General features: G+C 45.5%; 1 protein-coding gene across 1 annotated transcript; it reads left to right on the top strand.

Moving 5' to 3' along the window:
* The first annotated feature begins 19,431 nt into the window (after nt 1–19,431).
* Nucleotides 19,432–70,133, top strand: FMOD (fibromodulin). The gene is made up of 3 exons (XM_066600301.1): nt 19,432–19,483; nt 20,281–21,211; nt 67,622–70,133. The coding sequence occupies exons 2-3, from the start codon at nt 20,290–20,292 to the stop codon at nt 67,771–67,773; spliced, it is 1,074 nt and encodes a 357-aa protein (XP_066456398.1). The 5' UTR covers nt 19,432–19,483; nt 20,281–20,289; the 3' UTR covers nt 67,774–70,133.
* The last annotated feature ends 1,956 nt before the right edge of the window (nt 70,134–72,089 follow it).

Below are 72,089 nucleotides of genomic sequence, written 5' to 3'. Positions count from 1 at the left end.
CGATAATTGTGTATGAAAATAGAATTAAAAAAATCTACAAAAGAGATTTAAATAAAGAATGTATTTCAGTACCTGGTTTCAATTAGTAAAAATAGGTGATGCATTCACTTTCAGAAAAGAACGACTCAGGCTGGGTCCACAAGGAACAGGCTGGGTCCACACGTGAATTTCCGTGTGGACCTTCTACACAGAAATTTTGCAGCATTTACAGTAGTAGTGAGATCTCCTGTTCTCAATTTTATGTTTTATAATCTGCTCTTCTTACAGCTATTCACTGTCTTTTTTAAGCTCATATTACTATTCTGTTATAAGAATGCAAAGCCATTTTCAAGGCTATTTTACAGAAGTCTCATGAGAAAAAAAAAAAAAAGTTAAAATTATGATTCTTAGAATCACCGTAAAAAAACCAGCGCTCCATAGTGCAGAAGTCCGAGAACAAGGGGGGAGAATTAAAGTATTAATAAGGCCAAATGCACACAGGCGAGCATGATAAATTCGGACCAATATTGCTCTCTGCAACGTGTGATTTAATTGCGTATGGTGGTGATTTTCAGGCAAAAATGTCTTGCATCGTTTCTGTGGAATTTAGATCCTCTCGTGCGAGTTTCATGTGTGATAGAGGGTCAGAAGTGGTTCCCATTGCACTCGCATTAACATCATATGGCATGCGATAGCCATACAATGTATTTAAGGTCCCATTGAAATCAATGGGCAATGCATTCCGAGGAACGCAAAAAAAGGGAACATGCAGCTTTTTTTTTCTTCGCAGCATCACTGTGAGGGAAAACATTGCTCATGTGTATGGCTCCATTAAGAAAAATGGAGTTCATATTGGTGCGAGTTTTGTGAGTCTCGCAACGCATAAAACTCACGCAAGATTAGCGCTTGTGTGAAACCAACCTAACTCTCACCTTGAATAAAATTAGCGGAACACAGCATATACAAGCATGGAAAAGATTCAGCCCTCCACCCTGCAGGATTTGCATCTGGTGTAAATCAGAGATATGAGCAGCAACATGGGGGAGATCGGCACTTGCTGAAGAGTTGCTGGGTTGAGGGCTAAGTCAATCCTTTATTGGGCTATGCGGTTCAGCTCAGAAATGCTTAGCCCAATAAAGGATAGTCTTATCCCGCAAGCTGGTCCTCTCTTCAGCAAGCGCTGATCTCCTGATAATTCCAATTCTTAGAAGGCACCCAGCACTGGCCTCTCAGTAGCGGCCCACCCAGTGGAAATACACAGTGTAGCTAGCCACACTCAGCAGAGACTGCAAACTCCAAGCAGACTATATGTGCTTTTTAAATGAAACAATGTTTATCAATACAACCCACCAATATATCCTCTTAGCACAATGTACTTAACCTGTAGGAACAAAAAACAATGTAGCATAATCTATTGGCTAAATAATTATTAGGACTTGATATATAACACAAATAGACAAATACAATTGAATAGGGAAATATGCCCTCAGCAATTTCACTAATCCCAAGTTACACTTGTAAGGCCACTGCTCGTGTCTGCCACCTTTATGCGAATACCAGCAGCTGCTAGCTTCCCTCTACTCTCCCTGTCTGCTTTTGTCCAGCACTGAGAGAGTTAACCAGTGCTGAGAGGGTTAACCAGATCTCTGTCTCTCAGCTCACCTGAGGGGTTAATTAGGCATTACCTATTTAAGCTGAGCTGATTCACTTCCTGTTGCCTCTAAATTGGTGTTTGTTAGTTCCTGACAGTCAGCTTGCTTTGGGCACTCTGTTCTGTCTGATCTGTGTTTTGTCTGCCTCTCTGTTTTGGGTCTGTTTCAGGCCTTGTTTTCTATCTGAGACTTCTTGCATATCTGATCTGTTTATAAGTTTGTTTATTTTCTGTCAGTTTTCTGTCAGTTACCATTCCTGTTTATGGTTTGCCCTTGTTCTGTCCTGCATCTGTGTGCTTCTCTGTCTGCTGCCATTCCTATGTTTTTTATCCCATCAGGGATAGTCAGACCCGAGGTTTCAGTGCAGGGCCACCCTTATCAGAGCAATTGCCCTGCTTGCAGGCAAGTATCCTGGGGTTAGTTGTCTCGTTAGAGTAGTGACTGTGAGGCAACGAGGATCATTGATGTTGGGATCCTGGCTTAAGTGATTTGGCCAATTCACGAACTAATTCCTTGTACTTTTATAGCAGTTCCATCTGGTTAATCGTGCCATCAGTGTGCACCTAGGATCTTCCTCCCCTGATGTCATCTCCTTGGTTTTGTGAGAGCGCGGTAGGAGGCATCTGACAGCACACTTACATCACAGTGAACACCTGGGATCAGTGCCAGCAGCACTGAGCAACAGAGCAGCGGCACTTCAGTGAGGAGTTGGGGGTAAGTATGTGTCTCAGGGGGGCACTATTTCTACTGGGGCTGATATAGGGGATACTATTAGTAACAGTGTCGCCTGTAGTAATAGGATTACTACTGGGGCCGCTGTGGGGGGGTCACTACTACTACCGCTGGGGCAGCTGTGGGGGGGGGGGGTCACTATTACCGCTGGGGCAGCTGTGGGGGGGGTCACTATTACCGCTGGGGCAGCTGTGGGGGGGGTCACTATTACCGCTGGGGCAGCTGTGGGGGGGTCACTATTACCGCTGGGGCAGCTGTAGGGGGGGTCACTATTACCGCTGGGGCAGCTGTGGGGGGGTCACTATTACCGCTGGGGCAGCTGTGGGGGGGGTCACTATTACCACTGGGGCACCTGTGGGGGGGGTCACTATTACCACTGGGGCAGCTGTGGGGGGGTCACTATTACCGCTGGGGCAGCTGTGGGGGGGTCACTATTACCGCTGGGGCAGCTGTGGGGGGGTCACTATTACCGCTGGGGCAGCTGGGGGGTCACTATTACCGCTGGGGCAGCTGTGGGGGTGGGGGATCACTATTACCGCTGGGGCAGCTGTGGGGGGTCACTATTACCGCTGGGGCAGCTGTGGGGGGTCACTATTACCGCTGGGGCAGCTGTGGGGGGTCACTATTACCACTGGGGCAGCTGTGGGGGTGGGGGTCACTATTACCGCTGGGGCAGCTGTGGGGGTGGGGGGGTCACTATTACCGCTGGGGCAGCTGTGGGGGGGGGGGGTCACTATTACCGCTGGGACAGCTGGGGGAGTCACTATTACCGCTGGGGCAGCTGTGGGGGGATCACTATTACCGCTGGGGCAGCTGTGGGGGAGGGTCACTTACCGCTGGGGCAGCTGTGGGGGAGGGTCACTTACCGCTGGGGCAGCTGTAGGGGAGGGTCACTTACCGCTGGGGCAGCTGTAGGGGAGGGTCACTTACCACTGGGGCAGATGTGGGAGGGGTCACTATTACCGCTGGGGCAGCTGTGGGGGGGATCACTATCACTGCGGGGGTATGTTTACACTTGTGGAAATGCTGTGGAATGTCCTCAGCAGAAATTTCCATTGCAAATTCCGCAGCACTTTCATAAAATAGTCAAAATATGTGCCCGGTCTATTTTGAAATAGCCCTGTCCTTTTCATAATGACCGAGGTAAAATTATACGTCGTGATAAGCCCCGCCCCCCTGACATGTTGGCACTTTGCGATAAATAAGTGAGTTTTGGGTTGCAGTTTGGGCACTCGGTCTCTAAAATGTTTGCCATCACTGCTCTAGTTGATCCACATTCCTGTAAATACGTAAAACTTATGACACAGTACAGTTATGTCAGCCACACACACTCACTCACTCAGCATGCAGGCTCATTTAGGTTTAGGTTGATAAAACGTTTACATATAGCACTTCTATTCCTTCTTTATTTAGAATGTACTACAGTACCTTAAATGTACTAAAATACTCTCTCTACATAGAGGTAGGGATTACAGTGCAGGTACCTGTTTGAAGTTGTCCATATTCGGTTTTCTTCTTTCTTGGTCCAGACTACGACTGAGATTTCTTCCAGCCATGACTCTCCTCTACACATTTTCCCATCCTGCTGCAATCCCTAATGAGCTTTTCAATGCTCCCATAGGGATAATGTATCTGTTGTGACCCCTCTAAGTAATAGTGCCCCTGCTGTGACTCCATCTATCAATAGTGCCACTGCTGTGGCCTCACATAGTAATAAGAACCGCTCTGTGGCTCCATTTAGTAATAAGACCCCCAATGTGCCCCCAATTAGTAATAGGGCCCCTCTGTGGCCGCAATGGACACACTGAAGCATTATGAACTCTGTGGCCGCAGCGAGTAACAGGATGCCCCTTTATGGCCCCGATGAATAGGACCCCACCTCTGTGGATACCAATGAGTAACATAATGGCTCTCTGTTGCCCAAATAAGAAATAGGAGGCCCTTTTTACAATTAATGTGGGACCCCTTCTCTCCCAAGGCAACCCCACAAATCCTGCTGCTAGTAGAGTAGAGAGTAGGTGCTTTAGCAGTACATACGTGCAGGTCCCTATGTTCGAAGCTGTGCACTATTGTGCACATCCTAACCTTTCTTTTCCCCTAGCTTTCTCACTCAGAGCACAGTGAACGCTAGAGCCCGGGGTAGGAGTGAGGTTAGGCTGTGCAAGACAGCATGTGGCCTCGAGTAGCTACTCTCTGTACTACTGTTGGCCAAACTATTTGTGAGATGATCTGGAATAGCGGGGGCAGAGCAGCTGGACATTTAGGTGTGGGAGCCAGGCGTCCCTAAACATTTACTTGGGGTCTGGCCCGGGGACCAACAATGCCTTCTTGCCCCCTGGCTCAGCCCACCCTTGCTGAAGGGCATCATTGATTATCACACATATTACCCAAATGTTTTCACATATAGTATATAAACTGAAATGACAGTTGACATAGTCTTCAGAATTGAAATAGTGCTGTTAAATTCTCATAGTCAAATAGAAATATCAGATATGTCTATGTATATTAATCAATTCTGAAAGGCCAGTAGGCTTATAACCTCTTGACAGACTGTCTAATCATTGCAAAGCTAAAGCTGCCTGGCATATAGGCAAAAAGAAAGCACTGTGTATTAGGCATAGAAGATTCAGAGTTCAGGAGCATAAAATCATATTTGTTTTGGGAGCGGAAGCTGGCTTCTGAGAAAAAAAAAGGATCTACAGGCTGAGGTATTTTAAAAATATTTTTGCCCTGAAAATATGTTACTAAAAGATTTCATTCTAGGATTTTTTTTGTATTCTTGCTATGCTGTGAAAAAATAAACACTACTCATACCGTGTTTCCCCGAAAATAAGACAGTGTCTTATATTAATTTTTGTTCAAAAAGGTTTAACTTTTTTACATGTATAGCTGCCTGGACACTATTTAAATTGACTTTTTTAATTAAAGGGGTTGTCCCGCGGCAGCAAGTGGGTCTATACACTTCTGTATGGCCATAATAATGCACTTTGTAATATACATTGTGCATTAATTATGAGCCATTAGAGATGAGCGAACACCAAAATGTTCGGGTGTTCGTTATTCGTAACGAACTTCCCGTGATGCTCGAGGGTTCGTTTCGAACAACGAACCCCATTGAAGTCAATGGGCGACCAGAACATTTTTGTATTTCGCCGATGCTCGCTAAGGTTTTCATGTGTGAAAATCTGGGCAATTCAGGAAAGTGATGGGAATGACACAGTGACGGATAGGGCAGGCGAGGGGCTACATGTTGGGCTGCATCCTAAGTTCACAGGTCCCACTATTAAGCCACAATAGCGGCAAGAGTGGCCCCCCCCCCCCCTCCCAACAACTTTTACTTCTGAAAAGCGCTCATTAGCATGGCATACCTTTGCTAAGCACCACACTACCTCCAACAAAGCACAATCACTGCCTGCATGACACTCCACTGACACTTCTCCTGGGTTACATGCTGCCCAACCGCCCCCCCTCCCCCCCACAGCGCACACCAAAGTGTCCCTGGGCAGCCTTCAGCTGCCCTCATGCCACACCACGCTCATGTCTATTTAGAATTGCGTCTGCCATGACGAGGGACCGCAGGCACACACTGCAGAGGTTGGCACGGCTAGGCAGCGACCCTCTTTAAAAGTTGGGGAGCGATAGCCCACAATGCTGTACAGAAGCAATGAGAAATAGAATCCTGTGCCACCGCCATCAGGAGCTGCACACGTGGGCATAGCAATGGGGAACCTATGTGCCACACACTATTCATTCTGTCAAGGTGTCTGCATGCCCCAGTCAGACTGGTAATATGCACCTTAACAGTAACCGCGTTGGTGGTAATGTGGTGGTGACTGCGGACCTAGTAGCACGGTTGTATTTTGTTGGTTTTCGGAATGTGGCCAGGATTAAGTAGGCCGTGGCGGGGGGATGGTGGGGGGGCTCTCTTGAAGTGTCGGTAAAGGTGAAATTCTTGGACTGCCACCAGACGAACCAATGCAAAGGCATTTGCCAACAATGTTTTCCCTGTTGGAGGAGGAGGGGGATGTTTTTGAGGCACTACGTGTCCTCTCCACGTGTCCGTGGTTATATGCACCTTAACAGTAACCGCGTTGGTGGTAATGTGGTGGTGACTGCGGACCTAGTAGCACGGTTGTATTTTGTTGGTTTTCGGAATGTGGCCAGGATTAAGTAGGCCGTGGCGGGGGGATGGTGGGGGGGCTCTCTTGTAGTGTCGGTAAAGGTGAAATTCTTGGACTGCCACCAGACGAACCAATGCAAAGGCATTTGCCAACAATGTTTTCCCTGTTGGAGGAGGAGGGGGATGTTTTTGAGGCACTACGTGTCCTCTCCACGTGTCCGTTCCATGTCAGCAATAGTAGCACTCAAGACAGGCCCCAGTAACAATTCTGAAGCAGCAGTATAGCGGGAGCGCAGTCTTCGTTCCATGTAAGCAATAGTAGCACTCAAGACAGGCCCCAGTAACAATTCTGAAGCAGCAGTATAGCGGGAGCGCAGTCTTCGTTCCATGTAAGCAATAGTAGCACTCAAGACAGGCCCCAGTAACAATTCTGAAGCAGCAGTATAGCGGGAGCGCAGTCTTCGTTCCATGTAAGCAATAGTAGCACTCAAGACAGGCCCCAGTAACAATTCTGAAGCAGCAGTATAGCGGGAGCGCAGTCTTCGTTCCATGTAAGCAATAGTAGCACTCAAGACAGACCCCAGTGACAATTCTGAAGCAGCAGTATAGCGGGAGCGCAGTCTTCGTTCCATGTAAGCAATAGTAGCACTCAAGACAGGCCCCAGTAACAATTCTGAAGCAGCAGTATAGCGGGAGCGCAGTCTTCGTTCCATGTAAGCAATAGTAGCACTCAAGACAGGCCCCAGTAACAATTCTGAAGCAGCAGTATAGCGGGAGCGCAGTCTTCGTTCCATGTAAGCAATAGTAGCACTCAAGACAGGCCCCAGTAACAATTCTGAAGCAGCAGTATAGCGGGAGCGCAGTCTTCGTTCCATGTAAGCAATAGTAGCACTCAAGACAGGCCCCAGTAACAATTCTGAAGCAGCAGTATAGCGGGAGCGCAGTCTTCGTTCCATGTAAGCAATAGTAGCACTCAAGACAGGCCCCAGTAACAATTCTGAAGCAGCAGTATAGCGGGAGCGCAGTCTTCGTTCCATGTAAGCAATGGTTAATGTGGCTTAAGTGGTAACTAGGCCTGTAGGCAGCCCAGTGTAACGAAAAATTGGTTCAAGTTAAAGTTCCAACGCTTTTAAGCGCATTGAAACTTATAAAAATTGTTAAGAAAAATTATTTGAGTGAGCCTTGTGGCCCTAAGAAAAATTGCCCGTTCAGCGTGATTACGTGAGGTTTCAGGAGGAGGAGCAGGAGGAGGAGGAGGAATATTAGACACAGATTGATGAAGCAGAAATGTCCCCGTTTTGGATGGTGAGAGAGAACGTAGCTTCCATCCGCGGGTGCAGCCTACGTATTGCTTACGTATCGCTGCTGTCCGCTGGTGGAGAACAGAAGTCTGGGGAAATCCAGCCTTTGTTCATCTTGATGAGTGTTAGCCTGTCGGCACTGTCGGTTGACAAGCGGCTACGCTTATCTGTGATGATTCCCCCAGCCGCACTAAACACCCTTTCCGACAAGACACTAGCCGCAGGACAAGCAAGCACCTCAAGGGCATACAGCGCTAGTTCAGGCCACGTGTCCAGCTTCGACACCCAGTAGTTGTAGGGGGCAGAGGCGTCACCAAGGATGGTCGTGCGATCCGCTACGTACTCCCTCACCATCCTTTTACAGTGCTCCCGCCGACTCAGTCGTGACTGGGGAGCGGTGACATAGTCTTGGTGGGGAGCCATAAAGCTGGCCAGGCCCTTAAAGACTGTTGCACTGCCTGGGATGTACATGCTGCTCGATCTCCGCACCTCCCCTGCTACCTTGCCCTCGGTACTGCGCCTTCTGCCACTAGCGCTGTCGGCTGGGAATTTTACCATCAGCTTGTCCGCAAGGGTCCTGTGGTATAGCAACACTCTCGAACCCCTTTCCTCTTCGGGAATCAGAGTGGGCAGGTTCTCCTTATACCGTGGATCGAGCAGTGTGTACACCCAGTAATCCGTCGTGGCCAGAATGCGTGCAACGCGAGGGTCACGAGAAAGGCATCCTAACATGAAGTCAGCCATGTGTGCCAGGGTACCAGTACGCAACACATGGCTGTCCTCACTAGGAAGATCACTTTCAGGATCCTCCTCCTCCTCCTCCTCAGGCCATACACGCTGAAAGGATGACAGGCAATCAGCCGGTGTACCGTCAGCAGCGGCCCAAGCTGTCTCTTCCCCCTCCTCCTCATCCTCCTCATGCTCCTCCTCCTCCTCCTGTACGCGCTGAGAAATAGACAGGAGGGTGCCCTGACTATCCAGCGGCATACTGTCTTCCCCCGCCCCCGTTTCCGAGCGCAAAGCAGCTGCCTTTATGGTTTGCAGGGAATTTCTCAAGATGCATAGCAGAGGAATGGTGACGCTAATGATTGTAGCATCGCCGCTCACCACCTGGGTAGACTCCTCAAAATTACCAAGGACATGGCAGATGTCTGCCAACCAGGCCCACTCTTCTGAAAGGAATTGAGGAGGCTGACTCCCACTGCGCCGCCCATGTTGGAGTTGGTATTCGACTATAGCTCTCCGTTGTTCATAGAGCCTGGCCAACATGTGGAGCGTAGAGTTCCACCGTGTGGGCACGTCGCACAGCAGTCGGTGCACTGGCAGCTTAAAGTGATGTTGCAGGGTGCGCAGGGTGGCAGCGTCCGTGTGGGACTTGCGGAAATGTGCGCAGAGCCGGCGCGCCTTTACGAGCAGGTCTGACAAGCGTGGGTAGCTTTTCAGAAAGCGCTGAACCACCAAATTAAAGACGTGGGCCAGGCATGGCACGTGCGTGAGGCTGCCGAGCTGCAGAGCCGCCACCAGGTTACGGCCGTTGTCACACACGACCATGCCCGGTTGGAGGCTCAGCGGCGCAAGCCAGCGGTCGGTCTGCTGTGTCAGACCCTGCAGCAGTTCGTGGGCCGTGTGCCTCTTATCGCCTAAGCTGAGTAGTTTCAGCACGGCCTGCTGACGCTTGCCCACCGCTGTGCTGCCACACCGCGCGACACCGACTGCTGGCGACATGCTGCTGCTAACACATCTTGATTGCGAGACAGAGGAGGAGGAGGAGGAGGGTGCTTTAGTGGAGGAAGCATACACCTCCGCAGATACCAGCACCGAGCTGGGGCCCGCAATTCTGGGGGTGGGTAGGACGTGAGCGGTCCCAGGCTCTGACTCTGTCCCAGCCTCCACTAAATTCACCCAATGTGCCGTCAGGGAGATGTAGTGGCCCTGCCCGCCTGTGCTTGTCCACGTGTCCGTAGTTAAGTGGACCGTGGCAGTAACCGCGTTGGTGAGGGCGCATACAATGTTGCGGGAGACGTGGTCGTGCAGGGCTGGGACGGCACATCGGGAAAAGTAGTGGCGACTGGGAACTGAGTAGCGCGGGGCCGCCGCCTCCATGATACTTTTGAAGGACTCCGTTTCCACAACCCTATACGGCAGCATCTCAAGGCTGATGAATTTTGCGATGCGGACGGTTAACGTTTGAGCGTGCGGGTGCGTGGCGGCGTACCTGCGCTTGCGCTCGAACACTTGCGCAAGTGACGGCTGGACGGTGCGCTGAACTACACTGCTGGATGGGGCCGAGGACAGCGGAGATGAGGGTGTGGGTGCAGGCCATGAGGCGGTAGTGCCTGTGTCCTGAGAGGGGGGTTGCATCTCAGTGGCAGGTTGGGGCACAGGGGGAGAGGCAGGGGTGCAAACCGGAGGCGCTGAACGGCCTTCGTCCCACCTTGTGGGGTGCTTGGCCATCATATGTCTGCGCATGGTGGTGGTGGTGAGGCTGTTGGTGTTGGCTCCCCGGCTGAGCTTTGCGCAACAAAGGTTGCACACCACTGTTCGTCGGTCGTCAGGCGTCTCTGTGAAAAACTGCCAGACCTTAGAGCACCTCGGCCTCTGCAGGGTGGCATGGCGCGAGGGGGCGCTTTGGGAAACACTTGGTGGATTATTCGGTCTGGCCCTGCCTCTACCCCTGGCCCTGGCCACCGCACTGCCTCTTGCAACCTGCCCTGCTGATGCCCTTGACTCCCCCTCTGAAGACCTGTCCTCCTGAGTAAGCGTTGCACACCAGGTGGGGTCAGTCACCTCATCGTCCTGCTGCTCTTCCTCCGAATCCTCTGTGCGCTGCTCCCTCGGACTTACTGGCCTTACTACTACCTCACTGCAAGACAACTGTGTATGATCGTCATCGTCCTCCTCACCCACAGAAAGTTGTTGAGACAGTTGGCGGAAGTCCCCAGCCTCATCCCCCGGACCCCGGGAACTTTCGAATGGTTGGGCATCAGTGACTATAAACTCCTCTGGTGGGAGAGGAACCGCTGATGCCCAATCTGAGCAGGGGCCCGAGAACAGTTCCTGGGAGTGTTCCCGCTCCTGAGCAGGTGTCATTGTAGTGGAGTGAGGAGGCTGGGAGGAAGGAGGAGCAGCAGACAGAGGATTCGGATTTGCAGCAGTGGACGGCGCAGAACTGCGTGTTGACGATAGGTTGCTCGAAGCACTTTATGCCATCCAGGACAGGACCTGCTCACACTGCTCATTTTCTAATAACCGTCTCCCACGTGGACCCATTAATTGGGCGATGAATGTGGGGACGCCAGAAACGTGCCTCTCTCCTAATCGCGCAGCAGTCGGCTGCGACACACCGGGATCAGGAGCTCGGCCTGTGCCCACACCCTGACTTGGCCCTCCGCGTCCTCGGCCGCGTCCACGTCCTCTAGGCCTACCCCTACCCCTCAGCATGCTGTATTACCAGTGATTTGATTTCACAGGCAGGAAATAAATTGGCGCAAGACTGCAGGCCAAATATAATTTTTGCCCTTTTTGGAAAACGAAAGGCCCCACTGCCTCTAGTGAATGAATAATCTAAGTTTAATAACTGTGCTGTGTCCCTGCTAATGTGTCACAGAACGTGAGGGTAGCAGAGTTATTATAACTCTGGCAGAGCAGGTATTTTTTTTCCCAATTAAGGAAAGCAAATGGCGAAGCCAGCAGTAAAGCGTAGCTGGGTGCGTATGATTTAGCAATGTTTTTCACGCAGCTCACACGTGTCCACCGCCCGTAAGGACGGACACAGGCTGGACAAATAGATTTGTTTCCACTTGTTTTTCCACCAAAAGGCAGCACTGCGTATATTCTATGAATAATAACTGTGTTGTGGCCCTGCCTATACAATTCTTTCCCTGCAGTATCAATGGAGGGTGGAATGCTCTGCAGAGGCGATTTTGAGAAGCCCAAAAAAAATGCAGCACAGCTAACAGCAGCCTGAACAGTACTGCACACGGATAAATATGGCCCTAGAAAGGACCGTTGAGGTTCTTGAAGGCTACACTCACTCCTAACACTCTCCCTGCCTATGCAGCACTTCTGTCCCTAATGCCAGGTGCAACGCTCTGCAGAGCCGATTTTGAGAAAAAAAAAATGCCACTGCTAACAGCAGCCAACACACAGCTATCAGTGGCCCTAATAAGGACCTTTGGGGGGTCTTGAAGCCTACACTAACTACCAATTCTTTCCCTACAGCAGCTCCGGTATAAACAGCACTGTCCCTCATCTAACTCACACCGCATCTGAGGCGAGCCGCGGGAGGGGCCGACTTTTATATTAGGCGAACACCTGATCTCGCCAGCCACTCACAGCAGGGGGGTGGTATAGGGCTTAAACGTTGCAGGGGGAAGTTGTAATGCCTTCCCTGTCTTTCAATTGGCCAGAAAAGCGCGCTAACGTCTCAGGGAAGGAAGTGAAAGTAACCAGAACACCGCATGGTGTTCGTTACGAATAACGAACATCCCGAACACCCTAATATTCGCACGAATATCAAGCTCGGACGAACGCGTTCGCTCATCTCTATGAGCCATACAGAAGTTATAAAAAGTTTTTTACTTACCTGCTCCGTTGCTAGCGTCCTCGTTCCCATGGAGCCGACTAATTTTCGCCCTCCGATGGCCAAATTAGCCGCGCTTGCGCAGTCCGGGTCTTCTGCAGTCTTCTATGGAGCCGCTCGTGCAGAATGCTGGCTCCGTGTAGCTCCGCCCCGTCACGTGCCGATTCCAGCCAATCAGGAGGCTGGAATCGGCAATGGACCGCACAGAAGAGCTGCGGTCCACGGAGGAAGAGGATTCCGGCGGCCATCTTCACCGGTAAGTATTGAAGTCACCGGAGCGCGGGGATTAAGGTAAGCGCTCCGGTAAGCTTTCTTTACGTCCCTGCATCGGGGTTGTCTCGCGCCGAACGGGGGGGGGGGTTGAAAAAAAAAAAAACCCGTTTCGGCGTGGGACAACCCCTTTAACTGTTAGCAGGGCTTAATTTTGGAGTAGGGCTTATATTTCAAGCATCCTCAAAAAGCCTGAAAAATCATTTTGCATCCTCAAGAATTCTGGAAAATCATGTTATGTCTTATTTTCAGGGTATGTCCTATTTTCAGGGAAACAGGGTAGATTTCAATCCTTGTCTGGCAGGCTGCTAGGAACTTTCATATGAGTCAAGCACAATGTTATTACATGTATGTTTATAGACTATATTAGATCAGAAATCACAATACTGGAGAATATTAATACTAAGTATGCTAACTCAACTTACAAACACAAAGATGGCTTCATTAGGCCTCGTTCACATGGGCAAAACTGAATAGCCGCGAGAAAATCGCAGCAATATCACATCGATCTGCCTGTGCGATATCGCTGCAGTTTCTCATGGTGATACCGCAACTTTGTAGCACCACATGCGAGGATTTTCATGGGAGGCTTGAAATACAAGCCTTTCCCTGAAAATAAGCTGTGGCTAAAGAATAAAAACATTCACATACATCACCTAAGACGCGCTATCAGCCAGGCCGCATCTTCTCCCCGGTCCCCGCAACTGATCTTCTTCTCTTCTGGTCGGGGATTGAAAAATCTCCGCCTCCTGGAAGCGCTGTCTTTGATTGTCTGATGCTTAGTCAATTACAGCCAGTGCTCGATAAACCAATCACAGCTATTCATTGAGTGCTGGCTCTGATTGGCTAAGTGTCAGCCAATCACACCCAGTGCTTCCAGGAGGTGGGCATTTTTGAATCCCTGGCCAGGAGAGAAGAAGACCCAGGGAAAAGATGCGGCCGGGCTGACAGTGCGTTCATGGTGATGTATGTGTATTTTTTTATTTTTTCCCTGCAGTTAGGGCTTAGATTATAGCTTTGACAGTAGAATTTCCTAATGTCAAAGTTGCATCGCACCACACTAAAACCGCGTTTTCATGCGATGCAACAGAGAGAAAGGCTCCATAGGGAGACATGGGCTCCAAAACCTCATAAGTCGTGTGCATATCGCTAGACCGTGAGGGTTTTATGTCGGGTTGTTGCATACTACAAAACATTGCATGTGTCAATTAAATCATAACAAAGCATGGGCTTCACATATTTGCAATTTGTAACATTGTAGCAACATGACAAAATCGCCCATGTGAATAAGGCTTTAAAGTGCAACTACAGGTAAATTTTCATAGTAAATTGGACTTCCTACATGTACAAATTGAGTGAAAATCCTTAGTTCTCATTATTACCAGTGTCATGTGGAGAGATTGAATGCAAGTGGGCCACAACAGGAAGTCTGCACCCTGCGGCTTCAAAGAGTCAAAGAATTATAGCATTGTAGAGTTGGAAAAGGACCTCCAGGATCGTCGAGTCCAACACCCTGCTCAATGCAGGATTCACTAAATCATCCCAGAAAGATGCCCTTCCAGTCTTTGCTTGAAGACTTCCATTGAAAAAGAACTCCCCACCTCCTGTGGCAACCCGTTCTACTTATTGATCACCTTCACTGTCTAATATCTAATCTGTGTCTCCTCCCTTTCAGTTTCATCCCATTGCTTCTAGTCTTTCCTTGTGCAGATGACAGCCCTTCAGATATTTGTAGACAGCTATTAAGTCTCCTAAACAAATATTTCAAGTGAGCAGCACCAAATAGAAATGCTTTAGAAGGCTTCTGTAAATCACATTAGCATCTTTATTGTAGTTTCAACGGTTACATACAAATGTCAGACGACGTTTCGGTCGATGTGCATCGTCTGTCTATTGTCAGTCTTGGAATATTTGATTATGCTACATTGGAGGATTTTGAAGAAGTCCAGATCAAGAGCTGAGCGTGCACTTCTACGGCTTTCCCAACATATTGGATTTCAGGCTGTGCTGCTGATATTCACTTTTGTGTGCAGTTAACAGCTATTAAGTCTCCTCTCAGCCCTTTTTTGAAGGCTAAACACTCCCAGATCATTTAACCCAGGGTTCCCCAACTCCACTCCTCAGGGACCACCAACAGGTCATGTTTTCAGGAAATCCTATAGTAAGAACACCTGTGGCAATGTCTGAGGCACCGACGATAATTACATCACCTGTGCAATACTGAGTAAATCCTAAAAACATAACCTGTTGGGGGACCATGAGGACTGGAGTTGGGGAACACTGATTTAACTGATCCTGATTAGGACACGATTTGCAGACCACTCACCATCTTGGTAACTCTTCTCTGAAATGGCTAAAGTCTGTCAATGTCTTTTTTTTAAATTGGGGTGCCCAGAACTGGAAACAGTATTCCAGATGAGGTCTGACCAAGGAACAGTAGAGGGGGATAATTACCTCATGTGATCTAGACTCTATGCTTCTCTTAAAACATCCCAGAATTGTGTTTGCCTTTTTTGCTACTGCATCATACTGTTGACTCTTGTTCAGTCTGTGATCTATTAGTATACCCAAATCTTAGCTTATTTCCTCCCATTCTGTATCTGTCTTTTTTTACATTTTTCTTGCCAAGATATTGTACTTTGCATTTATACTTGCTAAATAGCATTCTGCTAGTCACCAACCACTGTTCAAGTTTGTCCAGATCTTTCTGAATCTTCTTTCTCTTCTCCAGGGTTAGCCATACCTCCTAGCTTTGTGTTGTTGGCAAATTTGATCAGATACCCTGTTCCAGATCATTTATAAAAATGGTGGACAACACTGGGCCCAGGACAGAGCCTTGTAGTACCGCACATGACACATTCTTCCGTTTGGATGTGCAGCCATTTATGACCACTCCTTGAGCACGATCACTCAGCCAGTTGTGAATCCACCTAACAGTTGCCTTGTCAATTCCATATTTGGTCATTTTTCCAATAAGAATGGCTTGAGATACTTTGTCAAATGCTTTACTAAAGTCAATATATACTATATCTACTTCATTTCTCAGATCAACCCAGTCAGTAATTCTGTAATAGAAGGAAAATAAATTTGTCTGGCATGATTTATTTGTTAGAAACCCATCCTACCTTTGGTTAAATACTCAATTCTCATTCAAGTACTTGCGTACATGCTATTCAATAACTTGGTCAAAGATCTTTCCCGGTACAGAAGTCAGGCTCACAGGTCGGTAGTTTCCTGGGTCCAGCTTCTTCCCTTTTTTGAAGATAGGGACATTTGTCCTTTTACAGTCTTCTGGGACTTCTCTTCTCTAGTAATTTTCAAAGACTCCAGCGAGTGGTTTAGCAATAACCTATGCTGCTTCCTTTAGTATCCTAGGATGTAATTCATTTGGACCTGGAGACTTGAATTCATGTAACTTAGCTAAGTGTTCCCTCACCATATCTCTGCTTATTCTTTTATTTTTGCATTCTTTTATTTCCCCAAAAGCACAAGGAAGATCAGTTGATGTTACATTTACTTTCCGAGAGAAAACAGATACAAAATAGGAATTTAAAAGTTCAGCCTTCTCAACATCATTTTTGACCAATTCACCATTTTCATCCCGTAAACATCCTATAGCATCTTTAACTTTTCTTTTGCTTATAACATGCCCCCAAATCTTTTTTTTTTATTGCTTTTGGCCTCTCTTGCAAGCCTTAATTAATTATAAGCTTTAGCTTTTCTGACACTTGCCCTACAGTTTTTGCATACAGTATTATATTTTCTTTAGATATTCCCCATCTTTCCATTTGATAAACATATTTTTCTTCATTTGTAACCTGTGTATAAGTTCTGTGTTCATCCATCCTGGCCCCAAATGCTTCCCATTCTTCCCCCTTTTAGGGATTGTTAATGATTGGGCTTTAAGAATTTCATTTCACAATATTTCCCAACCTTCTTGGAAATTTCTGTCCTTAAGAACATCCATCCATTGGATCCTTTCTAGCCTCTTTCTGAAAACATTAAAATCTTCCTTTCTGAAGTCCAACCTTGGGGTCTGAGTCTTCTCAGGTCTTCCTCCCCTTGTTATCCTCAATTCAAACATATCATGATCACTGCTTCTTAAGATTCCAGCCACCCATACTTCCTCAACCATTTCCTCCCTGTTGATAAGAATTAGGTCCTAGATAGCAGATACCATTGTTCTATCCTCTACCTTCTGGAAGATAATGTTGTCAGCAAGAGCGGGTAAGAATTCATTGGACCCATTACTTTTGTCTGAATGAGATTCCCAACAAATGTCTGACTAGGTAAAATCTCCCATGATCACGATGTAGTTTTTTTTTTTGAGAACTTGGCCATCTGATGTAGAAAGAGTTCATCCATATATTCTGCTTGTCCAGATTGCCTATAATAAATGCACACAATAGTCTCCTTTCTGTTGTTCTCTCCTTGTGTTTATACACAAACAGTTTCTACAGAGCTACCATTCTCTGAAGCTTGCATCCCTGTGGAGATGATCCTTTCCTAACATACAATGCAATCACCTCCTCCCTTTTATTAGGTCTGTTTCTTATAAATAAGTTGTATCCTTCAAGCTGTTACGTCCATGTGGCGCACTAAAGTGCCACACCTCTGCACGAACTCAAGATGGTGTCCTAATAAAACAGCAACAACTCTCATAATGTTGCATAAACCAATTACACCTCTCCAGGTAAACATGGAAGGCCACTTGTCACTTACTAATCAGGGAAAGTGGGGAACCCCTGCCTTAAAGCAGAGGGATTGTTCCAATAAAGAGAGCCCCACTGTTTTCATCTGGGACCTGGCTATCCCAGATTAGGAACCTGGAGATATGCACTAAACACAGGCATGACACTGTTCCTATACACTGAACACGACAGTTCACACCTCATGTCTGGCCACCTACACAGACATACAGAACAAGTTGCTGTTCACACCAACACAAGGTCATGCATACCACACAGAACATGTCTGCACATAGAGCACATGTCTGGCCACGACACTGTTCATATACATTGAACACAGAACATGACAGTTCACCCCTTATGTCTGGCCATCTACACAGACATACAAAACATGTTACTGTTCACACTAACACTCAGGGTTATGCATACCATATAGAACAGGAACCTCACCCAGAACTCACATGCATATAGATAGTAAATCATAGCTAGTCCAAGTGTCCTCACACAAGTGAGAAAGAGTCAGCCACTGTGCTGACATACAGGGAACAGTGTCAGGTATCACCCATCTGACACACACATAAGACATCAGACATCTGGAGGCTGCACCTGTAAAGGTAAGGGAAAAGGGGGTTTGCATATGATGCAGACAAGGACTACAGGTGTCCAGACTGTCCTCAGGGAAAGTGAGAGACACACAACAGACTAGACATGCACAACACAGCACAGGGTGGGATTAACACAGAGTGCATCAACAGAGTAAAATTACCAGCATCTTCTACCAAGAGATGCTGGTATTTATATGCAGCAGACCATTTGCCATGCTTTGTAAACCTATTTAAAATTATCATAGTTATGTACCATAATTTGACTGACTGATCAGTTGTGATAATTTGCATGTACCACCATCTTGTTGCTCCAGGGTAACTGATCGTAAAGAGGCCCTATTGTGTCAACCACACTGGCAACATAACTTTGCAGCTGTGGCCCCACTGACAGTATTGCAGCCTTTCTTTTTTTCATACTCATACATATCCCCCCCCCTCCCCATACCAGTTTTCCTTAAATTTGATTCCCGACACTTGGAATGTGTCAAGTGGGCAGTCAGCATTGCTAATTGTTTAAATCTAAGGAGAATCAGTACATGGGAATGGGGGAGTGATTATGAACAAAAAAAAGGCTGTGATAAATTCAGCAGGGCTATGGCTGCAAAGCCATGACATGGGAACATGACGGGTCTTCTTTAAAGCAAGGGCTCATCGTCCCGGGTGCAAAAGTTGAGCTTGGCCCCCAAACGACAAAACTGCAGACTTATCCTGTCCCCTAATCAATAACCTGCCATGTGAGGTGCCAATAGGAGAGCTACAGTAACAGACCAGCATATGTAGAAGTGAATGGAGAGAGCTGCAGACATTCTCTGCCTGGATGAGGCGTTTTTTTTTCTTTTTGTCATCTCTGCCTTCTGAAAGCCATAGCTTTATTTCTTTAGTCTCTTACCGACAATAGTCCAATTAGTGTATAACAAGAGGCTGAGGCTCAGTAGTCGTTAACCCCTTCATGACCCATGACATAACTGTACAGCATTCAGGTATTTGTCTGACAGCATTAATGTGACATCGGGATATCTTCAAAAGTGGATGAGCGTAGCTGTCATGGTTTTGTTATAAACAGAAGCTATGGGGCTAATGTGAAAAAACAAAGCTTGCTACAGTACCTCTATTGAAGGCAATAATTAATACAAAAGTGACAAGGATCTAAAAAACAAATCAAAATAGATTAATTGTAAATCTTTCACATTTTACAAAAATAATAGTAGCTTCTTGTACAAAAATAACTGGTAAATGCTAATTGGGGAGGCTGTAGTTAAGTCTTTACTTCTCACTAAACAATATAAGCTCACTATGTCACGCTAACATTTTAAGATGCCCTTATTGCACGAGAAGAACTCTGGCAGTACAGTTAAGGGCAAGAGACGAGGAGGAGCCACACTGAAGTTAAGTGAAGGTTGTAATTGGCAGGAGACAGAGGAAAACTTCCATTTTCATCCCAGGTCTCAATTTCCATAAACACCTCATAGGAACACAGTGAAGGAGCTCATCAGAAAGGAGAGGAGAGCGTGACAGAGGAAAAGAGAAAAAAGTGTGCAGCTAAGTGAGGAGAAGGTATGTGAGGAGGGGAAACAAAGGCAGTACTGAGTAGAGAAGAAATTGCTGGGTGACCTGAGAGAACTCCTATGCACTACTATTAATAGCATACACTATAAAAGAGTATTCATATCTAAACTCTGCAGCACACCTGAAGACAAAGTGTGCCACACAACCTCAGTGGACACTGGACTAAGGTGCAGAAAGGACACATAAGGTAAATGCATAATTAGATATTTCAGTATAATATAATACTATGTTAACCTGCAAACATGTATTGTCTTCTAATTATTATGCAATACAGTGTTAAACTGCAAAATATGTATTCATTGTTTGCAAATTCAAGCACTTGGGGGTTTAATGTTTTTACATACCATAAAAGGTATAGAGTTATAAATACTTAATATTACAAAATCACAATTATCTTTCAAAGTATAAGAAAAATTTCAGTAAATCACCAAAAATTGCTTATGGTCATAAATAGTGCCAATCATAAGAAACCATGAGACACCTGCTGACTCATGCTTCTTCTTCATCTACCTAAACTACAATACAAACTTTACATGTCTTCCTAACTTCATAAGTCTCTTCTTTATGCATCCACAAATATTTTAATCTGTTGATCTCAACTGATCTCAGAAGTCAATTTATACTTACTTTCTTTACATTCAAAATACCAAAAACCTCCATCAGGAAGTAGAGTATATGGCTCCCACTTCGTAGCACTGCCTCAGTAAATTGCTTTACAATCTGTAACTACAGTATATACTGTAAAATGAACTTCTAAGTAAAGCTTTCTATTTTTTTTCCCTTAGGTTTTCACAATGAAGATTCTTGCTATCATTCTTTTGGTCTCCATCTGTGATGTTTCATGGTCACAATATTATGAATATGATTCTCATTGGTGGATTGCTTATTTGCACAGTCAGCAGTACAACTATGGTCCCTCCTACGATTATGATCCAGATCCCCCAAGGCCATCTATTAGTGACTGTCCCCAGGAGTGTGAGTGCCCCCCAACCTTTCCCACTGCTATGTATTGCGATGGACGCAATCTGAAATATTTACCTTATGTTCCATCTCGCATTAAATATGCCTATTTCCAGAGCAACCAGATTACTGCTATTCCAGACGGTGCTTTTGATAATGCCACTGGACTAGTGTGGCTGGCTCTGCATGGTAACCAGATTTTAAGCGATAAAGTTGGCAGAAAGATTTTTTCCAAGCTTCGGGGACTGGAAAGACTTTACATGCAAAACAATAATTTGACTCGCATTCCTAGTGGCCTGCCTCGCTCACTCCGTGAATTACACCTGTCCTCTAATCAGATAAACAGAGTTCCCGCTAATGCTTTGGAAGGGCTGGAAAATCTAACTGCTCTGTATCTTCATGAAAACCAGATTCAGGAAGTGGGGCACTCATTGAGAGGTCTGAAGTCCTTGGTGCATTTGGACCTTAGCAACAATCAGCTTCGTAGACTACCGGATTCCCTTCCAGACTCTATTGAGCAGATATATTTAGAATACAATCAACTAAGTTCTGTTCCAACTGATTACTTCAAAGTTTACCCAAAACTACAATATGTTAGAATCTCTCATAACAAACTTACCAGTGATGGTTTGTCAGGAACCACATTCAATACCAGCAGCCTTGTGGAGTTAGATCTATCTTATAACCAACTTCATCGTATACCACCAGTTAGTACCAGTTTGCAGCATCTGTATTTGCAAGGGAACCAGATCGCAGGTGAGAATAACATTTATATTATGTAAATATGTATATAGCCTGACTCTAACAAAGCTGGTTAATCTAAATGAATTCGGAAACATTGAGCAAACTTGAAGGCTTTACAGACCATGACTAGCTAGATTAAAACAAATACAACTTCTCTCTCCGATTCTTGATCTTCAAAGTCACTGACAATTATCTTGTCTACTTACAAAGAATCTGACCCCACTCTTTTTCCTATTAAATAAATGACACAACTACAATCCTGGGGTTACTTTATTCATTTTAAAAATAATTTTTGTAGAGGTGATTGTGTCCCCAATATTTTCCTGCTGCCAAATGCAAATTAAGTATGTAGGAGTCCCAGGCAGAAAGGATTCCTATTGTACTAGTCATATGCACTTTTTTAGCCAATCACATAATACATTTCATTTTTTATTTGCCATAAATAGCTTTTCATTATGGTATTAGTTGGCTTATTGAAAACTGAAGACATAAAGGAGCCAAAGAGACATCCTTTCTCATAACCTACATCAACAAACACACAAAACCAGCAGCACTGTCCTCTCTCCACATTCTAAGAGCACAAATGTATGCATTTGTACTGGATCCATGTTCCACCAAATAAAATCTAGTTTTTTGACTCTTCAAAATCACCCTCTCTAGCTGATACAACACTTTAGACCATTGAGACATTCTTTCTACAATTGCATTCAGATATTGTTCAGAAATGTGTTTTCCCAACATTGTTGCAGAAGTTTCCACAAATGTGCTGCACTTGTAGGTCGCTTTGCTTTCACCCTTCTGTTAAGCTCAATGGAGTATAAAGTCTGAAGACCATGTATTCTTTACTTTGAAGCCTACTTGTTTCTTCTTATTTTCTTAAGTAGTTCTGACATAACCTAGAAGTATGTTTTGGATCATCATCTTGCTGTAATATGAACCCCTGACCAACTAGGGGTATACCAGAGGGTATTGCATGGCATATCCGATTCTGTGGTAGCCATTTTTATCCAGTGTGCCAATCCACTCTTCAGTAGTCCACTGCTCGTGCTGCTTGGCCAGGCAAGTTTTTTTTTCATGCAATCTTAGAAGTGGCTTTCTTTCTGGTACCCTACCTGTCAAACCTGCAGATAGAGGTCTTCTCTTGACAGTTGACATAGACACTTGTTTAGTTTTCGCTGCATTAAGCTGTGCTTGAATATTCTGTGCTGCGAGGCGCCAACCATGCAAACCGTTGACTCTCAAAAATGTCATCTGAATATGTAATGGCCTTTGGTCTGCCAGACTTCTTTCTAAGTGCCTTTTGATGGTATGGGACACTAGTGACTTCCACCTTGGCTTTCTTTGTTAACAAGTCTTTAGAACAAGACAAGAACAATTTGAGAAGCAAATACAGTTTTTTAATACAAGGTAATTAACCCATTCAAGTATAGGGTGGGATAGGCCCAGTATTGAGAGAAGCAGATGAATAAAAGTTGAATGGGCCAAAAAGAGAATGAGTAAGTGAAACACTGTCTACAGGAAAAAGGCCGATATTAAAGGCAAAATAAACTACATACATGGATATCTTCTAACGTGTGCCAGGTGCTAACAAATAAAATAAAAAGATGTAGGTAAAGTTATAGAATGTTTGAAGGTAAAACGAATCTACTGCTAAGCAAGATTTGATTTTTAAACCTGGACCATTTCAAAGAGAAGCCTGATGAGGTGTTACTGTAAAAAGGTCAACAAAGAACAGGAAGAGTGATGTTTAGATTGTTGGTAGGACAGCCAGGCGGGCCATGTTTATTGGAATTCAGAGTGTTGTCTGTTTTCCCAAGAAGCCATTCTACAAATGGTGTTTATAGAACCACGCCTGAATGTGAGGTGGATCCTGTTTCCTCCAATGCATTGGAATAAGCAATTTTGCTGCTGTGATCATTTGTGTTATGAGGTTGTTACATTTAGGAAGAAAAGAGTTTGTGGGTATCCAGAGAGCATGGCGGAGGAAACATTGCAATGCCAAAACTTATCTGAGGGAAGGTGAATTGAGTTTATATAGGAAATCCAGAGTGCAGTACCATCTAGTCCGGGTTTCATAAGAGTTCTCCTGAATTTTAACACATCTGGAGAAACCGTGGGAGTGTGAGAGGATAAAGGAAGAAGTCTCCTTTGAAAAAAATGTTCTGAGTTATTTCTCCTAGGTTAAGTTAGTTAATAAACTTAATAAGTATAAACTTTATTTGTATAGCACCAACATATTCCGCAGCGCTTACATAGACAGGGGGGATACAGAAAGACAAAAGTTCAAACATTACAGAACCAAGGTTACATAGTAATCAATTGATGGAAACAATAGGGGTGCGGCTCCTGCTCCAACGAGCTTACATACTACGAATAGTGGGGTGATACAGAAGGTAAAGGGGCTGGAGATGTGCGCGGTATGGCGAGGTGTAGAGCGTGGGATGCTATATACACAGACAATGGTCAGACATTTAGCTGTGTGACGGAAGAATCGGTATGACTGCAGGAGCGGTTTATGATGGCTAGCAGGGATTGCAGTCAATAGGTCAGAGAGCATGTTATCAGGCGGAGTACAGAGGGGTTTGTTTAGGGAATGCGGTATGCTTCCCTGAAGAGGTGCATGTTTAGAGCACGCCTGAAGTTCTGCGAGTCCTTGATTGCTCGGGTTGCCTTCGGTAGTGCGTTCCAGAGGACCGGTGCTGCTCTGGAGAAGTCTTGGAGGCGGGAATGAGAAGTTCGAAGGGGCGCTCAGTCTGGTTTCGTTAGCAGAGCGGAGAGCCCGGGCTGGTTGATGTATTGAGATGAGGGAGGCGATATAGGGTGGCGCTGCGCTGTGGAGGGATTTGTGGATGAAGGTAGCGAGTTTAAATTGAATTCTGTATTTAACGGGCAGCCAGTGCAGTGACTGGCACAGGGCAGAGGCGTCCGAGTAGCGTCTGGACAGGAAGATGAGCCTGGCTGCCTCATTTAGGATAGATTGGAGAGGGTAGAGTCTGGTGCAGGGGAGGCCGATCAGCAACGAGTTGCAATAATCGAGCCGGGAGTGGATGAGGGCAACAGTAAGCGTTTTTAACGTGTCCACAGTGAGAAAAGAGCGGATTCTTGCGATGTTCTTGAGGTTTAGGAGGGGAGGTCTGGCATACAATTTAAAAATCAGACACAAGGGCAGAGAAAATAAGGGCTTTTACCCACTAGCATTTATTTTAATGCTGCAATATTGCTGTATTTTTTTCAATGGGACTTTCTAATGTTAAAATCGCATCGCACAAAAATCGCAAGTTTGTGCTTTAGAAATTTTTCTGCGATGCAATTTTAACATTAGAAAATCCAATTGAAAAAAAAAAACCGCAGCAATATCACAGCGTTGAAAAAAAGCTAGTGGGTTAAAGCCCTAATCAAAGGAACGTTCCTATGTAAGAAGGCTCATGGATAATGCGAAATTTGGATAAACAAATGTTTGTTCATTCCTTGTAAAGAAAGAGTATGAAGATAATTAACTGACTGTATTGAATAAACTGGTAATAAAGGATGGTAATCTACATCTTTCTTATTTTTAAAATAGTCAGTAGTCGTGACCTGGAGCCAGTGTTTCCAATTAAACAACAATGCCTGGGGACTATTTAAATACAGTGGGAGAAAAGGCTACAAGTGATGCAATTGGTCTACCGGGTTTTAATATTGTTGAAAGACTTAAATAGTCCCCTTGGTAAGAGGGCTAATGTTTTGTATCTGACTCATTCTCATGCCACCATTACGAAGTTTAAGTATCAATGTGGTAACTTGGATTTTTTTACCATTCCAAAGAAAATGAGTGCGGTTTTATCTAATTTTAGTGAAAAGAACTGTGGAATGGGAATTGGGACAATTTGTAAAATATAGAAGAATTGAGCGAGAATATAACACTTTAAAAGCTTTTTCCTTCCTACCCAGGAGAGCAGAGAGATTGAGTATGAGATCAGAGGCCCATCTGACCCCAGTAAAAGCCTTTTTAGCATTGGTTTCAAGAATAATTAAAGGAATCTTAGTTGATGTGCCTGATGGATGAGTTGATGAGCCCAGAGGTGTTGTGTTTACCTTCACAATAATTAACAAAGCCTACTTGATCAGGGCTAATTAATTTAGGTAACATGTGTTGTAGTCTATTTGCTAGTAGTTTAGCCCACCATTAAATGTATGTATTAAGCAAAGACAGTGATAGCTGTAATAGTGATACTATAGTTTTTACTGCCTTTACCTTCTTTTGGGATGAACAAAATATGGGCCACCAATGCTTACTTAGGGAGATGTCCACCACCAAATAGGTCATTACAAACATTTAAAAATCTAGGCAAGAGAAGGGATTTCTTGTTATAAGGGAAGTCAATAGGGCTGGATGCTTTCCTGTTATTAAACAAATTTAGTACATTGGAGAGTTCCTTAGTAGTAAAGGACTCCACTCTCCTCCTCCAAGAGTGAGGGTAGATTAATGGAATTTAGGAAATTGGAAGTGAAGATGTTTGCATCAGAGTGATCGAGGAGTTCATATAGAGAGCTATAGAAGTTTAAGGAGGGGAAAAAAAGGAAAGCGAGAAGCCACTAATTGAAGTCATAAAAACTATTTGAAATTCTGTATAAAAGACTCAAGTTATCTATCACCTTCTGACAACTGGAGCATACAATAATACTTTCACAGAGGAGGGACTGTGAACCAAGAAACATTAACTAATGACTCTTCAACAATATATGACTGTATGGTATCCAAGGGTAGGTAGGGACCTCATAAAACCCTTTAGTTCAAAAAGCATTAACATGTGATGAATCTGAAGGTGTTAGGAGTTAGAAGAAAAGAAATAGATGAAAAGTGGGAAGCTTAAGAAGGGAAAGGAGGGGTAGGGGACAGAGGAATAGAAAAGGGAGAAGAGCAGAACCAATAATTCTATCTATCTACGAAAGCCCTCACTGACTGACTTGCCACTAATTCTCCAACTTCCCGATGTCGTAGAAACATGAAATTTGGCACGAGCATAGACTATGTCCAAAATAGGAAAAGTAAAGGGGTGCCAACTCGATTATTCAACTCTAAACGCAAAAGAATTAGCATCCAAATTTTACGTACTGAATCTAATTATCTCACTTCCCGATGTCATAGAAATTTGAAATTTGGCACAAGCATTGATTATGTCATAAATAGGAAAAGCTAATGGGTCCCAACTAGATTATTCAATTCTAAGCGCAAAAGAATTAGCGTCCAAATTTTACGTAGGAATCTAATTCTCCCACTTCCCGATGTCATAGAAATTTGGCACAAGCATTTATTATGTCATAAATAGGAAAAGTTAATGGGTCCCAACTCGATTATTCAATACTAAGCGCAAAAGAATTAGCATTCAAATTTTACATACGTAATCTAATTCTCTCACTTCCCGATGTCATAGAAATTTGATACGAGCATTGATTATGTCATATATAGAAAAAGTTAATGGGTCCCAACTCGATTATTCAATTCTAAGTGCAAAAGAATTAGCATTCAAATTTTACGTACGTAATCTAATTCTCTCACTTCCTGATGTCATTTTATATAAAAGAAACGTTGCATGGTTACCTCCACATGGTGTTTCCTGGGTAACACAAAGAACCATGCAAAATGGTGAACATATTTTTTTACTCGGTATCTCTAAAGTAACCATGACTTTTTAAGATTTTCTGTGTGAACACCAGATAAACACCAGTACCAAATTAACTTGGATGAAGCCAGGTATATCAGCTAGTTTCTTATAAAGAAAAGGTAACATTGTTGCTGCATAAGTGGGAACATATGAGTCTGAGAGGCGGTTGACAAATTGTAAAACTCCATGGAAGAAGTTGTCTCACAGCCTAGAGGAAAGGGGGATCGGAAGATATAGATATTAGAACCCATTAACCCCTTGAGTGGCGGGTTTCCTACGACCCTGTCGTGCCCACCAGGGCAGGTTTTTTAAATGGTCTAATCATTGAATTTTAACTAATTTTGCAGTTGCGTTCCAAGAGCCATAACTTTTTCATTTTTCCATTGACACAGCCATATGAGGGCTTGTTTTTTGTGGGACAAGTTGTACTTTTTGATGGCATCATTTTTGGGTATATATAATGGATTGCATAACTTTTGTAAAAACATTTGTAGGGAGATTGGGGGAAAAAAAAGAAATTCTGCCATTTGTTTTTTGGATTTCATTTTTACGGCGTTCAACAGGCAGAATAAATAATGTGATAACATTATTCTCACACGATTCCGGCGATACCAAGTTTATACAGTTTTTATGTACCAACTTCCTTCTCTGGGTCATTATGACGCAGGGATACCACATGTGTGATTCTATTTTACATTTTTTACAAAGTAAAGGGAGACAAGTGTTTTTATTTTTATTTTTTTTTTATAATTTTTTTACTTTTGTTATTTTTTTTACTTTTTTTTTTTTTGTCCCTTTAGGGGACTTCCACAGGGACCCATCAGGACCCCCTGATCACTTTCCAGGGGTCCGATGGTGACAGCCCTTTACATGCTGCAATGACAGCCCTTTACATGCTGCAGTCACATAGACTGCAGCATGTAAAGGGTTAACACAGCAGAGATCAGAGGTTTTCTCTGATCTCTGCTGTAAGAGCTGGTGCCTGCTTGTCCTCTGACAACCAAGCACCAGCTCTCCCTGCCACAGAGATCATCGGTCTGCTTCTGACAAGCCGATGGTCTCTATGGCAACCTGTAAACAAAGCAGGAGACTTAGAAGCAGGAGATTGCCGGCATATCGGCAATATCTTCCTGCTTCTCAATGTCCTGCTTTGTTCTCTGTGGGTCTATGCAGGCAGAGCACACTGTCACAGCTTGTGGCATTGTGCTCTGCAGCTCCCATAGTGATACATAACCCGGAAATCTTCCGGGCTATATCACTATCGGCAGTGGAGCTCGTCCAGGAAAATGTCCGGGCATGCCACTCAAGGGGTTAAAAGTTTGACATGAAGAGGGGGCATTAATGTTAAGGATAATGATGTTGACCTCAAAGTTGAAGTCTCCGGGATTGAAGTTCTTAGGGGAAATCCATGTTGATTCTTTGAGAAGTAAGTTTAACCGAGCATTTGTAGTTAACTTGTTTATTAGGTCAAATTGTTTCCCACATTGTTGGGGAAGTGACTGATAGGAAACCTGTAATATTCTTAATTGCTGAGGAGCAAAGTAATATTTCTCCAAGGGGGAGTATTTAATAATCAAACGTGGACAAAAAACAGTCTCACCATCATGCTGTCAGCTTGTGCTGCTGGGATCTGTTGTTCTATGTGGGTGTCCAGCAGTGCAGCACAACAGCTAGGGTTGATTGGGCTGGTTGGGTGTCAATTTCTCCAGTCAGCCAATCTCCCTGGTCTGCTGCTCATATTTCAGCCCTCTGGCTAGAGTATGCTGGTTTTCCTTCACACTTGAGTTTTGCTGCCTTACATGCCTGTTCCTTGTTGTTTTTGTCTGTGCAGGTGGCCGGACATGTGTGTGAACAGTGCTGTTCTGTGTTGCATGCAGGAAAAGTGTTCCCAAAGAAGCTGAAGAATTTGGTCCTCCTTCAGTGTTTTACAGTGGAGTTATGACCCACTGGGGCATTTTCAAGAAGAGGGACCAACAGCCTCTGACACCCCTTACATAAATCCCACTGTAACTGTGGTTATCAGCCCACTAGGTTATTAAGGGTGCAGAGTTAGGAAGAGGCTCAGATAGAGTCTGGTCACCATAACTGCATGGGGCTCGTCAATGCCAGCTCTCAGCACTAAGAACTGAGCACCACTGTTAGAGAAGGCAGCAGGCCGCAGCCATAGTCTTGGCACCGATGCCTTATAAGGCCTCAGGCCATGGCAAGAATCAAGCAATGTCACTGTAGGAGGGAGGCCGGGGGCTGCAGCAGGGCTCTCGATGCTTCAGTGGAAAGAGGCTGCTGTCTGAAATCAGAACCATGCTACCACTGTAGAAGGTCGCAGTACTCAGTGGAAGTTCCTTGCGCCATTACAGGAAAACATCACAGTGGGAGACAAGGCCTCGAGCGCCAACCAAACACTAGAATCCGAAGGTGGGGAGTGGAGGACCCACCAGAGTATCTCACCTCTGGAGATGCAGCTCTCTTGCAGAAGAGCAGTCTCTAGGGTGAATGATGTCCAGCGCGGGCATACTTGTCCTCTCACAGGAGAAGGCTGAAAACTGCTGCTGGGGCTCTGACATTGCAGATTCCTCAAAGAAGGCTGCAAGCGCTTTTACAAAGTAAGAGGAAGGAGATCCTGAGTGTCTTCCTGGCAGGAGTCCAGGCTGCCCCTCTGCTAAGCCAAGCCCCCTTCCACTTTGACTTTTTTTTAGCAACTTTCCTCTAGAGCAGACCTACACTCCTAAGGGTTATAATTGTATGTCTGCCCTTATTGGTTAATTGCCTTTTTCTTGCCATTTATGATAACAATCTGCTCGATCCAGAAAAGCGAAACTGTCCAAATCCTTCCCTAAAGGGTGTAATTTAGTCTGTTCCAACACTGCCTTTATATCAGTTTGAAAGTAATCAGGGTTTGAAAGTAATCTACAAAAGTTGAGACACCTGTAGGAATAGTCTGCATCCGATTTTCAAACCAAAATTTGTTTTCTGTGCTGCAGAATAACTGCCTTAATGTGTTCTCTGAAAAAGCCATTTGGTTAAAATCATAATTTCAGACTATTGTTGTGTTTCAGGTTGAAAGTTTCATTATACTTTTATGTTTTTAAATTTGCTTTCGAACATTTGAACCATTTCATGTTATTTGCTGGACATGAACTGTGTTACACCCAATGTCCACATGCGGATTTTAATGATAAAATCCGCGCGTCTCCCACGCGGAAGATCCGCAGCTCCAGAAGCCCATAGCAATGCATTAGCGTCCGCAGGGCAAATAAATACATGTGGATGTGAATTTTTCTGACGTGTGGGTCGAAATTGCAGCATGCTCTATTTTCCTGCAGATCTACTGTACGAATGGCTCCCGCGGCTTCCATTGAAGTCAATGGAAGCTGTTTAGACCCGTGGCACACTCGCAGCTGTTTTTGCTGTGCCGCGGATCCGTGGGAGAGCAGGAGATTTAAAAAAAAAAAAGAAAAAAGTGTGTGTGGTGCATGCGCGGCACGCTGCCGGCGTGCATAGCACATCCACTGTGCTCAAGAAAGAAGATCTGTCTGCGATGGAGCGGAGAACTGCAGCATCCAGACAGGTGAGTATGCTGTAATTTTTGGCCTCATGGCTGCAGGCACGGGTGGAAACTGCTGCGGGATTCCACCATGCGTGCCGGTGGACGTAAGGCCTTACTGTAAGAAAAAAATAACTGGAAAAATGGAAGTGTTCTAAAACTTTTAACCGGTAGTGAACATAGTTGTCTAAAGGGGTATTCCAGTGATTCAAAGTGAAAATTATATGCTTATATATGTGGGTACATATAATGTATTCAATAACTATTACAATTTTTTTTTTTGCTGGGGGCAATGGAAAAAAGCTATTTCACCTTTTTTTTTACAATTTAGCTTTATGGTGTTCACACTGTGGTATAAATATTATGTTACCTTTATTCCATTGGTAGGTACGAGAATGACAACGCTAAATTTATAGAGGTCTTATTATCTTTTACCACGTTTGCACAATATAAGCATTTTTATTCTTTACAAGAATTTCTGTAAAACCTTTTAGATTTTCTGGTCAGAAATGACTGCAGCATCTGTCAGGTTAAACAATGTATAGTCCTTATCATTTCACTATTTTTCTTGGAAAAATATGCTCTGATTGATAGGAGGGAGTGGGTGAGAACAAAGAAAAATGCATGTGCCCATTCACTGGGACAGTGAGAAGTACAGAAGAATCATAGATCTTCTCTGCTGCAGACTTGTCTCCCCTCCCTCTAGGACAGGTGAGTATCCCTTCTTTTTATTATTTTAGACCAGCCCAGTGAGTGAACAGTTTTGTTGTAATGACAAAACCGCTTTAAAGAATGTTGAAAATCAACATGTTTTCATTTTTCTTCCTATCTGCCACTGTTAAAACAGACACTCTGAGGATAGTATTAACCCTTTGCAATCCAATTTTGGATTCAGGGTTTCCTAGGGGATTTTCTCTTTCCACCATTATATAATGGCGGCACCTGCTAACTAGAGTCAGTACTGCGGTATTGGATATGCTGGAGAGGCCCCCCGACAACAGAGCAGCCGGTAATCTACAGTAAGAATACCCTGCCAGACGTCTACCGATGTCTGAGCTGTACAGCCTTCAATCAGAATGTCTTTAGTAGAGATGAGCGAGCACCAAAATGCTCGGGTGCTCGTTGCTCGAGTCGAACTTTCCACGATGCTCGAGGGTTCGTTTCGAGTAACGAACCCCATTGAAGTCAATGGGCGACTCGAACATTTTTGTATATCGCCGATGCTCGCTAAGGTTTTCATTTGTAAAAATCTGGGAAATTCAAGAAAGTGATGGGAACAACACAGAAATGGATAGGGCAGGCGAGGGGCTACATGTTGGGCTGCATCTCGAGTTCCCAGGTCCCACTATTAAGCCACAATAGCGGCAAGAGTGGGCCCCTCCCCCCCCAACAATTGTTACTTCTGAAAAACCCTCATTAGCAAGGCATACCTTAGCTAAGCACCACACTACCTCCAACAAAGCACAATCACTGCCTGCATGACACTCCGCTGCCACTTCTCCTGGATAACATGCTGCCCAACCCCCCCCCCCCCCCCGCACGACCCAGTGTCCACAGCGCACACCAAAGTGTCCCTGCGCAGCCTTCAGCTGCCCTCATGCCACACGCTGGCCTCATAGCCACACCACCCTCATGTCTATTTATAAGTGCATCAGCCATGAGGAGGAACCAGAGGCACACACTGCAGAGGGTTGGCAGGGCCAGGCAGTGACCCTCTTTAAAAGGGGCGGGGCAATAGCCCACAATGCTGTACAGAAGCAATGAGAACTCCAATCCTGTGCCACCTCCGTCAGGAGCTGCAAACGTGGGCATAGCAATGGGGAATCCATGTGCCACACAGTATTCATTCTGTCAAGGTGTCGCATAGCTCAATCCACACTGCAAGGGGAAAGCTCTGCCCTCTACCCAAGTCAGTCAGTGTCTTTGTGCCAGACAGGTCAAACACCGTGATGGGAACTAAGTTTGCACCAACAGCATAGGTGGGTCCTAGGAAGCCCAAGACATGAACAAAAAATTGATCTGAGCGGCCAAACATGGCAGACTTGCACCGCGCCCACGACATAGGCCATGGCCCACAGCTTCAGCAATCCTAGGCAGGAAGCGGACTTTCACTGCACCCAGGACATAGGCCTCTGCACAAACCCTCAGCAATCGCGTGCCTACAGCGGACTCCAATGCTAGCGTAGCTGTGCATGTTTCATTAGCGCTGTATTGCTCCTGTAGTTTGTCCCAATGCAGTGCCCCGGATAGTAGAGCTAACATCAGATTAAATACAGGTGGGCTTTGGCCCACACTGCATGCCCCAGTCAGACTGGGGTTCTTTATAAGTAGACACAAGCAGGTACAACTCCGTGTGGATCGACAGCATGGGTGGGTCCCAGGAAGCCACCGGCGTTACATAAATAAATCCCATTGCATTGCCCAGCACAGCTGAGGTAACGTCAGATTAAATGCAGGTGGGCTTCGGCCCACACTGCATGCCCCAGTCTGACCGGGGTTTTTAATACATAGACACAGGCAGGTACAAATCCCTAATGTGAAGTAGGTGTAGACTGAAAGCATGGGTGGCTCCCTGGAACCCACCAGCGGTACATAAACAAATCCCATTGCAGTGCCCAGCACAGCTGAGGTAACATCAGATTAAATACAGGTGGGCTTCAGCCCACACTGCATGCCCCAGCCAGGCTGGGGTTCTTTATAAGTAGACACAGGCAGGTACAAATCCCTAATGTGAAGTCCGTGTAGACCCAAAGCATGAGTGGTTCCCTGGAACCCACCGGCGGTACATAAACAAATCCCATTGCAGTGCCCAGCACAGCTGAGGTAACGTCAGATTAAATGCAAGTGGGCTTCGGCCCACACTGCATGCCCCAGTCTGACCGGGGTTTTTAATACATAGACACTGGTAGGTACAAATCCGTAATGTGAAGTCCCTGTGGACCTGGACCGATGCAAAGGTATTTGCCAAGAATGTTTTCATTGTTGGAGGAGGAGGGGGATGTTTTTGAGGCACTACGTGTCCGTGGTTATATGCACCTTAATAGTAACCGCGTTGATGGAAAATGGCCTCGCTGCCGTCATGTCTTTGGGAAGCCTCCGTTTCCACACCCCAGTGACATAGCATTAGCAGCGGTATAGGCAGAGCCCAGAATTAGTAACATTTCAGCGGTAGCATTAGGGACAGGCCCCAGTAACATATCACTAGCAGCAGTATAGGGGGAGCACAGTATTAGTTCCATTTCAGTAATAGTAGCAGTCAAGACAGGCTCCAGTAACAATTCCGAAGCAGCAGTATAGCGGGAGGACAGTCTTAGTTCCATTTCAGTAGTAGTAGCAGTCAAGACAGGCCTCAGTAACATTCCCGTTGCAGCAGTTTAGGGAGATAACAGTCTTTTTCACATTTCAGTAGTTGCAGTATAGACAAGGCCCCAGTTACATTTATGTAGCAAAAGTGTAGGCTAACCCACACACCTTGCTGTACCATGAGTGTAAGCGAAGCCCATAAAAATTACTAGGATTACACTGTAGGCGAGGGCCCCAAAAAATTGGTGTACCAACAGTACTAATGTACCTCTGAAAAATTGCCCATGCCCCACCAAGAGGGCAGGTGAAACCCATTAATCGCTTTGGTTACTGTGGCTTAATTTGTAACTAGGCCTGGAGGCAGCCCAGTTAAAATAAAAATTGGTTCAGGTGCAAGTTTCAACGCTTTAATGAGAATTGAAACGTATAAACATTGTTTACTAAAATAATATGACTGAGCCTTGTGGGCCTAAGAAAAATTGCCCATTCGGTGTGATTACGTGAGGTTTCAGGAGGAGGAGCAGGAGGAGGAGGATGAATATAATACACAGATTGATGAAGCTAAAAGGTCCCCGTTTTTTATGGTGATAGAGAACGATTCTTCCATCCGCGGGTGCAGCCTACGTATTGTTTAGGTACTGCTGCTGTCCGCTGGTGGAGAAGAGAAGTCTGGGGAAATCCAGGCTTTGCTCATCTTTATGAGTGTAAGCCTGTCGACACTGTCAGTTGACAGGCGGGTACGCTTATCCGTGATGATTCCCCCAGCCGCACTAAACACCCTCTCTGACAAGACGCTAGCTGCAGGACAAGCAAGCACCTCCAGGGCATACAGCGCGAGTTCAGGCCATGTGTCCAGCTTCGACACCCAGTAGTTGTAGGAAGCAGAGGCGTCACGGAGGACGGTCGTGCGATCGGCTACGTACTCCCTCACCATCCTTTTACAGTGCTCCCGCCGACTCAGTCTTGACTGGGGAGCCATAAAGCTGTCAAAGGCCTTGGAGAGTGTTCCACTGTCTGCGCTGTACATGCTGCCTGATCTCCGCGCCTCCCCTGCTACCTGGCCCTCGGAACTGCGCCTTCTGCCACTAGTGCTGTCGGATGGGAATTTTACCATCAGTTTGTCCGCCGGGGTCCTGTGGTATAGCATCACTCTCGAACCCCTTTCCTCTTCAGGTATGAGAGTGAAAAGGTTCTCCTTATACCGTGGGTCGAGCAGTGTGTACACCCAGTAATTCGTAGTGGCCAGAATGCATGTAACGCGAGGGTCACGAGAAAGGCATCCTAACATGAAGTCCGCCCTGTGTGCCAGGGTACCTGTACGCAACACATGGCTGTCCTCACTAGGAAGATCACTTTCAGGATCCTCCTCCTCCTCCTCCTCCTCCTCCTCCTCCTCAGGCCATACACGCTGAAAGGATGACAGGCAAGCAGCATGGGTACCCTCAGCAGTGGGCCAAGCTGTCTCTTCCCCCTCCTCCTCATGCTCCTCCCCCTCCTCCTCTTCAACGCGCTGAGATATAGACATGAGGGTGCTCTGACTATCCAGCGACATACTGTCTTCCCCCGCCTCCGTTTCGAAGCGCAAAGCATCTGCCTTAATGCTTTGCAGGGAACTTCTCAAGAGGCATAGCAGAGGAATGGTGACGCTAATGATTGCAGCATCGCTCACCATCTGGGTAGACTCCTCAAAGTTTCCAAGGACCTGGCAGATGTCTGCCAAACAGGCCCACTCTTCTGTAAAGAATTGAGGAGTTGGTATTCCACTATAGCTCTACGCTGCTCATAGAGCCTGGCCAACATGTGGAGCGTAGAGTTCCACCGTGTGGGCACGTCGCACGGCAGTCGGTGCACTGGCAGATTAAACCGATGTTGCAGGGTCCGCAGGGTGGCAGTGTCCGTGTTGGACTTGCGGAAATGTGCGCTGACCTGGCGCACCTTTTCTAGCAGGCCTGACAAGCGTTGGTAGCTTTTCAGAAACCGCTGAACCACCAAATTAAAGATGTGGGCCAGGCATGGCACGTGCGTGAGGCTGCCGAGCTGCAGAGCCGCCACCAGGTTACGGACGTTGTCACACACGACCATGCCCGGTTGGAGGCTCAGCGGCGAAAGCCAGCGGTCGGTCTGCTCTGTCAGAACCTGCAGCAGTTCGTGGGCCGTGTGCCTCTTCTCTCCTAAGCTGAGTAGTTTCAGCACGGCCTGCTGACGCTTGCCCACCGCTGTGCTGCCACGCCGCGCGACACCGACTGCTGGCGATGTGCTGCTGCTGACACATCTTGATTGCGAGACAGAGGTTGCGTAGGAGGAGGAGGAGGGTGGTTTAGTGGATGAAGCATACACCGCCGCAGATACCACCATCGAGCTGGGACCCACAATTCTGGGGGTGGGTAGGACGTGAGCGGTCCCAGGCTCTGACTCGGTCCCAGCCTCCACTAAATTCACGCAATGTGCTGTCAGGGAAATATAGTGGCCCTGCCCGCCTGTGCTTGTCCACGTGTCCATTGTTAAGTGGACCTTGGCAGTGACCGCGTTGGTGAGGGCGCGTACAATGTTGCGGGAGATGTGGTCGTGCAGGGCTGGGACGGCACATCGGGAAAAGTAGTGGCGACTGGGAACCGAGTAGCGTGGGGCCACCGCCGCCATCATGTTTTTGAAAGCCTCTGTTTCCACAAGCCTATACGGCAGCATCTCCAGGCTGATCAATTTGGCTATGTGCACGTTTAACGCTTGAGCGTGCGGGTGCGTGGCGGCGTACTTGCACTTGCGCTCAAACAGTTGTGCTAGCGACGGCTGGACGCTGCACTGAGAGACATTGCTGGATGGGGCCGAGGACAGCGGAGGTGAGGGTGTGGGTGCAGGCCGGGAGACGGTCGTGCCTGTGTCCTGAGAGGGGGGTTGGATCTCAGTGGCAGGTTGGGGCACAGGGGGAGAGGCAGTGGTGCAAACCGGAGGCGGTGAACGGCCTTCGTCCCACTTTGTGGAGTGCTTGGCCATCATATGCCTGTGCATGCTGGTGGTGGTGGCTCCCCGGCTGATCTTTGCGCGACAAACCTTGCACACCACAGTTCGTCGGTCGTCTGCACTCTCAGTGAAAAACTGCCAGACCTTTGAGCACCTCGGCCTCTGCAGGGTGGCATGGCGCGAGGGGGCGTTTTGGGAAACAGTTGGTGGATTATTCGGTCTGGCCCTGCCTCTACCCCTGGCCACCGCACTGCCTCTTCCAACCTGCCCTGCTGCTGCACTTGCCTCCCGCTCTGAAGACCTGTCCTCAGTAGGCGTAGCAAACCAGGTGGGGTCAGTCACCTCATCGTCCAGCTGCTCTTCCTCCGAATCCTCTGTGTGCTCCTCCCTCGGACATACTGCCCTTACTACTACCTCACTGATAGACAACTGTGTCTCATCATCAGCGTCCTCCTCACCCACTGAAAGCTCTTGAGACAGTTGCCGGAAGTCCCCAGCCTCATCCCCCAGACCCCGGGAACTTTCCAAAGGTTGGGCATCGGTCACGACAAACTCCTCCGGTGGGAGAGGAACCATTGCTGCCCAATCTGGGCAGGGCCCGAGAACAGTTCCTGGGAGTCTGCCTGCTCCTCAGAATGTGTCATTTTCATGGAGTGAGGAGTCTGGGAGGAAGGAGGAGCAGCAGCCAGAGGATTCAGAGTTGCAGCTGTGGACGGCGTAGAAGACTGGGTGGTTGATAGATTGCTGGATGCACTTTCTGCCATCCACGACAGGACCTGCTCACACTGCTCAGTTTCTAATAAAGGTCTACCGCGTGGACCCATTAATTGTGAGATGAATCTGGGGACCCCAGAAACTTGCCTCTTTCCTAATCCCGCAGCAGTCGGCTGTGATACACCTGGACCAGGAGCTCGGCCTGTGCCCACACCCTGACTTGGGCCTCCGCGTCCTCGCCCCCGTCCACGTCCTCTAGGCCTACCCCTACCCCTCAGCATGGTGTATTACGAGTAGAGCAGAAACAGAACGCTGTAATTAAGCGTGCCACTTATTGGCCTGTGGTTGGAGGCTGACTTCGCTTACGGAACGCACAGCAGAGCCAGGAAACAATTATGCGCAAGCCTGTAGTGATATATAGGTGCGTATGACTGAGCTACTGGAATTCACAGGGCAGAACCAGTCAAGTGGCCAAAGGCCAGTGGTAGGCCTTAAGTACTTTGCTTCTATTTTTTTAAATGGTGAGGTGAAAAACCAGACAGACCAGACCGTATATTATGTATACTGTTTCCTTCTGGCGGGATGACGGCGGTCATGTAAAGGGCACAGCAGAGCCAGGAAACAATTATGCGCAAGCCTGTAGTGAGACCTAGGTGCGTATGACTGAGCTACAGGAATTCACAGCGCAGAACCAGTCATGTGGCCAAAGGCCAGTGGTAGGCCTTAAAGGGGTTGTCCCGCGAAACAAAGTGGGGGTATACACTTCTGTATGGCCATATTAATGCACTTTGTAATGTACACTGTGCATTAATTATGAGCCATACAGAAGTTATTCACTTACCTGTTCCGTTGCTAGCGTCCTCGTCTCCATGGTGCCGTCTAATTTTCAGCGTCTAATCGCCGGATTAGACGCGCTTGCGCAGTCCGGTCTTCTTCTTTTCTGAATGGGGCCGCTCGTGCCGGAGAGCGGCTCCTCGTAGCTCCGCCCCGTTACGTGCCGATTCCAGCCAATCAGGAGGCTGGAATCGGCAATGGACCGCACAGAAGACCTGCGGTCCACCGAGGGTGAAGATCCCGGCGGCCATCTTCACAAGGTAAGTAAGAAGTCACCGGAGCGCGGGGATTCAGGTAAGCACTATCCGGTTTTCTTTTTTAACCCCTCCATCCGGTTTGTCTCGCGCCGAACGGGGGGGCTATTGAAAAAAAAAAAAACACGTTTCGGCGCGGGACAACCCCTTTAAGTATTTTGCTTCTATTTTTTTAAATGGTGAGGTGAAAAACGAGACACTGTATGCAGCGTATATTATGTATACTGTTTCCCTCTGGCGGGATGACGGTGGTCATGTAACGGGCACAGCAGAGCCAGGAAACAATTATGCGCAAGCCTGTAGTGAGACCTAGGTGCGTATGACTGAGCTACTGGAATTCACAGGGCAGAACCAGTCAAGTGGCCAAAGGCCAGTGGTAGGCCTTAAAGGGGTTGTCTCGAGGAAGCAGTGAAATTTATTTTTTTGCCCAGTCCCCCTTATTAAGCATACATTACTAAGCACCCGTGTAAATGACTTTTCTAGCCGGTTTCTACTTACAGTTCCAGCGTTTCAGCAACTTATAAAAAGTTTCCCCAAGATGGCCGCCGGCTCTTTTCCCGTCGCTTGCTGTAGCCCGACGTGCGCGCTCCCGAGACGCTACCAGCTGTGTCTCCCTGACAACCAGACGCCCCGCAGCCACCGACCGGGCCTCGGGATTGAACGCGGCCAACCACGGCACACGCTCTTCGGCCACAGTCACCCACCGCCAGGCAGCAGGTAACCCGCGCTAGGCCCCGGCTGCCCCGCGCTAGGCCCCGGCTGCCCCGCGCTAGGCCCCTGGCCCAGCGGTAGGCCCCGGGGCCCAGCGGTAGGCTCCGGGGCCACAGCGGTAGGCCCCTGGCCCCAGCGGTAGGCCCCTGGCCCCAGCGGTAGGCTCCAGGGCCCAGCGGTAGGCTCCGGGGCCACAGCGGTAGGCCCCGGGGCCCAGCGGTAAGCTCCGGGGCCACAGCGGCAGTCCGTCACTCGTCACCCCCGACCCATCACTTACCTGGGCGGCTGGGCGGCTTCTTGGCACTGCTGGGCGGCTTCTCAGCACTGCTGGGCGGCTCAAGTTTCTGCACCTTCCTCTAAGAGAGGATGGTAGCAGAATGGCCGCTCCAGCGCGCTCCCGAGAAGTTACAGCTCATCTGCGCATGCGCAGAAGAGCTGTAGCGGCGAGCACGCTGAAGCGGCTCATGCTCAGAGCAGAAGACCGGACTGCGCAAGCGCGTCTAAAAAAGCGAGTCACCAGCGAAATTAGACGGAACCATGGAAACGTGGACGCTAGCAACGGAGCAGGTAAGTGAATAACTTCTGTATGGCTCATATTTAATGCACGATGTATATTACAAAGTGCATTAATATGGCCATACAGAAGTGTATAACCCCACTTGATTTTGCGAGACAACCCCTTTAAGTATTTTGCTTCTATTTTTTTAAATGGTGAGGTGAAAAACCAGACAGACCAGACCGTATATTATGTATACTGTTTCCCTCTGGCGGGATGACGGCGGTCATGTAACGGGCACAGCAGAGCCAGGAAACAATTATGCGCAAGCCTGCTGTAACGCTTAGCTGGGTATTAATTAGCGACTACTACCCCCAGCAGACACGCAGTAAACTGAAGACAGTCACAGGCAGCCCAAATATAGTATTTTTCCCCAATTTTTTTGAAAAAGCCCACTGCCTATATAGCCAGTATACCTCTTTCCCTGTACCACTGTCCCTGCCTCACCAGTACTGCCCCTATACTCTGTAAAATGACTGCTCACTGAGGACGCTATGGTCTGCACGCCTGATATACAAAAAAAAAAAAAATGTGTGCAACACTGCTAAAAGCAGCCTTAACAGTACTGCACACGGTCAGATGTGGCCCTAAGAAGGACCGTTGAGGTTCTTGAAGACTGAAATAACACCTAACACTCTCCCTATAGCAGCAACAGCATCAGCAGCACCTTCCCTGATCTCTGTCAGCATGCATCTGTGGCGAGCCGCGGGCGGGGCAGATTTAAATACTCAGGTGTCATCTGATCTCCCCAGCCACTCACTGCAGGGGGGTGGGATAGGGCTGGAATGTCACAGGAGGAAGCTGTAATGCCTTCCCTTTGCTTCTATTGGCCAGAAAAGCGCGCACATTTCTCAGGGAAGGAAATGTAATGGAGTCGAACACCGCGTGGTGCTCGTCTTGAGTAACGAGCATCTCGAACACCCTAATACTCGAACGAGCATCAAGCTCGGACGAGTACGCTCGCTTATCTCTAGTCTTTAGACATCAGACAGTGGATTGGAAAGGGTTAACAGGTCACCTTGACGAATGAGTTCATTCTGGTGGTACTGTTAATGGAGGCACTGTGATTATTCCAATACTGTGGGGACTCTGGTGCTAATACTTGTTTAGAGCTTCCATATTACTCTAGTAGGTCTCATATGCTCCAAGCTTGTGATCCCCTGCGCTAAATTATACAGACATAGTATAAACCTTTTTTTACCACATAAACAACTTTATAGTGAATTTTTCCTGTTGTCTTTTGTGCAGTGTCAGGGAGGGGCTGCTGCAAGGTTTTTCCAGTGGAAACTCTGTTTTGTAAAACTCTTTTGTGTTCATTTGGAAGAAAGGTTTTCAGTAAATGAAGATCAGCACTTACTAATAGCTGCATGTGCCGGCCGTAGACGTAACAATTATTGATGATGGTCTGATTGGTTTTGATCTTTCTTACCTCTATGCTACACTGTATTCTACCAATCCCTTACATGTTTTTCTCCACACTTTTTGAAAATGTTTTTTTATTTTGCATAAAATAAAAACAAATTACTCCTAAATGAACACACTGGAGACATACTATTACAGTGTGTTGTGGTTAGAGGTAGAATATCACAAGGAATGCTTCGGAGGAAAAAAATGGGCCATTCACACCACTCTTATTGGCTATGTCTGCGGGATACGTTTGGTTATGAAAAAACACTATATTTATTTCATCTTACCCTGTGACATATTCATTGGTTTTCATGTTGCAAACATATGAAAAAAGATAGTCCTTATGCAGCATCCGATGAGCAGGCTCACAGCCAAGGAGACAGTGGGGTAGAGAAATAACCTTGCCACTGGGCTCTTCCGTCTCCTCACTACAGGTGGCTAGGAACCCGACCTTGTTACCGCAGGGGGAGACCAGCAATTAGTAACAGAGGTTACCTTTAACCCTTTGCAATCCAATTTTGGATTCAGGGTTTCCTAGGGGGCTTTCTCTTTCTGCCATTATACAATGGTGCCATCTGCTGGCTAGAGCCAGTACTGCGATATGGGACATGCTGGAGAGGCCCCCAATAACAGAGTGGCCAGTAATATACAGTAAGAATACCCTGCCGGAAGTCTTCCGACATCAGAGCTGTACAGCCTTCAATCAGAATGTCTTCAGATGTCAGACAGTGGATTGGAAAGGATTAAGTCTGTTTCATCACTGTGACGCCAACATTCCATCTTCTGCGGCCGATCACTCCGATAGGATAAAGTAGTCCACACACAGAGAGTATTTTCTGAACCTGAACCAGGAACACTCAGTCCTGTACGTTTACTTAAACTCTTTGAACAGTAACAATAAACAGTTCTTGCACACAACAATTTGCATAGTGTTGAAGCAGTGAGGGTTCCCGGGTCATTATGCTTTCACAGTCCTAGTTATCTGTAGGATCCTTCCTTCCAGTTAAACTCTCTCTCTCTACTGCCAAACACTCATTTTTTCTTGCACATTTGAGGTTTCTCTCTTTCTCCGGTTACATGCAGTTCTTGTGCTTTCTTCATCTCTCTCCAACAACTACTCTCTTCCAACTTCCTTCTTACTCCATACTCACTTCTTACTAACTAACTCACTAACTATAGACACCTCTCACTGAAATCATTACATCACATGGACACAGACTAATCAACAGCTAGACAGATAGATACATTATCCAGACAACACCAGACCTGACCAGGATACATTTAATGTACTTTATATGTTTTTTTACAATAAGACCGAATGGGTGATGGATGCTACTGTGTGATATCTGTTTAATTTATATGTTCTAAAGGACATAAACGTGATGCAATTAGAATCTTAAAAGGCCAGTCCAGTAAGATGTTAACAGGATCGCTAACTTACTACAACTACATTACAAAACATATGCAAAAAACACACACACTCTTCATTGCAAAAGCTCCAAATCTGTCAGATTGTGAGGGCATCTGGTGTGCAGTGCCCTCTTTAGGTCACCTACAGATATTCAATGGGATTCGTGTCTGGGCTCTGGCTGGGTCATTCCAAAACTTCAATTTTCTTCTGTTGATTTGGGGGTCTGCTTTGGGTTGTTGTTGTGCTGAAATGTGAAATTCCTCTTCATTTTCAGCTTTTCAGCAGAGGCCTGAAGGACTGATATTTGGAACTGTTCATACTTCCCTCCACTTTGACTAAGCCCCAGTATCGGTTTTGCACCAAATATACCTATTGGAATTATGGCCAACATGTTCTCCCTCGGTCCTATCAGACATAACACATTCTCACACATTCTTCTGGCAGACTTGATATAGGTTTTGGAAAAACAGAGCTGGGCTTGGATGTTTTTCTTTGTTAGAAAAGACTTCCATCTTGCCCCCCTTTTACACAACCCAGTTAAATGAAGAACATGAGAGATGGTTGTTACATGTACTCCACACCACAGGGAAAACGCTATAGTGATTGATGTTTATTATGTAAATGCTGAGGTTTATCAGGACAAATGTGATGACTGATGGTTACAACTGATGATAAGATGATGCTGATGATTGTGTGTAAGCATGCAGTTAGGTTCAAGTAGTCTTGATCCCAGTCATATTGGCCATCTAGATGGTTTGCATAACCAGACACAATGCTGGGTGAGGCAGGTATGTCTGATGGTGAAATGACAGCGCACATCTCGCCCTACAGGTTGGTGCCTGTTCTGATCCAAAAAGTGTGGTGTGGCATGCAAGTGGTGGTTGTGTTGGCTGCAATAGTGAAGTGAGCAGCAAGTTTGAGATTTTGGTGCAGTGTTGGGTATGGTCTGACTTGTGAAAAAAAACCCTGGAAACCTGCTGTGGAAGAGGTTGGGTGCAGCTTGAGAGTATGAGATGTGGAAAACCCTGGAGCCTGCTCGTGGCTAAGAATGCCCAGTCAGTTGGACTGCGGTATCTATGGGAGCTCCAGTTGTGAACCTGATACATTGCTGAGTGAGTGGAAGTCCACCATTAACCCCTTAAGGACCAGGTTGTTTTGTACCTTAAGGACCAGACACTTTTTAGGGATTTTACCCATGTGGCGATTTTACTGCTCCATTTTTTTTCCTTTAGCTACCAAAATTATTTTTGCTGCGTTTTTTTCCCCGTGACATATTGGACTATTTTTTTAATATCTTTTTCACTGACTTTTTTTTTCTGTTTTTTAGTTTTATTGGGGGTAAAATGCTAAAAAAAATGATTTTTTTAACATTTATAGTTTTTTAAAAAATTATTTTTATATTTACACTAAAATAAAGTAAGGAAATGGGTTCCTCTATTTATTTCGGACGTTTTGATATATAGTATGTATGGTTTTGGTTTACAGGGCGCATACGGCGACGGTTTTTGTTGGCGTCTGCTTTGTGTTATTCTCTTTCTTTTGTATGTATTGTTGTTTTATTCTGTTATTTTGTTTTACTGATGTATGTAATTGTGTTTTTTACTATCTGTGTCCCCCATGACGTCATATAAGACCTCTGGGGGACACTCACTTTTTTTTTTTTTTTTTAACTTTATTTGACATTTTCCCACTGTAGCTGGGCAGTCCATAGGACCCTCAGTTACAGGGGAAAGCAACCCCTGTGGTGACATTAGTCACCTGCAGAGCTGCCAGGGTCTAAGTCTGACCCTCCAGCTCTGCAGTAGCAGGGAATCCCGGGAGGTCACATGACCCCCCGAGGCTCCCGTAGTGAAAGAACTTCTTACTTTCACTTTGCCCCGACAGTGCTCATTGAGCACTGTATATCGGGGAAGCAGAAGACAGGAAGGGTTAAAAACCCCTCCTGCCTTCTGCTCCAGGGTATCAGCTGTCACTAACAGCTGATAACCCGTATCTGCCTCTGACTGATTGCAGAGGCAGGAGACTTAGAGCACCGCCGTATTTTTACAATCGGTGGTCCTCAAAGCCCAGCACCAGCCGCCGTATATATACAGTGGCTGGTCCTTAATGGGTTAAGAAACCAAGGGGCTTATTCACTAATATTGCGCATTGCAACGCTCTGAAAATATGTGCCACGTTAAAGTGACTGTACTGCTAATTCAGCTGCCAAGTAAAGACAGTTACTGTGTACCATAGTGTGAGCTCCATCTCTAAATCCACCTGCACTGTGGGATACCCTCCCAATAAATATGCATCCTGTTGACTGCAGCCTGGAGCATACAACATGTGTATATTATTTACAGATGAGTTTATTTATGTGTGTAGAGTTATGCATACCAAAATTTCTTCTAGAGAGAACCTGTCATAGAACACATTGTCCAACATCCTTTAATAGTTATGAAATGAGTAGGAAGGCGTAATTTACTTAAACATCACTAATTAAATAGGGGTTCACAATAATGACATATATCAATTTTGGAATGGCTAGGTATTTTATATATTGGACTTCATTTGTAACTAACCATCTCCATAACTCAGCTAACCATACTCTCAGGGGTCCATAGCACAATACAGACATTACCTCATTTCAAAACTACACAGAATGCAGATCATCTCTCTTGTAATCTGTATCTTTTTATATAAAGTCTTTGCAAAGTAGCTTGTCAACCCATTCCAACAGATTTTACATAACACATCACTCAACTCCCTCCTACCCGGTACAACACATCTACAGATATCATATCCTCTTCTACAATTAATACTCAACAAACCATAACAGTGCGTCTTACTAATGTGCATCTTCAAAATGTGACTGTTCTCAGTAAGAGAAACCAAGTAACCTTGTAGATATAAGATCTTTTAATGGTTAATAAAAATACATGATGTTATAGTGAGCTTTCAAACCTATTCAGATTTCTTCCTCAGGCATAATGAAGCAAATCTAAAGATGTATTTATATAAATACATATACACATGATCACATAGGAGGGCCCAAAATGGTGTGATTAATTTGCACTTAGATAAATACCAAAAAGGAATGAGTAGAACAGTAAATACTTAATTAGTTGAGTGACAAGGGATGTGGAAGTTTTATGGTCTCTAAATTGATGTTAGAGGGTCACCAGGCCAGTGTGTTATCTCTGCTCTGGGTTTCCCATATCTCATAATCTCCACTGATGCAAAAAGGCCCCCACTGAGATTCATTCCGTTTTTGATAGTATCAAAGATGGTTATAAACTTGTATTCCCACATTTTCCTGTGACGTTGGGATTTGAAATTGCCTTTAAGCATAATAATATGAAAGTTATTCTGATCCATACAACTGTGTTTCTTACAGCAGACCCCCCCCCCCCCCCGTAACAGCTGTGATAAGCCGCGCCACTGTTCAGAGCTGGTAGCCTTTTAAATAACGCAGTCAATTGTGACAGAGGCATTAAAATGCCCCGATCAATGTTTGAAGGTCCTGCAGGGCCCTCCACAATGAGATTGCGGCGTGCTGTGCAGTTGCCATGGCAGCCCCCATGGCTGTTATTGCACATTGCCTATAAAGCCAGATCATGGTATAATGTAGTACTACCATCACAGGTTCTTGTCCCCTATGGGGACTTTAAAAAATTTCAAAATTTGTTTAAAAAAGTTCTATTAATCATTTTTAAAAAAGGTAATAAAAGTTAGAAAAAAATCCCTTTACCATATTTATAGTAAAAAATCTAAATAAAAAAGCATATTTGGTATTGCTGCATCCATAAAAGTCTGATCTATCAAAGGAATGTATTATTTATTTCGCATGGTGAACATCATCAGAAAAAATAAACAAACAATGCCAGAATTGTGCTTTTTTTTGGTCACCCTGTCTCAAAGAACAAATGTAATAAAAAAAACAATCAAAAAGTCATATTTGCTCCAAAATGGTACCAATAGAAACTACAGGACTCCCTGCAAAAAACTGAGCCCTTGCACAACTATGTTAATGGAAACATAAAGTTATGGCTGTCAGAAGATGGCGGCAGAAAATAATTAAAAGAAAATAAAAGTACCAGTAGTACAGCAAAAAAGTGCATACATTTGGTATCAGTAATTGTACTGACTCAGAGAATAAAGTTACCATGCCATTTTTTCTGTACTTTGTGCACCGTAGAAACAAGAGCCCCCCCCCCCTTTCACCCCTGTTCCCAAGATGTCAGAATCTCAGTTTGTTTGTTTTTTATTTCACTCGACTTTTTTTTTTTAAGTTTCTCAGTATATTATATGATACATTAACTAGTACAATTGAATAATACAACTCTTTCCACAAAAAACAACCCTCAGATAGTAATGTTGATGGATAAATAAAAGTTATGATTTTTTAAAAGTGGGGAAGAAAACCCGAAATGGGGAAAAATAAGTACCATTACATGTTTTTTATGTCCACAGAGTTTATGCCTAAATCCTTGAAAATGGAACCCCATGACTGAACTGATCACTGCCTACAGAAGAAACCTGCTGAAATGGAGACTGATAAGTCTCTGATTCGGCGGAGTTTAGTTTGTTTCCTGTATTTTGTGCAAGAAAGAATAACGTGATCCAAATGAGATGTGAACGACCCATTACACACAAGCATATCAATACCGGGGAAACACTGTGTTAAATAGTGTTTGAAAGGCACTTGGATTAGTGATAAAAAAAAGTCTACACAAGTCCAATCAGTTTTGATCTCTACTAGACAGACCACGAAGTGAAGAATAAAACCTTAACATTGATGAGTCTTTTAAAGTCACTAAAGTTCTATTTATGCATAAGGACAAACGTCAATTGTTTGCAGAGCCTCTTGTAAAATCTCTGTATTCATTCGTTTAGGAATGTCAGAAGGCAGATACATTACATGATTGCTAATGTAAAGCACCTGCTTGAATCAATTGTAGTGTGTAATTGCTAGCTATAAATGAGTAATCTGATAGCATTGGCAATTCAAAAGTGCGTCTGGATAACCTTCATTACTGGGCAGTAAACAGGCAAAATGATGTCTTGTTTAAAAAAAAATCTAGTAACTAAAGTATTAGCAAGAAGGTTTTATTGGGAATTCTTAAGCCAAGTTGAAAAGGAATCAAATAGAATATTTTTTTAATCAAAGTTAATGTGTCTTCTGGTTAAACCCAGTCTTGGATAACACATAATATAATACAGGTCTAAAGTGCTGATGATCTTGGAGAAGAAGTGATGATTTCTCCAGAAGTATTTTGGACAGTGATATAAATAATGGTTCATACATGCGGCTAGTCATATATAAAATGCAAGACATATTTGGAGGTTCCTCTGATTTCAGCCATTAAGACAGGAGGTGAAAGTTGTCATTGTACAGTCGCACATCGGCTGCCGGACATCCACAAAGGACTTATTTTGCAATGCTAGCAATACAGAATAAAGCATACTGGCGGTCATTAATGTGTTAAAACTAGAGATGAGCGAGCACCAAAATGCTCGGGTGCTCGTTACTCGGGACGAAATTTTCGCGATGCTCGAGGGTTCGTTTCGAGTAACGAACCCCATTGAAGTCAATGGGCGACCCGAGCATTTTTGTATATCGCCGATGCTCGCTAAGGTTTTCATTTGTGAAAATCGGGGCAATTCAAGAAAGTGATGGGAACGACACAGCAACGGATAGGCAGGCGAGGGGCTACATGTTGGGCTGCATCTCAAGTTCACAGGTCCCAATATTAAGCCACAATAGCGGCAAGAGTGCCCCCCCCCCCCGCACTGTCAGCATAAAGATCGTTCTCCTCTGCCATAGCTGTAACAGCTGTGGCAGAGAAGAACGATGTTAGCCCATTGAATTCAATGGAGACGGCAATACAGCAGGTTCCACTGAAAGCAATGGGCTGCCAGCGTGCGCGGGATGAATTGTCGGGAAGGGCTTAAATATATAAGCCCTTCCCTGCAATTCATCCAGAAATGTGTAAAAATAAAAATATATACCATATATACCGGCGTATAAGGCGACGGGGCGTATAAGACGACCCCCCAACTGTCACCTTATACGCCGGGAATACAGCGGAGCAAAGAATAAAAATCATTACTCACTTCCCCCGGCGTTCTGCGGCGCTGCTGCAGGCTGTCGCTCCCTCCTGGTCCCCGGCAGAGCATTGCTTTCTGGACGCAGGGCTTGAAATCCCCGCCTCCAGAAAACACACGTGCCTTCAGCCAATCACAGCCAATGGCAATGATGTCATTGAATGGCTGTGATTGGCTGACGGCGTGTGTTAGCTAATCACAGTAGCTTTCTGGAAGCGGGGATTTCAAGCCCTGCGTCCAGAAAGCAATGCTCTGCCAGGGACCAGGAGGGAGCGACATCCTGCAGCAGCGCCGCAGAACGCCGGAGGAGGTAAGTAATGATTTTTATTCTTTGCTCCGCTGTATTCCCGGCGTATAAGGTGACAGTTGGGGGGTCGTCTTATACGCCCCGTCGCCTTATACGCCGGTATATACGGTATATATTTTTATTGTAACACATTTCTGGATGAATTGCAGGGAAGGGCTTATATATTTAAGCCCTTCCCGACAATTCATCCCGCGATCGCCGGCAGCCCATTGCTTTCAGTGGAACCTGCTGTATTGCCGGTTCCATTGAATTCAATGGGCAAACATCGTTCTTCTCTGCCACAGCTGTTACAGCTGTGGCAGAGAATTATGATTTATCTTCTATATGTTCTCAATGGGGTCGGCGCTGCTGCCGCCGGCCCCATTGAGCGCATATAGAGAAGAGAACAGGAATCGCAGATCGCACATAGGTGCGATCTGCGATTTCTATGGCCTAAGAAGGACCGTTGGGGTTCTTGAAGCCTAAAATCACTCCTAACGCTCTCCCTATAGCAGCTCCGGCATCAACAGCACTTTCCCTGAACTATGTCAGAATGCATCTGTGGCGAGCCGCGGGCGGGCAGATTTTAATACTCGGGTGACACCTAATCTCGCCAGCCACTCACTGCAGGGGGGTGGTATAGGGCTTGAACGTCGCAGGGGGAAGTTGTAATGCCTTCCCTGTCTTTCTATTGGCCAGAAAAGCGTGCAAATTTCTCAGGGAAGAAAATGAAAGTGACTCAAACATCGCGTGGTGCTCGTCTCGAGTAACGAGCATCTCGAACACCCTAATACTCGAACGAGTATCAAGCTCGGACGAGTATGCTCGCTCATCTCTAGTTAAAACCAGATTTCCACAGGGCTGTTTATGATGCATTTTTCAGCCACAACAAAGAGGGACACTAAGAACTGGGATAGCTGCATGCACCCTCCGTCATGGAATAATCTCTTTGTGTCTTTCAAATATGTTATTTGTTTAGTTTTTATAGCAATGTTTTAGGTTTTAAAGGGAACATGTCGGCTCCTAGGAGCCCTATAAACTCTAAACACTGGATCTAAGGATGTGACTATTATGCTTAGGCTGGGCTTCATGGAGACTTCTTGTAGTGCGACCTTGCAATTTTAACTCCTAAGTGACAGACAAGTGTACTCAGCTGCATGAAGCTCACAGTGTTTCTCTGGGCGGCAGCTTTTGTTTAAATAGATGCATCATGCTTAGAGATGAGCGAGCACCAAAATGCTCGGGTGCTCGTTACTCGGGACGAAAATTTCGCGATGCTCGAGGGTTCGTTTCGAGTAACGAACCCCATTGAAGTCAATGGGCGACTCGAGCATTTTTGTATTTCGCCGATGCTCGCTAAGGTTTCCATTTGTGAAAATCTGGGCAATTCAAGAAAGTGATGGGAACGACACAGAAACGGATAGGGCAGGCGAGGGGCTACATGTTGGGTTGCATCTCAAGTTCCCAGGTCCCACTATTAAGCCACAATAGCGGCAAGAGTGGGCCCCCCCCCCCTCCCAACAATTTTTACTTCTAAAAAGCCCTCATTAGCAATGCATACCTTAGCTAAGCACCACACTACCTCCAACAAAGCACAATCACTGCCTGCATGACACTCCGCTGCCACTTCTCCTGGGTAAAATGCTGCCCAACCCCCCCGCACGACCCAGTGTCCACAGCACACACCAAAGTGTCCCTGCACAGCCTTCAGCTGCCCTCATGCCACACACTGGCCTCATAGCCACACCACCCTCATGTCTATTTATAAGTGCGTCTGCCATGAGGAGGAACTGCAGGCACACACTGCAGAGGGTTGGCACGGCTAGGCAGCAACCCTCTTTAAAAGGGGCGGGGCGATAGCCCACAATGCTGTACAGAAGCAATGAGAAATCCAATCCTGTGCCACCTCCATCAGGAGCTGCACACGTGGGCATAGCAATGGGGAACCTATGTGCCACACACTATTCATTCTGTCAAGGTGTCTGCATGCCCCAGTCAGACCGTGGTTTTTTATAAATAGTCACAGGCAGGTACAACTCCGCAATGGGAATTCCGTGTGCACCCACAGCATGGGTGGCTTCCTGGAACCCACCGGCTGTACATAAATGTATCCCATTGCAGTGCCCTGGACAGCAGAGCTAACGTCAGATTAAATGCAGGTGGGCTTTGGCCCACACTGCATACCCCAACCTGACCGGGGTTTTTAATTCATAGACACAGGCAGGTACAACTCCCTATTGTGAAGTCCCTGTGGACCCACAGCATGGGTGGCTCCCTGGAACCCACCGGCAGTACATAAATATATCCCATTGCAGTGCCCATCACAGCTGAGGTAATGTCATGTTTAATGCAGGTGGGCTTCGGCCCACACTGCATGCCCCAGTCAGACTGGGGTTCTTTAGAAGTGGACACATGCAGTTACAACTCCGTGTGGACTGACAGCATGGGTGGCTCCCTGGAACCCACCGGCGGTACATAAATATATCCCATTGCAGTGCCCAGCACAGCTGATGTAATGTCAGCTTTAATGCAGGTGGGCAAAAAATTAGTTGGATTACACTGTAGGCGAGGGCCCCAAACAATTGGTGTACCAACAGTACTAATGTACCTCAGAAAAATTGCCCATGCCCAACCAAGAGGGCAGGTGAAACCCATTAATCGCTTTGGTTAATGTGGCTTAATTTGTAACTAGGCCTGGAGGCAGCCCAGTTAAAATAAAAATTGGTTCAGGTGCAAGTTTCAACGCTTTAATGAGCATTGAAACGTATAAAAATTGTTTACAAAAATGATATGACTGAGCCTTGTGGGCCTAAGAAAAATTGCCCGTTCGGCATGATTACGTGAGGTTTCAGGAGGAGGAGCAGGAGGAGGAGGATGAATATAATACACAGATTGATGAAGCTAAAAGGTCCCCGTTTTTTATGGTGATAGAGAACGATTCTTCCATCCGCGGGTGCAGCCTACGTATTGTTTAGGTACCGCTGCTGTCCGCTGGTGGAGAAGAGAAGTCTGGGTAAATCCAGGCTTTGTTCATCTTGATGAGTGTTAGCCTGTCGGCACTGTCGGTTGACAAGCGGGTACGCTTATCCGTGATGATTCCCCCAGCCGCACTAAACACCCTCTCTGACAAGACGCTAGCCGCAGGACAAGCAAGCACCTCCAGGGCATACAGCGCGAGTTCAGGCCACGTGTCCAGCTTCGACACCCAGTGTTGTAGGGGGCAGAGGAGTCACGGAGGACGGTCGTGCGATCGGCTACGTACTCCCTCACCATCCTTTTACAGTGCTCCCGCCGACTCAGCCTTGACTGGGGAGCGGTGGCACAGTCTTGCTGGGGAGCCAGAAAGCTGTCAAAGGCCTTAGAGAGTGTTCCCCTGCCTGTGCTGTACATGCTGCCTGATCTCCGCGCCTCCCCTGCTACCTGGCCCACAGAACTGCGCCTTCTGCCACTAGCGCTGTCGGATGGGAATTTTACCATCAACTTGTCCGCCAGGGTCCTGTGGTATAGCATCACTCTCGAACCCCTTTCCTCTTCGGGTATGAGAGTGTAAAGGTTCTCCTTATACCGTGGGTCGAGCAGTGTGTCCACCCAGTAATCCGTAGTGGCCAGAATGCGTGTAACGCGAGGGTCACAAGAAAGGCATCCTAACATGAAGTCCGCCATGTGTGCCAGGGAACCTGTACGGAACACATGGCTGTCCTCACTAGGAAGATCACTTTCAGGATCCTCCTCCTCCTCCGGCCATACACGCTGAAAGGATGACAGGCAAGCAGCATGGGTACCCTCAGCAGTGGGCCAAGCTGTCTCTTCCCCCTCCTCCTCATGCTCCTCCACCTCCTCCTCCTCAACGCGCTGAGATATAGACAGGAGGGTGCTCTGACTATCCAGCAACATACTGTCTTCCCCCGCCTCCGTTTCCGAGCGCAAAGCATCTGCCTTTATGCTTTGCAGGGAACTTCTCAAGAGGCATAGCAGAGGAATGGTGACGCTAATGATTGCAGCATCGCTCACCATCTGGGTAGACTCCTCAAAGTTTCCAAGGACCTGGCAGATGTCTGCCAACCAGGCCCACTCTTCTGTAAAGAATTGAGGAGGCTGACTCCCACTACGCCGCCCATGTTGGAGTTGGTATTCCACTATAGCTCTACGCTGCTCATAGAGCCTGGCCAACATGTGGAGCGTAGAGTTCCACCGTGTGGGCACGTCGCACAGCAGTCGGTGCACTGGCAGATTAAACCGATGTTGCAGGGTGCGCAGGGTGGCAGCGTCCGTGTGGGACTTGCGGAAATGTGCACTGAGCCGGCGCACCTTTCTGAGCAGGTCTGAAAAGCGTGGGTAGCTTTTCAGAAAGTGCTGAACCTCCAAATTAAAGACATGGGCAAGGCATGGCACGTGTGTGAGGCTGCCGAGCTGCAGAGCCGCCACCAGGTTACGGCTGTTGTCACACACGACCATGCCCAGTTGGAGGCTCAGCGGCGCAAGCCAGCGGTCGGTCTGCTCTGTCAGACCCTGCAGCAGTTCGTGGGCCGTGTGCCTCTTCTCTCCTAAGCTGAGTAGTTTCAGCACGGCCTGCTGACGCTTGCCCACCGCTGTGCTGCCACGCCGCGCGACACTGACTGCTGGCGACGTGCTGCTGCTGACACATCTTGATTGCGAGACAGAGGTTGCGTAGGAGGAGGAGGAGGGTGGTTTAGTGGATGAAGCATACACCGCCGCAGATACCACCACCGAGCTGGGGCCTGCAATTCTGGGGGTGGGTAGGACGTGAGCGGTCCCAGGCTCTGACTCGGTCCCAGCCTCCACTATATTCACCCAATGTGCCGTCAGGGAGATATAGTGGCCCTGCCCGCCTGTGCTTGTCCACGTGTCCGTTGTTAAGTGGACCTTGGCAGTAACCGCGTTGGTGAGGACGCGTACAATGTTGCGGGAGACGTGGTCATGCAGGGCTGGGACGGCACATCGGGAAAAGTAGTGGCGACTGGGAACCGAGTAGCGCGGGGGCCGCCGCCGCCATCATGTTTTTGAAAGCCTCCGTTTCCACAAGCCTATACGGCAGCATCTCCAGGCTGGTCAATTTGGCTACGTGCACATTTAACGCTTGAGCGTGCGGGTGCATGGCGGCGTACTTGCGCTTGCGCTCAAACACTTGCGCTAGCGACAGCTGGACGGTGCGCTGAGAGACATTGGTGGATGGGGCCGAGGACAGCGGAGGTGAGGGTGTGGGTGCAGGCCAGGAGACGGTAGTGCCTGTGTCCTGAGAGGGGTGTTGGATCTCAGTGGCAGGTTGGGGCACAGGGGGAGAGGCAGTGGTGCAAACCGGAGGCGCTGAACGGCCTTCGTCCCACCTTGTGGGGTGCTTGGCCATCATATGTCTGCGCATGCTGGTGGTGGTGAGGCTTGTGGTGGTGGCTCCCCGGCTGATCTTGGCGCGACAAAGGTTGCACACCACTGTTTGTCGGTCGTCTGCACTCTCAGTGCAGACCTTTGAGCACCTCGGCCACTGCAGGGTGGCATGGCGCGAGGGTGCGCTTTGGGAAACAGCTGGTGGATTATTCGGTCTGGCCCTGCCTCTACCCCTGGCCACCGCACTGGCTCTTCCAACCTGCCCTGCTGCTGCACTTGCCTCCCTCTCTGAAGACCTGTCGTCAGTAGGCTTAGCAAACCAGGTGGGGTCAGTCACCTCATCGTCCTGCTGCTCTTCCTCCAAATCCTCTGTGCGCTCCTCCCTCGGACTTACTGCAATTAATACTACCTGACTGATAGACAACTGTGTCTCATCGTCATCCTCCTCCTCACCCACTGAAAGCTCTTGAGACAGTTGCCGGAAGTCCCCACCCTCATCCCCCGGACCCCGGGAACTTTCCAAAGGTTGGGCATCGGTCACGACAAACTCCTCCGGTGGGATAGGAACCATTGCTGCCCATTCTGGGCAGGGCCCGAGAACAGTTCCTGGGAGTCTGCCTGCTCCTCATAATGTGTCATTGTAATGGAGTGAGGAGGCAGAGAGGAAGGAGGAGCAGCAGCCAGAGGATTCAGAGTTGCAGCAGTGCACGGCGCAGAACTCTGGGTGGTCGATAGATTGCTGGATGCACTTTCTGCCATCCACGACAGGACCTGCTCACGCTGCTCATTTACTAATAAAGGTCTACCGCGTGGACCCATTAATTGTGAGAAGAATGTGGGGATGCCAGAAACAAGCCTCTCTCCTAATCCCGCAGCAGTCGGCTGCGATACACCTGGATCAGGAGCTCGGCCTGTGTCCACACCCTGACTTGGGCCTCCGCGTCCTCGCCCGCGTCCTCGCCCGCGTCCACGTCCTCTAGGCCTACCCCTACCCCTCAGCATGGTGTATTACCAGTAGTGCAGAAACAGAATGCTGTAATTAAATGTGCCGCTTATTGGCCTGTGGTTGGAGGCTGACTTCGCTTACGGAATGCACAGCAGAGCCAGGAAAGAATTTTGCGCAAGCCTGTAGTGAGACGTAGGTGCGTATGACTGAGCTAGTGGAATTCACAGCGCAGAAGCAGTCAAGTGTATCCAAAGGCCACTAGTAGGCCTTAAGTGTTTTTGCTTCTATTTTTTTAAAGGCTGAGCTGAGACAGCAGACAGATACTGTAGGCCACGTATATATGTATACTGTTTCCCTCTGGTCGGGATGACGGCGGTGATGTAACGGGCAACGCAGAGCCAGGAAAGAATTTTGCGCAAGCCTGCTGTAACACTTAGCTGCGTATTAATTAGGACTACTACCCCCAGCAGAGACGCAGTACACTGAGGACGGTCACAGGTAGCCCAAATAGATTTTTTTTTCCCAAATTTTTTTGAAAAAGCCCACTGCCTATATAGACAGTATATCTCTTTCACCTTTCCCACTGTCCCTGCCTCACCACTACTGGCCCTATACTATGTAAAATTACTGCAGACTGAGGACGCAATCCTGTGCACGGCCGATATACAAAAAAAAAAAAAAAAAGTGCAACACTGCTCATAGCAGCCTCAACAGTACTGCACACGGTCAGATGTGGCCCTAAGAAGGACCGTTGGGGTTCTTGAAGCCTAAAATAACTCCTACCACTTTCCCTATAGCAGCTCCAGCATCAGCAGCACTTTCCCTGATCTATGTCAGAATGCATCTGTGGCGAGCCGCGGGAGGGGACGATTTAAATACTCGGGTGACACCTGATCTCTCCAGCCACTCACTGCAGGGGAGTGGTATAGGGCTTGAACGTCGCAGGGGGAAGTTGTAATGCCTTCCCTGTCTTTCTATTGGCCAGAAAAGCGCGCTAACGTCTCAGAGATGAAAGTGAAAGTAACTCGAACATCGCGTGGTGCTCGCCTCGAGTAACGAGCATCTTGAACACGCTAATACTCGAACGAGTATCAAGCTCGGACGAGTACGTTCGCTCATCTCTAATCATGCTACAAAATATCTGTATGCAGCCCCATCCTCAAGCTACATGCACACAAGTGCGAATATTAACTCCATTCTTCTGAATAGAATCTTACACATGAACAATGCTGCGAGGTGAAAAATAGCTGCATGTGCACAGGTAGTCCGCAGGATTTAGCATTTCAGCAACTTTAGTTTATGGGGCTCAAAGGAGCTAACATACTCTTTAACAGTTGAATGCTACTAATATAAGGATACCTTAATTCAACAGTGAACTTAAAGTTAGTGGGAGAAATATCTTTACTAGAGATGAGCGAACGTACTCGGATAAGCACTACTCGTCCGAGTAATGTGCCTTATCCGAGTACCGCTGTGCTCGTCCTGAAAGATTCGGGGCGCTCCGCTGCTGACAGGTGAGTCGCAGCGGGGAGCGGGGCAGAGCGGGCGGGAGAGAAGGAGAGAAAGATCTCCCCTCCGTTCCTCCCCGCTCTCCCCTGCAGCTCCCCGCTCCGCAGCGCGTCCCGAATCTTTCAAGACGAGTACAGCGGTACTCGGATAAGGCACATTACTCGGACGAGTAGTGCTTATCCGAGTACGTTCGCTCATCTCTAATCTTTACTAATCCCAAAGGTCAGGTAACCGTTTCATAGACTGGTAAAGTTGGAAGGGAAGTCCAGGGTCATCGGGTTCAACGCCCTGTTCAGTGCAGGATCCACTAAACAATCTCAGACAGGTATTTGTCAAGACCTTGTTTGAACACTTCCATTGAAGGAGAACTCACCTCCTCCCGTGGTAACCTGTTCCACTCATTGATCACCCTCACTGTCAGGTTTTTTTTGTGTCTCCTCTCTTTCAGTTTCATCCAATTGCTTCTAATCTTTCCTTGTGCAAATGAGAATAGGGCTGATCCCTCTGCAGTGTGACAGCCCTTCAGATATTTGTAGACCACTATTAAGTCTCCTCTCAGCCTTCTTTTTTGCAAGCTAAACATTCCCAGATCCTTTAACCATTCCTCATAGGACATGATTTGCAGACCGCTCACCATCTTGGTAACTCTTCCCTGAACTTGCTCCAATTTGTCGATGTCTTTTTTAAAGTGGGGTGCCCAGAATTGGACACAGTATTCCAGATGAGGTCTGACTAAGGAAGAGTAGAAGGGAATAATTACGTCACGTGATCTAGACTCTATGCTTCTCTACATCCCAGAATTGCATTTGCCTCTTTGGCTGCTGCGTCACATTGTTGACTCTTGTTCAGTCTATGATCTATTAGTATACCCAAGTCTTTTTCACATGTGCTGCTTAGCCCAATTCCTCCGATTCTGTATGTGCTTTTTTTCATTTTTCTTGCCCAGATGTGGACTTTGCATTTCTCCTTGCTAAATACCATTCTGTTAGTCCTGCCCACTGTTCAAGCTTTTTTAGATCTTTTTGAATACTCTCTCTTCTCTTGTGTTAGCTATCCCTCCTAGCTTTGTGTCTGAAAATTTGATAAGTTTCCCATCAATTCCCTCCTTCAGATCATTTATAAAAATGTCCAACAACACTGGGCCTAGGACAGAGTGTTGTAGTACCCAACTTGATATATTCTTCTACTTGCATGTGCAGCCATTTATGACCACTCTTTGAGTACGATCAGTCAGCCAGTTGTGAATCCACCTAACAGTTGCCTTCTCAATTCCATATTTGGTCATTTTTTTCAATGAGAATGGTTTGCGATGCTTTGCCAAATGCTTTACTAAAGTCAATATATACTATATCTACTGCATTTCTCAGATCAACCCAGTCAGTAATTCTGTAATAGAAGGAAAATAAATTTGTCTGGAATGATTTGTTTGTTACAAACCCATCCTAGCTTTGGTTAATTACTCAATTCTCATTCAAGTACTTGTGTACATGCTATTTTATAATTTGGTCAAAGATCTTTCCCGGTATAGAAGTTAGGCTCACAAGTCTGTAGTTTCCTGGGTCCTCCTTCTTCCCTTTTTGAAGATGGGGGCATTTGTCTTTTTACAATCTTCTGAGGACGATCAGTTAGCCAGTTGTGAATCCACCTAACAGTTGCCTTGTCAATCTCATATTTGGTCATTTTTTTCAATACGTATGGTATGAGATACTTTGTCAAATGCTTTACTAAGGTCAAGATATACCAAGATATACTATATCCACAGCATTTTTCTGATCCACCCAGTCAGTGATTCTGTCACAGAAGGAAATAAAATTCATGTGGCATGACTTGTTTGTTACAAACCCATGCTGGTTCTGTTTAATTACTCCATTTTTATCCAAGTACTTGCATACATGCTGTTTAACAATTTGTTCAAAAAGATCTTTCCCAGTATAGAAGTCAGCCTCACAGGCCTGTAAATTCCTGGATCCACCTTCTTCCCTTTTTTGAAGATGGGCAAAGTCTTCTGGGACTTCTCCTGTTATCCAGGAATTTTCAAAGATTTTGGCGAGTGTTTCATCAATTACCTCTGCTGCTTCCTTTACTATCCTATGATGTAATTCATCTGGACCTTGAGACTTGAATTCATTTAAAGGGGTTGTCTCATGAAAGCATGTGGGGTTATGCACTTCTGTATGGCCATATTAATGCACTTTGTAATGTACATTGTGCATTAATTATGAGCCATACAGAAGTTATTCACTTACCTACTCCGTTGCTAGCGTCCTCGTCTCCATGGATCCGTCTAAAATCGCCTCTTCTGGCGATTTTAGACGCGCTTGCGCAGTCCGCTCTTCTCCCTTCTCTTGGGTCTCGGCACGAGCGGAGTTCGGGCTCCGCCCCCTTCTACGCGTCATCGCGTAGCTCCGCCCCGTCACGTGTGCCGATTCCAGCCAATCAGGAGGCTGGAATCGGCAATGGACCTCACAGTGAAGATCCCGGCGGCCATCTTACTAAGGTAAGTAAGAAGAAGGAAGAAGTCGCCGCAGCGCGGGGATTCGGGTAAGTACTACCCGGTTTGTTTTTTTTAACACATGCATTGGGTTTGTCTCGCGCCGAACGGGGGGCCTATTGAATAAAAAAAAAACCCGTTTCGGCGTGAGACATCTCCTTTAAGTTAGCTAAGTGTTCCTTCACCATATCTCTGCTAATAGATAGCCTGCATTCTTTTATTCCCCCAATAGCACGGGGAAGATCAGTTAATGTTGCATCTACTTTCTGAAAGAAAACAGATACAAAATAGGAGTTTAAAAGTTCGGCATTCTTAACCAATTCACCATTTTCATCTTGTTAGCATCCAATAGTATCTTTGACTTTTCTTTTGCTTTTGACATAATCCTTTATTATTGCTTTTGGCCTCTGCTGCAAGCCTCAATTCATTATTAGCATTAGATTTTCTGACATTTGCCCTATAGTTTCTGCAGACAACATTATATTCTTCTTTAGATATTTCCATTTAATAAATCTATTTTTCTTCCTTTTTAACATGTGTGCAAGTTCTGTGTTCATCCATTCCCATTTTTCTTCTTTTAGGGATTGGTAACGATTGTGCTTTGAGAATCTCATTTTGCAATATGTCCCAACCTTCTTGGACATTTCTGTCCTTGAGAACATCCAGCCCTTGGATTCTTCCTACCCTCTGAGTCCATTAAAATCTGCCTTTCTGAAATCCAACCTTAAGGTCTGAGTTTTCCCAGGTTTTCCTCCCCTTTTTAGCCAAAATTCAAGAATAGCATGATCACTGCCTCCTAAGGTCCCAGCCACCCTTACTTCCTCAACCACTCCCTCCCTTTTGATAAGAATTCGGTCCCAGATAGCTGATCACCTTGTTTTCTCTTCTACCTTTTGAAAGATAAAGTTGTCAGCAAGAGCAGATAAGAATTTGTTAGATCCACTACTTTTACCTGAGAGAGATTCCCAACGAATGTCTGGATAGTTAAAATCTCCCATGATCACTATGTCATGCTTTTTTGAGAGCTTGGCCATCTGTTGTAGAAAGAGTTCATCAATATATTCTGCTGGTCCAGGTGGCCTATAGTAAATGCATAAAATGGTGTCCTTTCTGTTGTTCTCTTCTTGTATTCTTATCCAAACAGTTACTACAGAATTGCCATGCTCTGAAGCTTGAATCTCTGTGGAGATTAATATTTTCTTAACATACACAATACCTCCTCCCCTTTTTAGGTATGTTTCTTATAAAAAGGTTGCATCCTTCAAGTCTTGTATTCCAATCATGTGTATCATTCCACCAAGTTTTCGTGATGCCTATGACATCATATTTCTCTTCCTGTGTTAGGAGCTCCAATTTACTGTTCTAGTTTATTGTTCTAGTATTATACATAGTTTTTAGAGCGTCCCCTTGTTACAGTCACAGTCCAGCCTACAAATAAATTGTCGTGTCCAATCTGGACGAGCTGTATCCAAAAACCTGAAAGACTTACGGTCTCTGAACAAACAGACCGCAACTGCACACAAAGCAGTGGTAAAAAAATAAAGACAACAGACACGAGGGAAACACTGCCCCTATAAACCCTTTACCCAGGAAGGTACCTGCCTGCATGCAGATAACCCACCCTAGCAAGGGTGAACCTGACCACAAACCTAGGCCACTAGCAGACCCTATGTGGGCGATGAGAAAACCACAGAGAACAAGATATCAACAATAGTAACCTCAGTAGCTTTGTGAAGAATCAAGAAAACAGGAGATTCAGCACCAAACTCTAACTTCCACAACAGTCAATGGGAGACTGAATTAAACAACAATGAGCTAAACATGCAAGTCTCACCTAAAACCACTCTCACCAGAACCAGAATATGAAAAGAAACAAATACAAGACCTGAACCAGATTACTAAAAAGGAGCAGATTCCAGAACCGCTGCAACATCACCTTCTCTTTTAGAAGGGGCCCCAGGATCCTTAGGACTAGGTCGATTTGGATTAATTATATGAAAGTTTTTTACTAGATGATCCACATAGACATCTGCAGCCAGTACCCATCTCCTCTGTCAGGACCATAACCACGCCAATGCACTAAGTATTGTAGAGATTTCCTAACCCGACGAGAGTCCACTATGTGATTTATCTCTATTTGAATAATTGCCATCTACCAGAACTGGGGCAAGAGGAGACGAAATGTGAATCAACACATTTTTTTCAAAAAAGGAAAACTGTCTGAAAAAAAAATTTAGGAAACACATTAGTTATTATCATAGAGCTGGGAATTGCCAAATGAAATGATACAGGATACATTTTTTTCAATGATTTTGAAAGGGCCAATAAACCGTGGACCCAACTTGAAGGACTGTTGTTTGAGTTTTATGTTCTTAGTCGACCACTAAACCAAATCTTCCACCAAGAAATTAGTCCCCTGAAAACGTCTATTATCCGCTACTCGCTTGAAATTTTGAACCGTCCTCCGAAGATTCTTCTGAATATCCTCCCACTCCACCTCTATGTTAGAGGAGAACTCATTCTCTTCTGGTACCTCCAAAACATATTTAGAAAAGTGACCAAAACATGGATGGAACCCAAAATTACAAAAGTAGGGCAATGTCGCCATAGATTCTAATAATCTATTGTTCAGTGAAAATTCAGCTAAAGGCAAAAACCCCGACCAATCCTCCTGATTCTCTGAAACATAATACCGCAAGTATTGTTCCAGACTCTGGGTACATTTCTCTGTCTGGTCATTAGTATCCAGATTATATACCAAGGAAAAATAGAGCTGAATTCCAACCAGAGAACAAAAAAAATGCCAGAATCTAGAAACCCCTCGATCGGAAACGATATAAGCTGGTAACCTGTGTAATCTCACAATATGAGTAATGAAGAATCTAGACAAGGTTTTAGCATTTGAAAGACCAGGAAGAGCCACAAATGTAAAAGAAAAGACAGCAGCACTCGCCTTCTTAAAGGGGTTGTCTCGCGAAAGCAAGTGGGGTTAAGCACTTCTGTATGGCCATATTAATGCACTTTGTAATATACATCGTGCATTAAATATGAGCCATACAGAAGTTATTCACTTACCTGCTCCGTTGCTAGCGTCCTCGTCGCCATGGTTCCGTCTAATTTCGGGGTCTTCTTGCTTTTTTAGACGCGCTTGCGCAGATCCATCTTCTCCCTTCGGCTCCGCTCGGCAGCATCGGCGATTTGGCTCCGCCCCTTGTACGCATCATCGCGTAGCTCCGCCCCATGATGTGTGCCGGTTCCAGCCTCCTGATCGGCTGGAATCGGCACGTGACGGGGGCGGAGCTACGCGATGATGCGTACAAGGGGGCGGAGCCAAATCGCCGATGCTGCCGAGCGGAGCCGAAGGGAGAAGATGGATCTGCGCAAGCGCGTCTAAAAAAGCAAGAAGACCCCGAAATTAGACGGAACCATGGCGACGAGGACGCTAGCAACGGAGCAGGTAAGTGAATAACTTCTGTATGGCTCATAATTAATGCACGATGTATATTACAAAGTGCATTAATATGGCCATACAGAAGTGTATAACCCCACTTGCTGCCGCGAGACAACCCCTTTAACCCTTACTGGGGTATTGAATGCACGCCCTGCTAGGACTGGATTCACATCCAAATATTATCCCAGGGAAAAGCAGCAGTGTAGGACAGCAATATCTGATGCAAAAAATAGTATTATGACATCCAGAGATGTATCTTTATTCCTCAAATATCATAAAAAGTAGTGACATTTCGGCTACCACTGTAACCTTTGACGGTGGTAGCCGAAACGTCACTACTTTTTACGATATTTGAGGAATAAAGATATATCTTTGGATGTCATAATACTATTTTTTGCACCAAACTTTGCTGTCCTGCGCTGCTGCTTTTCCCAGGAAGAGCCACAAAATGACACATTTTGCTAAATCGATTAATCACAATCCAGATGACAGTTATACCCTCAGAAGGCAGCAAATACATAATAAAATCCATAGACAAATAACTTCAAGGTTTCACAAGTATTGCCAATGGAATCAACCTCCGGGCAGGGAAATTACGAGGCGATTTTGTTCTGGCACAAACCTCACAAGAAGGGACAACACTAAATAAATCTCATCATAACAATGGCCACCAAAAATGAATGTGAGTAATTTTTGGGTATTGTTACTCCTTGGATTACCAGCTAACATGGAACTATATAGTTCAGATAGCACCTGGAGTCTCAAATGCACAGGAACAAAAAGCCTTCCCTCAGGAAGGCTCAATTAAGATAAATCCTGTGCTTTAAAAGGACCTATTCCTCCAAATGCAGCGAGACTGCAGACACCACAACGACTTCAGAAAGAATGGGTGCTGGAGGTTTGTCCGAAATATCTGGGACAATACTCCTGGAGAGAGCGTTGGCTTTTACATTACTATTGCAAGGAATATAGTTAATTAAAAAGTCAAAATGAGAGAAACCGCGTTTGTCCCGGGTTAAGTCTTTTAGCTGACTCTAAGTAGATTTTTTTTTTTTGTGGTAAAAACAGTCACTTTACGTTGAGCCCCCTTGAGGAGATGACATCACTCCTCCAAAGCCCACTTAATTGCCAGCAGCTCTCTGTCACCAATGTCGTAATTTGGCTCAACAGTAGTAGTAGAAAAAAGCACAAGGATAAAGATTTTGCAACGTATCAGTTCCCTGAGAAAGCACCATTCCAACCCCAACATCCGAGGTGTCTACCTCCACCACAAAAGGTTTGGAAGAGTCTGGCTGCATTAGAACTGGAGCCATGGTAAAGCATCTCTTCAAGTAATGAAAATATTGTAATGCTTCAGGGCAGTGTTTCTCAACTCCAGTCCTCAGGGACCCCCAACAGGTCATGTTTTCAGGATTTTCTCAGTATTGCACAGTTGATGTAATTGTCAGTGCCTCAGACATTGCCACAGGTGTTCTTACTATAGAATATCCTGAAAACATGACCTGCTTGGGGTCCCTGAGGACTTGAATTGAGAAACACTGCCCTAGGGGACGATCTAGAAGGGAAGCAAGCCTTCTTTGCCATATAAGTCAGAGGTTTAACCACCACCAAAAATCCTCTAATAAACTTTTGGTAGTAATTAGAACCCCAGAAAACTTTTAAAGAGATTTCACATTTTCTGGTAGCACCCAGTCCCGTACAGCATGGACGTCCTCTGGATCCATCTTGAAACCCTTCAGGATAATAATGTGTCCCGGAAATGTGATTTCCTTCTTAGCAAATAAATTATTATCACGCAATGTTTGAAGAACCTGACAAACCTGAGAAATGTGCAAATCAAAATCTGACGAAAAGATAAGAATATCATTGAGATATACCAGTACAAAGTGGGCAATAAATTTATAGAGAACTTCATTAATAAAAGAATGGAAAACCGCAGGAGCATTTGTTAACCCAAAAGGTATCACCAGGTTCTCATAATGCCCTTTGGGTGTGTTAACAGTGGTTTTCCATTCATTCCCCTCCCTAATCCAAATCAAATTATATCTCCCCTCATAAATCTAACTTTGAGAATCAGTTGGCACCATTCAACTGGAGGATGACACTTTTCTCTAACTGTTAAATAGCAAAAACAATTAACTGATATATTGATCTACAATTTTCTTGATTGTAGACTAGGAAGATATACCTAGATATACCTAGTCCTATACCTATACGCTACTATAAGTAGTGGAGGGGTTAAATGAAACCATTTTTATATACCAGTGAGTGTGTGTGTGTGTGGGGGGGGGGGGGGGGAGGGGTAAGATAGAAGATAAGATAGTCCCTTAGACCCCCTCCCTTGCATTCCTTTTCACTGACATAACAGTTTATTTGTATGTATATACATTTCCTGTGATGTAATTTATGATATATAAACCACATGCAACTTTGAATACATTAGAAATCACTTGATACCGCAACAGGCTGGTGTGATTTGTATTTCTCCTAAGGGCCCATACTTCTACACGAGATCTGATTGTCTTCACCTTGGTATACAATATCAAATTCTCCTTAAACTAACCTCCAGACTGCCTAGTCTTCTGGCTGAGACCTACAATAAGGACAATTCTGAGCAAAATGTCCAGTACAATTGCAGAAAACGCACCATTCTCTAGACTGAACCTTTTTCCCTTTCCTGACATTTCCAGCTAATGAACCCAGTTGCATGGGTTCCTTCCCATCAATCGGCATGAAAGGTGATGTAGAGGAAAGCCCATTATGCCTTTCTCTAACACATTAACCAACTCTGGCTAAAGACATAGCATATTCAAGACTGCAAGACACAGGAGAAGCAACTAATAATTTTTTAATTTTATTACCCGGACCAGAATAAAACTGGCTTCATAAGCAGGGTCATTCCATTGAGTTTCTGTTGCCCAATGGTGGAATTCGGCGCAGAAATCCTCAATAGAAAAGTCTGCCTGATGTAAACCTCTGAGTTTTCTCTCTGCCAATGACACACTAGCAGGATCTTCATAGATTAATACCGAAAAGAAAAAAATGCATGTGCTCACCACCTGCTCCTTTTCATCCCCACTCTCAAGAATTGGCTTAATATTCAGTCTCCGAGGTTGGTAGCCATGCAGTCCATTACGTAGCATATGTGTAGATCCAAAAAAGATTGTCCATCGGATTAATGAATAAAATAAGCCTTTATTTGAAAAAAGTGTCACAGCATCAGTCACAGAAAGGACGTGTTTCGGTCTATGTCAGACCTTAGTCATAGATTAAACCTAGTGCTGTGAAAAAAATTATACACAGAGGATGAGGCTTCAGAGGAGGGAGGTAAAGAGAAAGCCCACATCTGGAGATCCCCCTGCAGCTTGGAAATGACCATCTTCTGTGACTCTTCACCCGAGGAAACAGGATGTAACCTTTAAATAAAGCTTGCAAGACTCTCTGAAAGAAACAAATTCCTGCGTATTTCCAGAGAATCAGTCAGGTAACTTGAGTTTAGGCTCCTTACCTGGAGCCACCAGAGTTGGTTGCCGCTGTTTAACCTCAGCAACTTTAATTGCCAGCACCCTTAGCTGGTTTGACAAAACCTCAATGGGATCCTTACCAGATATAAGTGAAGATATCCCACTGTAAGTGTAGGCTATTTAATATGTCACATCCAATCTGGATGCACTGGATCCAAAAACCTGAAAGACTCACGGGCTGTGAACAAAAAGACCGCAACTGCCAAAAAACAGTGGTAAATAATAAAGAAAACAGACATCAGAGAAACACTAACCCTATAGACCCTTTACACAGGAAGGGACCTGCCTATACGCAGATACGCACGTACCCGACAGGAGATCCAGCACCAAATTCTAACTTCCATCATATTCAGAGGGAGACTAAATTAAAACAGCAATGAGCTAAATGCAAGGCCAGTTTAAATAGCACTCCAAAATTACCCACAGGTGAGACCAAGCAAGTCTTACCTAAAACCACTTCAACCAGATTAGAAGATGAAGAAAAACAAAAACAAGACCTGAACCAGATTACTAGAAAGAAACCGATCCTAGAACCGGCCCAAAATAGATGATGGGAGAGATCTCTGTACTGACCCTTGATATATTATACATAGTTATTAGAGCACCCCCTTGTTACAGTCCTGGGTATAAATAGATGATGGGAGAGATCTCTGTACTGACCCTTGATATATTATACATAGTTATTAGAGCACCCCCTTGCTACAGTCCTGGGTATAATAGATGATGGGAGAGATCTCTGTAGTGACTCCTGATATATTCATACATACCTATTAGAGCGCCCCCTTGTTACAGTCCTGGGCATAAATGGCTGATGGGAAAGATCTCTGTATTGTTCCCTGATATATCTATACATAATTATTAGGTCGTCCCTCAACTGTCTTTTTTCTAAACTAAATAATCCCAATTTTGATAACCTCTCTGGGTATTGTATTCTGCCCATTCATTTATTACTTTAATTGTCACCTTTGAACCCAATCAAGCTCTGATATGTCTGTCTTGAGTACCAGTATCCCCAAGGGGACTTTAAATCTGCACCAAAATATGCAGCAAATTGTTTGAATTTCGTTGCAGAATTTTTGTGCAAAACTGCAGCATATTTTTCTCCGCTGCGTGCCATTAGGCTTACAAGGTTAGAAAAAATGCCAGAAACATCTGAATACATTTACATTCACACAGTACATTCACACATATGCAGAGTTGCGTGTGGAAAATACACAAGATATTATATGACATGCATTGTGGATGAAATTTTAAGAAATGTGTATACTCACTGCGCAACATGTGCATTTTGAAGCCGCCCTAATTCTCAGATTTTCCACTTCTGTATGCACTGTTGTAATTAAAAACAATTTATTGGCTACAAACGGTCACATTAAATGATGTGAAACAAAATCTTTCTGTTTTCAGTGCCTTAATCTGTATATTAATTTTCATTTTATTGTCTCCAGAATTTACAGTCAAAAGTTTCTGCACACACGTGGACATCACCTCCTTCTCGCAACTGCAAATTCTTCGCTTGGATGGTAACGAGATTGAAAGTAATAACATCCCACCAGATACTCCCTTATGTCTGCGGAGAGCTGATATTATCAATATGTAATCTGCAAAGAGAACAAACGCTATATATGCTTTATTCATTTCTCTCTGCTCACAAGTCTCTCATAACTGGAAATGATGCATGGAATGTTGCATTGGAGACACACACGGTGCTGACTGCAGACGATACAGTTTGAAAACCACCCTAATATTATGTACAACTAATAATGCATTATTAATGCGTTAATATCGTAATTATTGTTTACATGACTCTGAAGATGCTGTAAACAAGAAAACTGGGCTATAAAATCATTGTTCATAAAATGCTCATACCCCCGAACACCCTCTTCTTGTTAACTCCTATAAAGCATTACATTGTTAACCCCTGTCTTTTATATATTGTTATACTATTATCCAATTTCTAGTAATGATCATCATGATGGGTTTCAAACCCAAGAAAATAGCATTATTTTTTTTTTAACAAATTTCACAGTATGTTTCCTATTCTCATAAAGTATCTTATAAAAGGGAATATATGACTTTGTTAAATGTATCCAATGAACCAAACAGGATGTATCAGGTGATTTCCACATCATAATAACCTTTCTATATGAAGTCTTTGATAAGAACCTTGAACTAGTTCATCTAAGATCCCCGAGAGGAATACTTTTAGAGAATCCAGTCAGTGTGTGGAAAAGAAGCCCACGGAAACAGAAGGGTGCCACCTTGACACGTGTCTAGACAGCATGTAATAAGTTCCCCTGACATCAAAAGCATGTGTCTCTCTTTGAGATATCCCTTGCATTTAACCTAACTGGAGTGTAATACAATTGTGCTGGATCAATTTTTACTCTCTGGATCTTTTTACTCTCTGGCACTAAGAACTGTAGAAAGAAATGATTTCCTCCCAATCATCCAGTGAAATGCCAGGTAGGTCAGTTGTCCATTTACTAAAGGGTTCATCGAATATCTTTATGCCACTAGATTGCAATAGGGTATAAATGCACTAAGGGGCCTAGCTAATTCTTATCAACTTCCCAAACTGAACTTAGAGGGCATCATGAAGCTCCAGGTATTTGTGGAAGACAAAAGAGAATGGCAAATTAATCTTTTGCTAAAAAATGTGTATAGGAAGGGAAGCAAGAGGGCTTAGGAAAAATGCTCTTTTACTTTTATATGCTCTAATAAGACATATCAACAGGGGATGTCTTCTTGGTACATTCCCTTTAAATTAGTATTCCCATCACAGAATGTTGAACCGTTTTAAAGGACCAATCTTTGGCTTTACTACTGTACAGCGGCATTCTCAGCGGCCCATTGTGGGTAGATGTGTTGTGCAGAGCAACACTGTGAAGGAGCTTCAGTGCTCTGCAAATCCTTCATTTTAAGGCTATATGCACATGGATAAGTAAAACGTTGTGCCCGAGATTTTCGGGCACAACTTGCATTGGACAGCATACAAACTTCCCATCCATGTGCTGTCCAGTGTGCAGGAGACTGCTATTGACATCTGCTACTTTCATCTGAAAATTGGACAAGAATGGGACATGCTGCGATTTCTTTTTACTCGGACTATCAGTCCAAGTAAATCAAAAAGCCCATGTGCGTACACACATTCAAATGAATGGGTGCTGTTTATGTTCGATTTTGGATCAATTTCTCAGTATAAAAATTGGACAGAAATATCATCTGTGTGCATATATCCTAAGGATCAGTAGTGGTTCTAGCATTCAGAGCCTCATCATTTAGAAAGTTCATAGCAATATGTCCTCACTTAGTGGGATAAAATATAATCATTGGACTGCATACAATATCAGGTATGAATGGTGGCCAGGAAGTGTTTTTTAAGCTTTTTTTTATTCACATAAGCAGTGTTTCAGTCTATAACACAGAACTATGTAAGGCTATGTTCACACTGCATTTATAGTACATGTTCATTACATATGCCAAATGTATCCATAATCTTCTATGGACGCGACATATGTGAAAAAAAGTGTGCTTTTGGCAAACATCTTGGAGGTATGTGTCTCCATATTTTTTAAACTGGATTGACTATAGTCAAGTATGCTTTACACAAAAAAGGAATACTGCAAAAAAAACATTGTGTGTGGTTCTACAGTAAGAGTCAATTGACAATGTAGGTAACAATATGCTATACAGATACATGAATCATATGTGCCATATGTTCATGAGACTTTACTAGCAAATACAACACATGTATACTGTCAATGTAAGTAAGAAGTCTTAGGTGTTCCTGTTCTGTGGTACTAGATATCAGGTGTGATGTATCTGACATTCAAAAAATGTCATCATTTCCTTTTGTGGGAGACAAGTGTTTGACCTGCTTGCCATAGATGTTCTTAAAGTACAAGACATACCAAATCCCTCTATAATGTTTACTCTGCTTTTTGCAATATACCCAGCTGTGTATATCATTCCAGAATTGATGTATTTCTAATAATTTCAATAAAAATACTTTTACTCATTCAAAGATGAAGACTCTTCTGATTACATCCATGGACATTTTATACACTTTACTGAATAATACAACATATGGAGGTCCATTAAAAATTTTCAAAAAGTTCCAATGAAATGCCGATAGGAAGAACTTGATTGAACTGACTTTTTTGACTAATAATCATAATAAACTGCGGTTAGTTCATAGGTTTCGGCCATAGAAGGTCACAACCACAGACCGCCTACAATCAGCAAAAGAAAAAGCAGCGACAATTACTGGAGCATCACAGTCCCTTCAATACCTTGCAATACCTGACATAATTTATTCAAATGGCTCGCCAATTAAATGTAAAATTTCTAATTCCCTCTGAGCCATCATAGGGATTTCCTGGTGAATTAGTGAATAGAGATGAGCGAGCACCAAAATGCTCGGGTGCTCGAGATGAACTTTTCGCGATGCTTGAGGGTTCGTTTCGAATAACGAACCCCATTGAAGTCAATGGGCGACCCGAGCATTTTTGTATATCGCCGATGCTCGCTAAGGTTTCCATGTGTGAAAATCTGGGCAATTCAAGAAAGTGATGGGAACGACACAGCAACGGATAGGGCAGGCGAGGGGCTACATGTTGGGCTGCATCTCAAGTTCACAGGTCCCACTATTAAGCCACAATAGCGGCAAGAGTGGGCCCCCCCCCCCCAACAATTTTTACTTCTGAAAAGCCCTCATTAGCAATGCATACCTTAGCTAAGCACCACACTACCTCCAACAAAGCACAATCACTGCCTGCATGACACTCCGCTGCCACTTCTCCTGGGTTACATGCTGCCCAACCCCCCCTGCACGACCCAGTGTCCACAGCGCACACCAAACTGTCCCTGCCCAGCCTTCAGCTGCCCTCATGCCACGCCACATTCATGTCTATTTATAAGTGCGTCTGCCACAGGAAAAGCAGGCACACACTGCAGAGGGTTGGCACGGCTAGGCAGCGACCCTCTTTAAAAGGGGCGGGGCGATAGCCCACAATGCTGTACAGAAGCAATGAGAAATATAATCCTGTGCCACCACCATCAGGAGCTGCACACGTGGGCATAGCAATGGGGAACCTATGTGCCACACACTATTCATTCTGTCAAGGTGTCTGCATGCCCCAGTCAGACCGGGCTTTTTAATTCATAGACACAGGCAGGTACAACTCCCTATTGTGAAGTCACTGTGGACTGACAGCATGGGTGGCTCCCTGGAACCCACCGGCGGTACATAAAAATATCCCATTGTATTGCCCATCACAGCTGAGGTAGTAATGTCATGTTTAATGCAGGTGGGCTTCGGCTCACACTGCATGCCCCAGTCAGACTGGGGTTCTTTAGAAGTGGAAACAGATGCATTTATAATTCCCTGTGGACCCACAGCATGGATGGCTCCCTGGAACCCACCGGCGGTACATAAATATATCCCATTGCATTGCCCAACACAGCTGAGGTAGTAATGTCATGTTTAATGCAGGTGGGCTTCGGCCCACACTGCATGCCCCAGTCAGACTGGGGTTCTTTAGAAGTGGAAACAGATGCATTTATAATTCCCTGTGGACCCACAGCATGGGTGGGTGCCAGGAAGCCACCGGTGGTACATAAATATATCCCATTGCATTGCCCAACACAGCTGAGGTAGTAATGTCATGTATAATGCAGGTGGGCTTCGGCCCACACTGCATGCCCCAGTCAGACTGGGGTTCTTTAGAAGTGTAAACAGATGCATTTATAAATCCCTGTGGACCCACAGCATGGGTGGGTGCCAGGAACCCATCGGCGGTACATAAATATATCCCATTGCATTGCCCAACACAGCGGATGTAACGTCAGCTGTAATGCAGGTGGGCTAATAATTCATTTGATTACACTGTAGGCGAGGGCCCCAAAAATTGC

Source organism: Eleutherodactylus coqui, chromosome 4 (genome assembly GCF_035609145.1).
Source record: "Eleutherodactylus coqui strain aEleCoq1 chromosome 4, aEleCoq1.hap1, whole genome shotgun sequence".
NCBI classification, from domain to species: Eukaryota; Metazoa; Chordata; class Amphibia; order Anura; family Eleutherodactylidae; genus Eleutherodactylus; species Eleutherodactylus coqui.
The sequence above is the reverse complement of the archived record's forward strand: the minus strand, read 5'-3'. Positions and strand labels throughout refer to the sequence as shown.

Coding starts and splice junctions, on each gene's coding strand:
- FMOD (XM_066600301.1), top strand. CDS start 20,290: ATGAAGATTCTTGCTATCATTCTTTTGGTCTCCATCTGTGATGTTTCA. Junction 21,212..67,621: donor GCAAGGGAACCAGATCGCAG/GTGAGAATAACA, acceptor TATTGTCTCCAG/AATTTACAGTCAAAAGTTTC.